The 71,409-nt window shown below is 46.9% G+C and overlaps 3 protein-coding genes across 3 annotated transcripts; 1 reads left to right on the forward strand and 2 right to left on the reverse strand.

Annotated features, from left to right (window-relative positions):
• Positions 1–3,191: 3,191 nt before the first annotated feature.
• C6H21orf140 (chromosome 6 C21orf140 homolog) lies at positions 3,192–3,947 on the forward strand. Its single transcript, XM_044254952.1, has one exon. The coding sequence runs from the start codon at positions 3,192–3,194 to the stop codon at positions 3,945–3,947; it is 756 nt and encodes a 251-aa protein (XP_044110887.1).
• Positions 3,948–12,687: 8,740 nt separating this feature from the next.
• Positions 12,688–23,175, reverse strand: SMIM11 (small integral membrane protein 11). Its single transcript, XM_044250977.1, has 4 exons — positions 23,093–23,175; positions 19,098–19,191; positions 14,889–15,066; positions 12,688–12,870 (listed from the first exon to the last, which is right to left on the reverse strand). The coding sequence occupies exons 2-3, from the start codon at positions 19,107–19,109 to the stop codon at positions 14,902–14,904; spliced, it is 177 nt and encodes a 58-aa protein (XP_044106912.1). The 5' UTR covers positions 19,110–19,191; positions 23,093–23,175; the 3' UTR covers positions 12,688–12,870; positions 14,889–14,901.
• A 3,461-nt stretch (positions 23,176–26,636) lies between these two features.
• On the reverse strand, positions 26,637–27,582 carry KCNE2 (potassium voltage-gated channel subfamily E regulatory subunit 2). Its single transcript, XM_044254953.1, has one exon. The coding sequence runs from the start codon at positions 27,573–27,575 to the stop codon at positions 27,138–27,140; it is 438 nt and encodes a 145-aa protein (XP_044110888.1). The 5' UTR covers positions 27,576–27,582; the 3' UTR covers positions 26,637–27,137.
• Between the last annotated feature and the right edge of the window lie 43,827 nt (positions 27,583–71,409).

Consider the following 71,409-nt stretch of genomic DNA (forward strand, 5'->3'; position numbering starts at 1 on the left):
ATCAAGATCTGAGCTGAGATCAAGAGTCAGAGGCTTAACAGACTGAACCATCCAGGCGCCCCAACAATTTTTTTTTTTAATTTCAATTTTGACAGTTAACAGACCCTCCCCTTCCCCAATGCCCGCTCTCTTCCCTGCCTCCCCACTTCCTGAAATACCAGGAAGTACTTTCACGTCACCAGTGGGGGTAAAGATTTAATCAACAGACCGCTTAGCAAGCAGGAAGTGTACAGACAAGGTACAAACAAAGAGTGTGCTTCCTAAATAGCCATTGGTCCCTCCTCCATGCCAATGAATTATATTTGCCTCAATACTCTGCCATAGGTTGTCTCCCATTTCATAGAGAGAGAAATTGAGGCTACTGAGAGCGGAGCTAAGATTTGACCAGTAGGTTTATCTGGTACCAGAGCCTCTGCCCACGACCGCAGTACTCAGATTTATTCCGTGTCCCTGTACAGCCCAGTAGGGCCACATTCACACCCATCACCTTGGTATGATATCCACTTGGTCTGACCATCCTGTCATTTCCCAGTCTGAAATGGAATTCACACAAGAAAAGGCAAGATAAGCATTTGATTCTTCTCTGTACTAATTAGCAGAACAGTGCAGTAGTGCTCTGCAATGTCACCCCCAGGCAACTAACAGGTTTTTTGAATATTTTTTTTTAAATTGTGTGTGTGATTTGTTGTTTTGATTGTTTCAGTACTATAAGGTATTCAAAAATTTTTATACATTTATTCTACTTCAATGTCTTGGAGTCATTATTTATTTCCTTATTGACTGGTGCTCAAATTCTTCCATTGTTGGTCATGGGAGGCTTATTAAATGGACTCTTAGGTCCTTCCAATAGAACCTGGGAGACTTTGATGGCTTCCGTGCTTTCAGGCTGGACAAGATGTCCCAAGCTCATCTTGTATATTTTCTTCCCTTCGAGCAGGAGGACTTTTGGTTCCCCTAATAGGAGACAATATTAGGGACTGCAGTCTGAGGGGCAGAAGTACACATTCCAGCTGGATCGGGTGTTTTTGTTGATTGGGTGTGACTGGATTGGGTGTTTTGTTTTGTTACTGACATGATAAGTAGATTTATTCGTTTCAGATTTATTTGCATATTTTGTTTTATCTTTCCTTTTTAACTTTTGTTTTTTAAAAATACCAAATATTTATATTCTCTGGTTAAAACAATAAAATGGGATATGTTCGGAAAAGTCTGTATTTCTATTCTACTCTGTCACTTGTAGATAAGCAATTTTAACTCATCCTTGGTTCATTCTTCTGTTTTTCCTAAATGAAAATATAAGAAAGTATGCATACTTATTTATTATTTAGTTATGTGTATATATTTACACAAAAGATAATATAACACTTTTTCTTCTATACTTCTGATCACGTTTCTCATATCCATACCCAAACACTGGATGAAAGAAGCAAAGAACTGTTGTCTTAGAATTGACTTCATTGCTTTATATAGTGTTTCACACTGCCATTCCAGAGCCCAGGGGACCTTGGGACAGTGGGAAAGGGAGTGGCTGAACAGGGTGACTCTGGGGCCACCATGACCACTTCAACCACAGTAGCTACACCTCTGTTCTACATCTTTCGCATTCCTATCAAATTTGGTCTGAAAAATGGTCCCCACTATAAAAGAAATCCTAAGAGGAAATAGCCATAAGATATTGACCAACCCAAACTCACTGATCCTGGCTTCTGATAGGCTGTTCAGAGAACACATTCTTCATGTGAACCAGTCTGGGGAAATCTTACTGTCCAGGGTTGCCTAAACTTGAGTCCCAAGAAAATCACGGTGGGAAGAGAAAGCCTCAGCCATTCAACAGTCAAGCGAAGGACCTGTCAAATCACTGAACTTCAAACAGTCCAGTCATCCCGTCCCATTGTCATATGAGGGAATTGGCTTTGCACACTTACAGAACATCTGTTTTTTGTTTTGTTTTGAAGATTTAATTTATTTACGTATCAGAGAGAGAGCACAAGCAGGAGGAGAAGCAGGCTCCCTGCTGAGCAAGACCATACAGAACTTGATCCCAGGACCTTGAGATCATGACCTGAGTTGAAGGCAGACACTTAAACACCTGAGCCACCCATGCCCCACTATGAAGCATCTTTATCTCTAAGAACAAGAAAATACAAAGGCAATTGAAGAGCCTATTGGGATTTAAAAACAAAACAAAACAAAACTCTCTTTTGCCCGGAGTATATATAATTAAAAGTGATTTCCAGATCGGTTACTGAATTAGCTCAAGATTTGGCAGTCCAATAAAAGGCATGCAGGTTGACTTCCTTATACTTTTTGTTACACCTTCCTCTGCCACCTGTGAACTCCACACACGTGCAGACTTAAACCACACACCTGTGCAAGTCTCACTGGACATGTCATAGCTGTACCACTGGTGCCTGGAATAATGCCCAGTGCTTAGTATGTGCTCAATAAATGAATTTGGAATGGATGCATGAATGCAGATATTCTTCTTCATCCTCATGAACCAAATGGAAAAGGGTCATCAGTGTAGCTCGTCGCTATTAAAAGATTGTTATGGTAGGTAGGATTGTGTCCCCTTCACCCAAATTATATGTCAAAGCCCTAACCCCGGCCCCAGTACCTCAGAATGTGACTCTATTTGGAAAAAGGGCCTTTAAAGAGGTGATTGAAGTAAAATGAGATCCTATGGGGGGGCCCTAAACCAACAGGTCTAATGACCGTAGGAAGAGATTAGGCTAGAGCCATAGGTGCCCACAGAAGGAAGGCCATGTGAGGATACAGCAAGAAGGCAGCCACCAACAAGCCCAGGCGGGAGACCTCAGAAGGAATCAAAAACCTGCTGACACTTTGATCTTAGACTTCCAGCCTCCAGAAACATGAGAAAATGAACTTGTTGTTTAAGCCACCAATCTGGTATTTTGTTATGACAGCCCTACCAAACTAATACAATTGCCAGTCCCAAATCATGGGAAAAGCGATGTCAAAGAAACATTTTTTACAGTTAGCATTTCCCATACCATATAAGCCAGAAGAAAATTGTCCTGAGTATGTGTTTCATGGTGCTTTGAAAGCCAAAGTGTATCTCTGTGACTGGGCTAGTTGTAAGAAAGCCCTTTGTGAGGTCATCATGCCACTTTTGCCAGATGGGCACAGAGAGAGACATGCAAGCTTTTAAAAACACTGGAGGAGACACCATGCCTCACTTTGCAAACACTCTTTTAAGAAACATCATTACCAGAAATTCATTTGATAACATCAGGAGGAAACAATGTCTCCAATACTTGAAAACCCTGAGAACGCTGCAGTATGATGGATTTAAGACCGTATATTTTGGAGAAACCGATATCGCTGAAAGTCTCATAACTGGAGAAGACCTAAGTGATGGGTATTTCGTGCAAACTCCAACATGGTGTATCGTGCATGCCGGTGGTAGACACGGATGGGTGCCTTGGAAGTATCAGATGTTCCTAAGAGATGAGTTATGCATCAAACAGGAAGATAGCCTCTTCTTTGAGTTCTGTGATGTGGTGAAGAAGACCTATGGGAAGTGTGCCATTGTGGTCAAAGAGAGAAGGCAGCAGGACAAGATGAGGCCAAAAGAAGATGAAGAGCCAGAGGTCCAGGTCCATGCTCCATCTGTCATTAACTTAACGAGCATTGTGTGTTGCCCTGAGGTGGCCAAGTCCTATGGCCATGAACTACTCTCTCTGCCTTCCCCTTACAATTACCTAAACCCTTTAGACTCAGCCTGGTCTTCTCTGAAATGGTTTATCATCAATAACAGAAAGGAGTTTTGTTTTCACTACATTGACAGTGTCTATTCTTACCAGTATATACTTCTCAGCGATTTAATTAGCAAAGGGATTGAAAGGATAAACCTAAGCAAATGGAAAACAATAACCAACAAAGTACGGAGATGGGAAAACTACTATCTTGGTACATTTTCTTAAGGGTGATTCCTCTCACAAGTGGTTGGAACCATGCTATGGGCATAGTCTTTGCCAACTCTGCTGGGCTCGACTCTGGACTACGGCAGCCCAGGATGCTCCAACAGCAACCTCACAGAGATCTGTGAGGACTGAGGTTTCTAAGGCTGTTGGCAAAGTGCTTTAGGTTTACTGGAGGTTCCATTAAAGCTTGTTGGTAAATTAGGGATCTCGACTCCCATCTTGTTAAGGCCACCTTGAGAGCTATGTTAATGGGAGGATTCCAATCAACCCAGCCCAAAGAAGCTCAGTGGTGAGCAGGGGTGAGCAGAGCTAAGGGCTGTGTAGTCAAAATTTAGATCAGAACCAAGTGTGTGGTCACCAAAAGTTGAAAATAGTGTGTCAACCAGTTTCAGCCAACCAAAATAGTCTACAGAGAGACGGTTTGCCATGAGCAGGAGATGTGGTCCAGACAGTGGCTGAGCAGGCTCATTGCTTCCCATTGCTTGTCAGAGGCTAAGTGAGAGACATCTGAGGAGAAAATCCATCTAGGTGCTCAAGGCAAGTTGGTGGTCCCAGTAAGGCACCTGGAAAGCTGTAGCCATTGGTTGATTCAACTAGGACTTGGTAGGTGAAAAGGTGAGGTGATTGGGGGTCTGTGGATCCCACTTATCTAATATTTCATCCCAACTCCAAGAATCCCACCAGAAAGTTGTTAGACTTTGCCATGGAGTTGCATCTTGGGATCCCGAGAGCTGAGACACCTGTGGTTAGTATGGCACACCTGACTCAAGTTTAAGGCCATTGCTAATGCAGGTTGTAGGGGTTTGAGGTAGTATGTTTCACCTTTATTGAAAAAGGCCTGCTTCCAATTAAACATATCAGAAATTTCATTCCCATTTATACATGTTCAGGTGGTAATTTTACAACAGACGTAATTATTCCAGAGTGTGTCAAAAACAACTCATGAAAATCTCTACCTAACTCCTAACAGAATTACCATATGTAAGATTGTGAGGCCAGGTTCCTGATAGCCAACCGCAGAAAACATCAGATGATTTGCTTGTCTTCCTGCCACTTTTCCTTCCAGGTCCTCCCTGAATTATTCAGAAATAGGTGGTCTATGAGACTCGATGTTCAGTGCTTTTTTTTAGCAGTCAAGTAGCAGACTTCTGCACCATTTTGTTGTCATTCATTTTATCTGGGGATGAACCTGTTGCACCTGCAACCACCAAACCCCTAGAAACAGGCAATCTCAGTTGTTACATTGTCCACTTCCCAGCCAGTGAACTGTGTTTGTCTCCTGTGGCTGCTGTAACAAATACCACAAATTTGGTGGCCCCAAACAACAGACACTGTCTCCCAGTTCTGGAAGCCAGAAGTTTGAAATCAGTTCCACTCCATCAAAACCAAGGTGTGGGCAGGGCCATCTTCCCTCTAGAGGCTCTGAGAACCAGTTCCTTGTTCTTCTGGCTTCTGGTGGCTGCTGGCCTGCCTTGGCTGGTCGCCACAAGGATCCAATCCCTGCTTCTTGTGGCCACATTATTTTCTCCACTTCTGAGTCTAATTTCCCCTCTGCCTCCCTCTTGTAAGGACACTCGTGATGGCACATGGGGCCCATCCACATGGAGATGGGAAAACTACTACCTCAAAATCATTAATGAAACCCCATCGGCAGAGATGCTTTTTCCATATAAGGTGACGTTTCAGTTTCCAAGGATTAGGAGTTTGATACCTTTGGGGACCAATATTTAGTTGGCCACAGATGCTGATGCAAGTCTTCTGCGAACTGGAATATGGCATTGCCCATCAGCGATTAACCTGGTGAAACAGCTCTGATCCTGTGCTACGTTTCTGGGGTCTTCTCCACTATCTGTTTCATGTAAGTTTTAGAATTTAGGTTCCTTGAGAGCAGGGAATATGACTCAAACCTCCTTGGTGACTTCAGTGCACTGGCATATGCCAGCTACCCCTGTGGGGGTATGTGTGTGCTTTGCCCCTACTTCACACTTATTATACATCTGCCCAGAATTCTGCCTAGTCATAAGCACTGACAGCTACACATCCTTAACTCACTTAGTCCTCGGAACAGACCGCGATGAAGGAACCACTGTTCTCTCAGTGTAAACTGAGGCACAGAGCGATCACGTAACTCACTCGAGTGCGGAAGAGCTAAAGTTCACACCCAGCATTCACACGCACAGCCATTTTTCATGCTTCCTCTCTACTACTGGGCAGCTCATCTAACCCCATAACTACCCCATTGTGGAGGTTCTCTCATTTCTCCACGTTACAGGTGAGGAAACTGAGATGTTGAGAGGTCACGCAAGCCAGTCAGACACTAAAGCCCGTGTGCCTAAGCACCATGCTTGGCTTCGTGGCTGGAACCCAGCGTTTTATTCTTCCTTCCCACAGCTCACGTGTCACAAGAGTTGCCTCTGGCAGTCAGCGAAGTGGCCATCTCCAAGAGGACCCCACAACAAAGAGATTTCAATGCAGAATTGAGCAAGAGGCAGAGCGCCTTGCAAAGACATTATTTTGCAGGGAGGGCAGACATGGAAGGTTTTTAAGGTTCTCAAACAAAAAAGCTAAACCAAGAGGAGCTATTTTTGTTTGAAAACCAAAATCTAAGAAGTTTAAGGTTCTTTTCCCTTAGGACCTTGTTTCGTCTTTAGGAAGGCAAGGAGGGGAAAGAGATTTCAGGACAACCAGAGAGATCAAAAGGACCTCCTTTAATGTGTGATTTTGTTACATAATACTGTATGCATAATTAAGAAATGCTGCTTAACACTAAGCATGGGAACTTCCATCAGAAAGTAATGGAAAGTACACTGGGCTTTGGGAATCCAGTAGACCTCGCTGGAATCTCAAGTTTCCAACTTATTAACTGTAAGACTTTGGCCAAGTTACTTCACTGCCCTGAGGTTCAGTTGACTCATTAGTAAACTAGGGTTGAGGACTTTATTTTTTTTTTTAAGATTTTTAAAATTTTTTATTAGAGAGTACACACAAGCAGGGAGAGGGGCAGAATGAGAGGGAGCAACAGACTCCCCACTGAGCAGGGAGTCCCGATGTGGGCCTCGATCCCAGGACCTTGAAATCATGACCTGAGCCAAAGGCAGATGCTTAACAAACTGAGCCACCCAGGTGCCCCGGGTTGAGGACTTGAAGACGCTTCTCATAAGCTACGCCACTAAACGACATTCGGCACCTTCTGGGTGTCCCATATACTCAAGCTTCTGTTGTTATAGTCCAGGCTGAGGGCCAGCAAGTGTGCCCACACTCATACTGATGTCGCTGACCTCATCTCCTTTTCACTCTTTGGGGGAAATTCTTGCTGCTTTTTATCACCAGAACCCAATGCGAGCAGACACATTTTAAGATACTTTGATCAAAGGAACTTTGTTCTCTGGCATTTCTTTTAAGACCATCTGTGACAGGTCAGGCAGCTAATGAGAATAAGTTTTGTCTGGTGGGGTGACAGGGAGGATGGTGAGCAGAGCCAAGACTCTTCGAGAGCAAACTTGTGTTGCGTTTATATGCACCAAAGAGTAAGTAATAAGGCACAGCAGTCTTGCATGTGCGGACAAGTCCCCTGGAAGAGCTTTCATGATGTTGGTGGGGCTGTTGTCCTTCTGAGGTTGGCTGATGAGACACCGCACCCTCTCTGGCCCTTTACCTACCAACAACCGTATCCTCACTCCCTCTCCATGGACATGGAGTCTCTCAAGTAGGTGGTGTGTCAGAATGATCCGTCCCAAAATGAACCTAAAAGTAAACGGGCAAATGGAGCTGAATGCCCAATGGATCCCATCTTGTCTACCCAAGGAAGGGCCAAGCTCCGCTGGGTTGAAGGAGCTGCACCTGGCCAGTTGTGGGGCTTAGTTGCCTACCCAGGCAATACACACTCCTTTCATTTGTGATTGTTTTAGACATACAAAGTGTTTGTACATACTTAACCTCATTCGGTTTAGACCATCAGCCTATACACAGGCAGGGCAATGATCACGGAGGTCATTTATAAATGAAGGCAAGTCCAGGCAGTCACTGACTCACCTAGGGGCATGCACAACTGTAGTGATAGAAGGCCAGAACCAGAAGCCACATCTTCTCAAGGAGTCCTCACACCTGTCTCTAGCCGGCTTCATGGGTTGGTTAGGATTAGGTCAAGCTGTGAGTAGTGGAGACCGAACCACCGAGTTAAGAAGGTAGCCCACCTCCACCGCTACAATCAAGAAGCACCAAAGGGTCAGTTCAAGGCTAATAGGATGGATCAGTGGTCATCAGGATTTCAGAGTCCTCTTTTTACTCCAGTGTCTTAATCTGGTCCCATCTTCATAGTCCCAAATGGCTGCTGAGTTCAAGCCATTGCATTAGCACTCCAAGCAGCAAAGGAGAAAGGAAGGGAAAAGAGTTCATTTCTCCCCCTTTTAAGGGGACTTCCTGGAAGTTCTACATGACACTTCCACTTGAATCTCATTGGCAAGATTTAGTTGCAAGGGAAGCTGGGAAATGTAGTCTTTTGTTTGGGGAGGCAATGTGGACAGCTAAAATCATGATTCTATTAGTAGGGAGAAGAGGAATACTGAGGTAGGCAACTGGCAGTCTTGGCCACATTCCCTGCTCCCCTTCTTTTTGGTGTTACCGTCATCCAGTCATCAACATTCCAACACATTCTGGGAAAGAGGTACCAAAGAAAATAAACCCGGGCCCTCAAGACATTCAGAGTCATGGCTTCCAAGGCCTTCAGGGCCGGTCCCTAGATGGCCCCCCAGGCCCCCTCCCACTTCCTCCCGCAGCAGGTCGCCCTTCCTCTGTGTGTCCTTCAGCCTTGATCATGCCCCAGCTTTCTCCTTCCAGAAAAGCCTTTCTTTCAATCCTGCCTTCCCCGATGGCTACCAAGGTCTCTCTCCCCTCCCTGCAGGCAGGCCTGCAGCTCCCTGCAAAGTTGGGAATCACGTGACACTTCTTTCCCAGTTTTCAAGTTCTCAGCTCTGTGTTTCCAGGGGAAGTATCTCCAAATTTAATCTGATGGGGCAAACTGCGAATCTGAAAAAAAGCACAATCTATACATTAGAGAGGGTCCCAAACATCTGGAAACACACGGAAAATACTGAGCTGGTGATTTGAAAACTAACTAGTTATTCGTGACGAACACATTGAGCAGAAACCTTTTTCTCCTGGCTTTGCAGACACCACACACACACACACACACACACACACACACACTCTTGAAATAACAATGCCAACAGCCCCGTTTCTACTCCCTCGCACCCTCCCTCCTGCTCTGCCTCACCGCAGTCTGGCCTCTGTCCATGCCTTGTTGCTCACACTGTCACCCAGCGCACTGGCCAACCTACAGCTCCTTCCCACCTCCCCTTCCCCTGTCTCTGCCTCTGGCCAGCTGGGGGCCTTAGATGGGGCTATTAACCCCTCCGTGCCTCTGTTTCCTTATCTGAGAAGGGGATAATGATAATGACAGCTGGTGGAGGTAACAGGGGTAAAGCATGTGGGAGAGTTAGGGCTGAACAGGGAGTCACGCTGCCTCACTGTCTCAGAATCTTCCTACCCTCGATGCTCTCTCCCAGGCTTGGCTTCCGGGGCTCATCTCCCTGTCTAAAGCTCATGAGAAGGTCCAAACATCACCCCCTTGCCATCCCCTGAGGCTGCTCCCTGCACAGATCCTGGGGTGGGTCTGGGGTCCAGCCCAGGAATCTTTATTTTAAAAGGCCACTCACGTGTGCTCACATTGGACAATCTCTCCATCATCCCCCGGCTTCACCCCGACACACAGGCAACCCACACGGGACAGTGCATGGCAAGGAGCACCCGTGTCATTGACTCAGGTGTCAAGGTCAGAGATCTGGAAATCGCCAGACCGAGTCGTTCAGACAGCTGTGTTTCCCTGGAGACCATCATATAGATACTGTCTGGGGAGAGGGGACCCTTCCTAAAGCACCCGGGAATTTTTGTTTGTACTATTCGGTTCCTGAAATACGTTGTGTCTCTGCCTCGTGAAGCAGAGTACGTAAACACAGCTGAACCTTTCCTTAGCGACTAAGGTCATCGTTGTGATCATAACGTCCTAATGTGCGGCGTTCCCCGTGTGGGGCTGTGACCGCCATGCAGTGAGTTCTCAGGCTGGGGCGGCTTTATAAGGACCACCTCTCTCGCTCTAAGCTATTTCAATATATCATCAGCTTGAAACCAATAAAGAGGTGTTAGGGTGTGGCTAGTTAAAGATTAAAGGGGATCTGTGTAAGGGGATCCTGGGGCTCCTCCGTGGACAGAGAACGCAGATTGCAGCTGATGTTCCCTGAAACATCTTTCAGCTACCCAGGGGCGGGCTCCTTCTTTGGGATTTGCTCACGACTGTGGTCCAGAGAGGGGCTGTCTAGCTGTAGTCCACGTGGAGTCCCGGTGTGGGCTTTCCCAAGCTCTCTATTCACCTACATTCGATCACGCGTGCAGGCATCCAGCCAATTCTTCAAACTCAAACTAGAAATCTACTGACTTCGGCATGTGCAGTGGAGCTGTTGAGCCGCAACTCCGGGAGGAGCTCCTCATCTCCCCCTAGTGGTGGAAGGGAGTGTAAGAAAGGTGACGGGAGCCAAAAACAACGCTGCACCAAAGACCCCGGAGCGTAGTCAATGGTTTAAGTTCAATCCTTAGGTCACCCTCAACCAAACTTTCCAAGATGAACCCATGTTCCACAAATTCCAGAGCCAAGTTTTAAGTCTCCCTAGGAAAGCGCCTGTGTTTAAGATAAATGTGACCATCCAGGCCTTGGGCATATTTAGAATCTCCAGGAAAAGTCAACAGCCCCCGTCCTTGGGTTTCTGAGGTGCCCAGCAGGGAAGGGAGGGAGAAGTGGATATGGTGTCGGGTGGCCGCCAGGCATGCTGGGAGCCAGGAACACCCTAGATCCACAGAAAGGGAAAGAACCATCCTAGATCAGGGTGGGCCTGTGGAGGGTCAGGCTGACCAGAGCCCTCTCACAAAGGCAGGATGGTTGGCCCTGGGCCCAGGGTCTGTTCTGAGCCCAATCTGAGCAAGTCAGGGAAGCATTGGGGTCGGAGGGCAGAAATCCTAGGGCATTCCACTTCCGTTCTGGTGTCTGTTCACGAGCCACAAGACCCAGGCCACACTGACTGGGGATTAGCAGCTTGTTGGGTCAAGCTACAGATGTAAACGCTGCCTTCTAAATTGTGATTAAGAGCATCAGAAATCACAGTAAAATCTGAGAAAGAGAGAATTCCTTTTATATCTCATTTAAAATTCAAAGTTCCACCAACCTGGGCCAGAGTGGGGAGGACACGTTAATATACAGTTAGTCTTTCAACAACGCAGAGGTTAGGGGTGCCAAAGCCTTGTGCAGTCAAAAATCCACATGTTTTGGGGGCACCTGGGTGGCTCAGTGGGTTAAGCCTCTGCCTTCAGCTCGGGTCATGATCTCAGGGTCCTAGGATCAAGCCCCCACATCGGGCTCTCTGTTTGGTGGAGAGCCTGCTTCTCTTTTCTCTCTGCCTGCCTCTCTGTCTACTTCTGATTTCTCTAATAAATAAAATCTTAAAAAAAAAATCCACGTTTTAACTTTTGGCTCCCCAAAACTTAACGGCCCATTGTTGACTGGAAGTCTTACCAACTGACATAAAATTGATTAACACGTATTTGGTACATGTATTATGTGATATATTTTTAAAGTAAGCTAGAGAAGAAATGTTAAGAAAATCATAAGGAAAACACAGTACAGTGCTGTACTGTCTTTACGGAAAAAGGCCTGCTTATGAGTAGAGTCCCGCAGTTCAAATCCAGGGGAGTCAAGGGCCAGTTGGACACTCATGCAAATTTCCCACGTGGCCACCAGCAAAGGGACCGGAGCAAACATTGCACGGTATGTTCGGCTTTGGTTCCTGCTTCCTCATCCCCGACCCACTCTGGTATCAACAGAAATGAGACAACAGGAATCTTTTAGGCTGTTAGGTGCTGAGTCAAAAAAAATCTTGGTATCAGTTCTCTCAGATCTGGAAGTCTCCTTAGCTCAACTCCCCCCTCACCTCTCCTCAGCAAATCCCAACAGGCAAACGAGGGGAGAGGACAGCACACCCGCTCGTCTCTCTCTCTCACGACAGGGCTCAGTGACAGGAGTCCTTCCGAGACTCCCACCCAGGGTGGCCGGTGGGTCTCACCCTGTAGCCCACCCCACGAGGACCCTCCTGGCTCAGCAGAGACGCCAACGCTCCCTGGGGGAGTGAGCGTGCAGCTTCCACCCCAACAATGGAAACATGGCGGAAAGTGCGCAAGAGACTGTGGAAGGGCAGCATCGAAGAGGGCTGGGGGGCACTGGGGAAGGACAGGCGCTGAGGCTTCCACCCCTGGAGCAGGGGCCACGTCTCCTGCGGCCCGGTCCTGCGTCAAGAGCACCTGAGACCTGGCACCCAGAGCTGCGACGGGCTGGGAGGGGTGCGGGCTTGCAAAACACCCCCCTCACAACATGGCGGGCGTGTGTCTGGGTGAGACCAAAAGACTGGCTTATTCCAGAGACAGACACTCCCTTTTTTACAAAGCTGTTTTATTTTAATAAACAAAATACAGGTTCTTTTAAGAGCATAAAAAGTTCATATAATTTTTTTAAGATTTTATTTATTTATTTGACAGAGAGATCGCAAGTAGGCCGAGAGGCAGGCAGAGAGTGGGGCTGTGGGGGAGAAGCAGGCTCTCCACTGAGCAGAGAGCCTGATGCGGGCCCCGATCCCAGGACCCCGAGACCATGACCCGAGCTGAAGGCAGAGGCTTAACCCACTGAGCCACTCAGGTGCCCCAAAAGTTCATATAATTTTAAGTTAACCCTACAGGTTGGGAGTTTATCCTCTGACACATCATTCAGTAATTGTCTCCTCTTTCTTCTCGGCCAGAATCCACTCAGGCTGACAAGTAAACGTAAATTCTAGAAAGGAAGATCAAAAGGACGAGTAAGAAACGTCTGAATGTTTTACTTGCTTGGCATTACCCCTCATGCTCGGCCATTTCAACTTAGCCAGCAGAAACCACTGATGTCTATCTATTAAAGAATGTATTTTCATAAACTCCTGATTTTCTGCCCATCTAAAAATCTCCCTTCTTTAAAACGGGGCTTGATAATACATTAATATAAAAATAAAACATTTTAAAAAATAATAAATAAAAATAAACTTTAAAAAGGATGACGTGGATGGAACTAGAGGGTATTAATACATTAACAAAAAATTAAACATTTAAAAATAAATAAAATAAAACCGGGCTCGAGGCTGGAGGGGAAATGAAGGGTCAGGCCTGCTGCCACCAGCCCCCGTTCCCTGCAGCCCTCCGTGGATGCCTATGGGAGGGGAGAGGCATTTATGACCCACGCCCCACCTTTCCCTTCCTCTTCTCGGTCTCACACACAAAAGGAGGACTCTGCCCGGGGCAGAACTTCAACCTGCAACATTTCAGAGGACCGGCCTCCCTTGCCTGTTTTAATTTTGTTCTCCCTTGTGCCAACTCCTGAGTTTCATCAGTAAAACACCTTTTCCCAAAAAAGGGAGGGTCCCTGACAGAAACTTCTTTGGCCTGGTAGAAGCCTCCAGCCTGCCAAGGACCCACATGATGCCAATAGAGGAGGGGCTTCCCGGCCGGGGGGTGAGGACCGGACAGCCACAGTGGAATTCCCTGCGTTCGGTAAGGGGATGGGTCAGGGTGAGGCCCAGGGGGCACAGGTCTGACCTGGGTTCAGTTCTGACCCTGCTCTTCACTAAGTAGTGTGTCAGCCCTTTCTCCGTCTGAACAGGCCTCACGGAGCCATCAGAAGGGGGACCGCCACCGTCTACGAAACAGTGAGCAAATGCTCGCCCCCACAACGGTCGTTCAGCAGAAGGGTTGCTGCGAATACTCGTTAGTGTGCTGTTCGCCTCCACACCTCTAGAAACCCTCCACGGGAATCCCACTGACAGAAGTGTGGCACCTCAGGGCAGAGAGGGCTTTTGGAGATCGCTGGCCCACTGCCTCCCAGAGCGACAGCAGACGGGGCCGCCTCAGGGTCCCCTCACATAGGACGTTTGCACCCAGCCAGGGGCTGGGGCCTGGAAATCTGCACTTCGACCAATTCTGATCATCAGCCCAGTGTGGGGACCACTGATCGAGAAGCCCCTGACACCATTTCTGAATCTTCTAATTTTTAGAGAAGCACAGAATTCAACCTGATCCATGAAGAAAGGAGGTCAGTGAGGGAGAATGACCGTCATAAGCTCAACCTGTAATGGGGACCTGAGCTCAGCAAATGTGTTCTGGGCGCCTCCTGTGGGTCCACGACGATGAGGAAGACTCCGTGCCCGGAGAAGGCGCTGCAAAAGGGCCCTCTGGGACTAAGCGGCAAAGGCCGAGGGGCATGAAAGTCTGTCATGGCTGAAGAATGGCCTGCCGAGTGTGGGGAGGGGGCGCTAGAGGGGACAGATGGGACCCGGGTGAAGGACACATGTGGGGATTGTGATGCCATTCCTACAACTCAGACTTTACCCTGAAGATACAGCAGGATTTCTCAATCTTAGGGGAGGGCGTGGGTTTCAAAAGACCGGTGGCCACCACACCTCCTCCGCACCCCCGTCTGACTGCCATTTTCTGCACAACGGTGGGTGATTCTAACACGCATCCTGCTGGGAGAAGGTCCCCAGCTTTCCTGAAATTCTCAGGAGCCGTGTGACCCAGGGGCAGTTAAGCACCAGGTCCCTGACTAAGGTCGCCGCAGCACAGGCTTCGGGCAGGTGTGAAGAATGAGCCGTGTGGCCTGGCTGGTCCGCACCAGGGCGCAGGGTCAGGGTCTGCACGCCTCGCCTGCCACAGACGTTCTGCTTCGGACACCAGCGGAGCCCGAGGGCTGAGGGGTTCTCCGACTGCCTCATGTGCGGACCAGTCCAGCCCACCGGACGCTCCGCTCGCGCCAAGTCCCCGTACCTCTGACTTCCCTTTAGTTCTCCTTCTTCTCCGACTGCTTCTTTTTCTCAGCTTCCAGTTGTTGCTGTTTTGCTTCCAACCTTTTCCTCTGGTATATTTTGACTCCAGCAAATGCTAGGCAGAGAATTAAGGTTTTGGCTGCCAAGATATACAGTAGCAGGGGCACGTGTTCCAGAACCTTAGAGAACAAAACAAGCACTCTCAATGTTCCATGATTGATAAGAAAGGTTTCTTTCGAGTTCCTTCATCTAACAAAACTTTACTGTCCACCTCTTACGTAACAGGCACAGGCGAGGCGCTGGGGCCTCACCAGTGTCCAGGACAGGCAAGGTCCCCGGCCCTGCGCCGGCCAGCCGAGGTCTACCTCTGTCCCCACTGTGCCCCCCATCACTCCCCCACTGCTGGCTGCACAAGAGAACTGCCTATGGACTGCGGACATAACTCTGGTCTCTCACAACCGGACCACATACTTTGCCAGTCCCCCAGGCCCTCTACTCCTGAGGCAACGCCACGGTCCAGGAGCCAGAGCTGGGGGCCTGGGTGACAGCTCTGCTCTGCCCCCCTGCTGACCACGTGACCAGCGCCGGTCACGTGACTTTCTGAGCTTCTGCCTCTTCAGGGGAGGCTGGACCGGACCTCCCTTCTGGATTCTCCAACTTTGGCATGCTACGATTTCCTCTCGGTTGTGGCTACTCATTAGTTCCGGCACTTGAAGGTAAAGTAAACATAAAAAGAGAATAAAATTCAAAATACAAGGGGCGCCTGGGGGGGCTCAGTCGGTTAGGCATCTGCCTCTTGATCTCAGCTCACGTCTTGATCTCAGGGTCGCAAGTTCAAGCCCCATGTTGGGCTCCACACAGAGCATGGGGCCTACTTAGAAAAAAAAAAAAAAATTCAGAACATGAAAACTTAGCTACCTATTAACTGTTCCTGTAATTTTCTGTAGGAGGGAAGCTTTAGCCCATGGGCTAAAATGATACCCAGGGAACAGCTATGGATTTGAATTCTTGTCCGTACTAGTAAGGTACACTATTACGATAATCTCGGTAGTACAATAGCATCTCTGGGCAAACAAGATACTCGTTTCAGAAACATGAGTAATGGGACCTGAATAACAACGATGAGCTTTTAGTGTGATTAAAAATTCCTTCCCAAATAAAAGCATGCTTTTTCTGAGTGATCACCATTCTAGAGGACTAGGCAGGATTTAGTCCGATGCAATCATTAAATCTCCAAACATCACTTATGCAATTCCTATACAATGGCTTCTGGCACGGGAAGAACGTTTGTCTCTGCTTGTAACACTTTAACTCGACCCGTCAGAGGAAACTTCAGCTGGGAACGACATGCTCACAGAGCTCGAGGCCCGGGGGAGATTTCACAGATGACTTAGTCCCCCACGTTGTTTCACAAACAAGGAACGCGAAGCTCCTCGTCGGTGGGGAGAGGCCAACACGAGTCACACAGTGAATAATTCATGAGGAGGCCAGACTCAGAATGAAACGTTCTAACCTCTGTGCCAGCCTTCTTCCCCTTGCATCCTGATTTCCAAGGAAACGGAATTAACACAATCATTAAATTACGTGCATAGGTGTTCGTCCAGTTTTATTAAAATTCTCGATGACTGAGGCCTACACGCAGATTTCACACGCAGAAGACCGAGCATCAGTTAGGCCCACTGGGAGCTTACTGCGCTCAACGACTCCCCTACATTTTCCCCGGGATTCTCATCAGATCCCCGGGAGACAGGGACACTGTCCTAATTGTGTGGCTGAGAAAGTGTAAAGTCTGGAAAAGTGCTCTGGTGGCTCCAAAGCGTGAACTCTCTTCATCATTACACAACGCTGTAACATCTCCCACATTCTTCCCAGCCCTCCCCAGTTTTACACCTAAATTACGCAAAGAAATGAAGCCTTGGCTACTGAAATTTCCCAAAGGCAACCGGAATCACTACCTCTGAAATCATTTAGCCAGTTACTTATGGATATTTGAGGAAGGTTGCCATGCGATACAGCAGGAATGTACCAGAGAGCAAAAGAAGGAACCCGAACACTTAAAACGTCTGAATTTAACCAAAACGGTTAAGATTACAAGAACATGGCATAACTGGATAATAGTTTCCAACCGCAAAGTCATTTTAAGAGAAAAAAATAAATATAACATACGTGCTTCAGAAAGATCACTCTAGTAAGAGCATGAAAGATTAAAAATATTGCAGCCGTGAAACTTTTTCTCCTGACAAATATAAGCGGCTTAGAGCACAGACCTTCCGGGGCTCCTGGGTGGCTCAGTCAGTTAAGCGCCTGAGTCCTGATGTCAGCTCGGGTTGCGATCTCCGGGCTGTGGGATCGAGCCCCCAGGTGGGCGCTGTGCTGGGCGTGGAGCCTGCTTGGGATCCTCTCCCTCCCTCCTCCTCCTCTGCCTGCCCCCACCCCCATGCGCATGCTCTCTAAAAAAGAAAGAAACTTAAAAAAGAAAATCAATAAAATAAAAGCCTTCTCTGTGCCCTGCCTTCAACCTGTGTTAACCCCAGACCTAAGTGGTCAGGAACTGGGGGTGGGCCCTCAGCTTGTGTTTTGACAAGTCTTCAGCTGGTTCTGATGCCCTGAGGTATGAGAGCCATTGCCTTGGACCATGACGCATAACACTCTGAGCCCTGCTGACGTGGCCCTTCGCACCAGTGACTGCCTTGGACTGTGGTCACCGCAGACTGTGGTCACTGCCCTAAATCCCACCGCATGCTGCTTTCCACTTCTTCCCCTCAGACCCCCTCACCACCTCGGCTTTCCTTCCCAGCCGTTCCGCTGTGAGCTCTGGAACCCCAGTGTACGCGCAACAAACATTCCTACGTTTTCGACCCCTTCAAGAAACCCTCACTCTGCCTCTTTTTTTCTTTTTTTAATTTTATTTATTTGAGAGTGAAAGAGAGATCACAAGCAGGCTGAGAGAGAGGGGAAACAGGCTCCCCGCTGAGCAGAGAGCCCGATGCGGGGCTCGATCCCAGGACCCTGGGATCATGACCTGAGCTGAAGGCAGAGGCTTTAACCCACTGAGCCACCCAGGTGCCCCTCTCACTCTGCCTGTTAACTTCAACCAGGCTCGTCCTGGAGAATAGTCCCCATGGCCTCCCTGCGTGGCCCCGAAACCCCTCCCTAAAGTTGCTGAGGAAGGAGAGGGGTTCTCTATCTCCCAGTTCCCGGGTCCTGCTTCCAGATCTTTCCAGCAAGCCTTGCAATGGAAAGCTGGTGGGTGTTCTGAACTAGGAAATGTTCATAATTGAAGAAAAAAAAAACATACAATGAGATTGTTAAGTTTGAAAATATACACACTACACTTACATGTATGGAAAAAAACACACCAAAATTGTTAATAGTAACTATCTCTGGAGGGTGAGATAACACAATTTTTACCGGATTTTAAACTTCCAAAGAATCGACGAGAAAATATATTTTGGTGACTGTTCTCTTAACCTTTACCGCACCCCGTGCACTTTAGGGATTTAACGTGCTGACTCTCCCTTCCCTCTGTGAGCCCTGCTGACGGCTGCCCACGGCCCACTAAAGGCCCACAGCTTGCAGGCTACTGTGTGACCGCCCTCGGACCTGCGCTCCTGCAGGCTAAGTCTATCCTACAGAGGACAGCTGGGATTATTCCCCAACCAGTTGAAGTTGTACTTGATGTTATAACGGGTAATTTATCTAAATACAACACTTACAAAATATGGCTATATCACACAAGGAAAAAATTGTTTCCATGAAAACTAAATTGAATGCTTTCAATGCATTTTCAAATTTGGGTTGGAAAAAAAAAAAGTGCTGTTGGCAACACAAATGTAAAAGATTAGGAAGACCATAAAAATCTGGAAATATCTTGTATGTAGACTGTTTCCTAAAATATGAACCCACTTTAAAGAAACCAAAATGTGAAACTGTAGGAAAACTTTAAAGGCATGATTTTTGCAAGACGAGTGAGGCCGATGTGAAGTCTGTAAAGCCAGTCAAAGAAAGGGCCTCGCCTTCCCCCAAAAGTCTGGGGAATAAATGTACTTTATATGTTTGAACTTAAAATAAACTATTAAGTATTAATAGGGTTCCTGCTTTAATCCGCGTTTTTCTTTTTAATCAACCTGTATCTATAGAACTGCTATTCTGAATTTTTACAGTGAGGAGAAGAAGAAACCCGAGCCATCACGGTGAACATTGCTCTCACCTTCCAGTTCATGTTGGGCGGATTCAGTCCGGGTCAGTGCAGGCCCCTCAGACAGCACATGGGGAGAGCAGCTCGAACGGCAGGTCTTGCTGTTCTGAAGGGAAAGAGAAGAAACGGGTCCCTCGGGGTTTTCTGGAGCAGATCACCATAGGAAGACCTCTTTGATGGAGAGAAAGGGTGCACTGAGCAAAGAGAGTGAGGGCTGCACACAGGAGGGGTCAGTGTCCCTAACAATGTGACCCAGAGCCTGATGGAAAGCAGATGGCCTGGCTTAGGGCTGATGCAGGCCTGGGTCTCGGTGAGCAGAAACGTCACCCCGGCTGCTCTCTGTGGGGGGTGGGAGCACAGCCCGGGAGCAGAGGTGGCAGTGCTGCTCCTGAGGGGACACACGCTCCCATCCCTTTCATCTGTGGATGTAACAGCGCAAATCCCAAGCTACTTCTCCCCCCACCTCCTGGCCTGAGCAAGAGCTGGGTTGTGGATGAGGGTCTTTCTGTTTTTCAGGTCCTCTGAGTGTTAATGAAGCAAATCTTGTTCTTAAAAAATATCTGGAGGGGAGTAAATGACAGGGGGAAAAAATTGTCCTTCGAAAGCAATTCCTATCTGGAATTTCATCTCAGCTGTGAGGGAGACCTAGGGGAAGGCGAAGCAGGGGGTGGCAGGTCAGGGACACGGCCGGGGCACAGTATGTGCTCCATGCCTGTATGTCACTATTTTTAGAATACGGCCCATAGCCCTGAGTCAGAAGACTTGAGCTCTACATGAAGAACCTACACACTCTGGTAAGTGACTTCCCTCTCAGGGCCTTGGTCCCATCTGTCAATGAAGAAAGGGGGTGTCAACTAGACCGCAGGGCCCCAATTTTTTCTGAAACTGGGCAGCTGAGAGCAGAATCATAGCTTCACTTCACGGTGCTGGGCAGCACGAGAGCACATCAACTGCATGAACTCATGCAGCCCTAGGAGGCAGAGGTTCCATTTCAGAGACGAGGAGACAAAGTTAACGGAACGCGTCCAGGGTCCGACGGGGACTGGGATTTGAACCCATCCGGTGTGACTCTCGAGTCTTATCCTGATGCGGGCAGAAAGCTTTGCATTCAAAAACCATGGAGATGCTTGTCTTGACATGTACTTAGAATTAAGAAAAGCACAAGACGATGTCACAGGCCTTTAGAATGGGGATAATAAAATGGCTTCAGGGAAAAATGTTTTACTAAAACTTTTACTTACAAAAACCTCTAAATATAGAAAATTCAGACCTCATCTAGTCAAGGTCATAGTATCTGGAAAACAGGCTGGTGGTTGACACAAGATAACCCAGTTTTCCCCATGACTTCTTTCAAAGCCAGGTAAGTTAATGATAGGAACGTACACCATAAATCTGTTTAAATGCGATAACGGTGATTCTCTTCATGGATTAAGGGCCTGTTTATCTTCTAGTAGCAGCAGATTCTGACTTGCACCACAGAAATATGTTCCTAACAGGTTATAACCTATTGCTAGAATTTTCACTTTCAGGAATCTTGGATAATCTTGGGGATTAGCCATATTGTAGCTTACAACGTTTAAGGTTATGTAAATTTTATTTTTACAACTCTTGCTCTAATTGAGGGTACAAATACAGTAGGTGAGTGTGGCTGTTCCTAATTTTCTGAGGTCCTATTAGTGTAATCAATATATTAATTACATGAATTAATCTAAGAACTAATAGCTTAACGTAAGACACATTAATGGATTAATGTAAGATATTGATTCCCAAGGTCAAGGTCGACAAATAGGTCCAAAAAGCTTATAGGAGGAAATAAATTAAAAAGAACACCCAGTGGGGCGCCTGGCTGGCTCAGTCAGTAAAGCATGCCACTCTTGATCTTGGGGTGGTGAGTTCGAGCTCTGCATTGGGTGTGCAGATTATTTAGGGAAATTTAAAAAAACAACAAAAACCAGTGTTGACTTAATAACTTAATAACAACAACATAAACTATGATTATGACTGGGGTCACAAGTCGCTTGGCCTCTCTGAGCCTCAGGTCCCTCATTTGTGAATTCTTCGGAGGCCTGACTGTAAACACAAAGCAGAGCACCATGCTCAACACATGGAAAACATTAAAGAAAAATACCATTATTGTCACAACAAATATCTCTCTTTCTGCTAATGGACACGTCAAGCTTAAGAACCATGAACAAGAGGCAAGCAGGGCAAAATGCCAGGGATGCAAGACAGCAGGGACCAAGAGGGCAGGACTCTATTTTTGGTGGCAGCCCTGGCAGGCATGTGACCTGGGGTAAGCCATTTACCTCCCTGAACCAAAATGTTCTCACTTTAAAAACCAGAATCCATGGGGCGCCTGGGTGGCTCAGTGGGTTAAGCCGCTGCCTTTGGCTCAGGTCATGATCTCAGGATTCTGGGATCGAGTCCCGCATCGGGCTCTCTGCTCAGCAGGGCGCCTGCTTCCTCCTCTCTCTCTCTCTGCCTGCCTCTCTGCCTACTTGTGATCTCTCTCTGTCAAATAAATAAATAAAATCTTAAAAAAAAAAAAAAAAAAAACCAGAATCCAAAGAACAACTCTGCAACTCTGGCATCTGTAAGTCAAATGGGATGCCACAGAATCGGACTATGAAAATGTACTGGTAGTCTCCACAACTTCATACAGAGAGGGAGAACATTCAAGCTCTTTAGAAAGAAACATATTTAAAGTCAACCTGCAAACAAGGTAGTGGAAGGGAGGCAGGGAGAGAATGAGAGACAAGGCAGCTGATCAATCCAGCTCGTTCCTACCCGCTGCCTCCAAATGCTAACTTTCCCCACCCCCCAGCACTAACATACTCCAACTCAACTATTTCTGTAGCACCCCAGCAGGACTTCAGCAAATGAGAACAACTGAGAAAGCTAAAAATACCAGCTGGCTATTAGCTCCAAGCCATAAGCACACACCTGCTGCAGGATCGTGCACAGGAGACAGCTGGTATCTGAGGGCTGAACGGCAAAAGCCAGTCAGATGGGGACACTTTTGAGATATAAAATCTGTGAAGTGCGGGAAGTTTTTAGACTTTCCCTAGGACTATCCACAAACCTAGCTTAAATCTCAAAAATAACAATGGCTCAGACAGAAATGGTTCTGTCTCCTTTACTGGAAAAATAGTCTCATTTTTCCTTTGCCAGTTTTCTCCTAAAAACCAGAAAAGCTCTCCGCTTATTTGGGTTAGGTCAGTGAACGCAATATGGATAACATATTGTCCGCAACCTACGTTTTCTTCTGAGCACACCTAACTCTAGGACCGTCTGTCCCTTCGTGTCTACGCTCTTGGAGCCTCTGAGTATGTCAGCCCGAACGTTCCGAACCTGTTCGCGTTCCCAGTCTCCACCCCTGTCACCCCAACTATTCTCCCTATCCTTGGAAGCTGGAAGGTGCAGGGAGGAGGGAGTTAGTTGAGGGTGAACCTTGGGCATCACTCCGTGGGCCACTGAGCCCCTGTCCTCGGTCACCTGGGATTCCCAGGGCCAGAGACTCTGGAGCTCGGCTCCTCCGTAACCAGGGGACCAGGCCAGGGTCCCCTCCGCCCCGACACCTGGGGAACAACACCTATCCCGCTCAGACCCGGAGATGGGGGCCACGGCGGTCGTTGCCTCCCCCACCCATCCACGGAACAGACTGTCCAGAGCACTCGCTCATCCGCCCTAGCTCTCTGGCCAGAGCAACTCTGGGCCTCGCGCGGACCTCTTGCCAGCTTAAACATTGCGCCCCCGGCGCCGGGTCGGGCGGATTCCGCGGCGACTGGACGCCGGAGCCAGGCAGGGGCGCTCCGCGGGTGGGGACCGCGACGGCCCTCCCCCTCCCGGTCCCCACCCGGAGAGCTGGCGCCGCGCGGCAGGGGGCCGGCTGGCGGACATCCTGGACAAAACGGGCCAACGGCGGGCCGTCCACCCGACTCCCCAGCGCCTCAAAGAGCTGTCGGGCTTCGGGTCAGGATCCCGCTGACCGGACGTCACCCACTTACAGCTCCAGGACGCGGAGGTTCCAGCGCCGGGACTGCACAGGAACCGCAACTCCCACAATGCTGCGGGTAAACTACAGGTCCCGAAATGCACCGCACCGCGCGCCGGCGCAGTGAGTCCGGGCCGCTTTTCAGCGGTGCTGAGCTGGGCGCGCCGGCGCAGTGAGCCGCTGTTGGCCGGGCGTCGGGAGACTGCGCAGGGGTCAAGGGTCACGATGGGCCCGGGCGGGTGCGGCTGTCCAGGCCACGGTTCTGAATTTTCCTGGGCTGGGGCAGGAGGCGGCCGGAGTGCTGGGGCTCTCGCGTCCCCTGCTGTCTGCGACTGAGGATCTTTGGCTCCCCAGAAGTTTCCAGATGTGGTGTTCATGTCCTCTGACGACATGCGTGCATTTACCTTTGGGAAAACGCTTGTCCCCATCCTGGGTTCCCAGACTCCCTCAACGAAGGCGAAGGCGCAGCACGCGCGTAGGGTCTGGGCACGCTCAGTCCCTGCCCCACGGGAGGGCGCAAGCCAGACGCCTAACAAAGACGGGGTGACGACAGGGAATGTCCACGGAGTCCTTTCTGTGGACGGAGGAAGCCAGCAAGGGGAGAAGGGGCTGGCGCAAGAAAACGCGCGACTTGGCAGGGACAGAATCTGGATTCGAACCCAGGCGGACTCACTCCAGATCCCACTGGGACGTTCTGGTTCGAGGACGTAAAAGACGCAACGCACAGATGAAGAAGCGGAGAGCTGAGACTTCAAAGCGATATCCCAGGGTTTTAAAGCCGGAAAGTGCCCCAGCTGGGACCTGGCTCTCAGTGGCGGATGTAAACTCCCATCAGGGCAGCAACGACCATGGGCTCCTTTTCCAACCACTTGTGAACTCTGCTTGTAAGAAGGAAGTGGGGTTCAGATCTTAGGGAGTCAGTCATCCAAGCAGATGGAGCTCTAAAAGCAAACCCGGTGTGGGGGGGGGGGCAGTTGAGCAGGGCGAGTTGTTTGAACTGCGGTCTTTGGTTGCCCAGTTGAAAGTGGCCAGCCTGGAATTTGGGGAATCAGTGCTAAAGTGGCAGGCAGGGGCAAGTGGTTTCAACAGCTGATACCCAACATGCTTCTAAACATCGGCCACTCCTCCCATCCCCCAAAAGTAAAGTTGGCTGATAACCATCTACCTTGACACTACTTTCAGCGGTGATAATAAAATGTACTTTCTTAGAAAAGTCAAAATTTCTTTCCCTTCATTTGGTTTCCTGTGTCGAAGATCAAGCCGGGCGCCAGTGAAAGCCTTAAGCATAGACTTGACTTTATTCAGTAACTACTGCAGTAGAGAAGAGGGCCCAGTCTGTTTTGATTTATGTAGTGGTAACAGGGCATTTTAAAGAAAAAAATGGGTAGATTTAGTGGAGCAGAATCAGGGATGTGGATATTTACAAAAACCAGGGGATTACTCATTCTAACCTTGTTAATAGGCACTTATCTGAAATAGAGACTGTCTTTACGACCAGAAGCAATGGTGCAGGTTAGAGCAAGGTCCTCCGACTTAGTCGGGAAAGTTACCTCCTTGAATGCGGGCATTTCAGAGACGAGACAGTTCTGGGTGGTAAAAGGTTTCTATCCCAAAGAGGAAGAGAAAAGATTTATAATTCCAAGTTTTCTAAAATGCCTGCTCTTAGAGGGAATTCAGGGAGCTGATCTGCTTCTCTCTAGGCTTTGGCTGGAACCAAGAGTTAATTCTCCTGGAAGCTTGTTCAGTTTTCTCAGGCAGGCACTCCAAAGAGGTTTGGGGTCCTGTTAGGGATGAGACTTTGAGCTGTTAGAAGCTATGCTAGAGTTTGTTCAAGTCTCTTAGCGTGGAGAGGGGGACAAAATCACTTATGCCAAGTGCCTGCACTGTTTGTAAGCCAAGGTTGAGGCCTCCTTGAGGGCCCAGAAGAGCCTGGCCAGAGGTTAGTGATGAAGATAGTCTTGGTCATGTGGTGGAAAGCTTGGATCTCTGCCTGGATCCAGACCCAAGGCCAGGATTTTGTAGCCAGGGTGCCTAGTCTGGGCATACTGGACAAATGTTCTGTGTGCAGTTGCATTTCTGGGTTTCTGATCTGAGAAAGGAGGCCACTCTTGCCCCATCTGCTCTGGGAAAATAAATGGCTTTCAGTAACATTCTATGGAAGGCTTATGTTGGCGTAATTGCTGATTTGTTACTAGGAATCAGATACCTTGTAGATATCTTGCTCTGGAGATAGAATCCTTAGGGTCAATGGGAGACATCCTATAAGCATGCCTTGAAAAAGGGCTTCTTTCTTGAATTTTGTCTTAGTACCCTGACACTTGAGGCCCTACTCACAATTTCTGTGTTTTGGCTGAGTAGATGGCAGAGGAGAAAGCCAAGCGGCAGGGGGTGGGGAGGGCAAAAAGCCACAACTTCATACATCTATCTTGGCTCCAACTTCCTACTCTCAGTGACTCTGACACTGTAGACTTAGGCCTGCCCTTCCAACTCTGCTCCAGCTCTGCCCACTCTGCTGATCTCCTTTAGAACCTGTCATGTTTTATCATTGTGATGTTTCTGTACCTGACCTTCTCTAATGAGTAGGTTGACTCCAGCTAAGGGAGTCTCATTCATCTCCACTCTCCTGGGGTCTGTGCCAGTGGCCCAAGTAGAGTAGACAGGTGCTAAATATTGCTTGATTTAATTAACAGATGAAGTCACCTAATTTGTGGACTGCATCTGTAATGCAATCTCTGGATGTAATGAACTGTTTAGTTTTTCAACAATTTTTTTAAAGATTTTATTTATTTATTTGACAGAGAGAGATCACAAGTAGGCAGAGAGGCAGGCAGAGAGAGAGAGGAGGAAGCAGGCTCCCTGCCGAGCAGAGAGCCCGATGCGGGACTCGATCCCAGGACCCTGAGATCATGACCTGAGCTGAAGGCAGCGGCTTAACCCACTAAGCCACCCAGGCGCCCCTGAACTGTTTAGTTTTTCAGCGGACACGGATAGTTCACTTTCTGTACCATCAGTCCCTTGAAATGTAAGTGAAAACAAGTAATTATAAATGGAAGGAAATAAACAGAGTTGAAAGAATATGTTATTTATAAGGCAATGTTACAACTTTTCTTTATTTTTTCTAAGTAACAAGGGCTTTGGAGAGTTAGTTTTCTGGAAAACTTTAAGTGTTAATTTAAAAATAGGTTTCTGGGGTGTGGGTGGCTCAGCCGTTAAGTGTCTGTCTTTGGCTCAGGTCATGATCTCAGGGTCCTGGAATCCAGCCCTGCATCGGGCTCCCTGCTAAGCAGGAAACCTCCTCGTCCCTCTCGCACTCACCCTGCTTGTGTTCCGTCTCTCTGTCAAATAAATAAATAAAATCTTTTTAAAAAAATAAAAATAAAAATAGGTTTCTGTTGTATTGCGTAGTTCTTAAAGATGCCCAGTGGAGACGATTTGCCCTTGTGAAATATTTGTTCTGTCTTCAGACTTCCAAATAAGCAAAAATGTCAGGAAAACAATACCCATAAAGTAACCTGGTGTTTCTGTTCTTTCATCACTTCAGACTCTGCATTCCTGAATTAATGAATAAACACTCTGATGTCAAGCCAGCAAGCGAGTGATGCGGTTTTGAACCACAGCTTCTGGATAATACAGCTGGGTTATTTATAAAGTAAATTTATCACATGCAAAGCCGTGTTTTGTAATAAAGAAGGTTTGTGATTTATTAGTCCCCCCCCTCTCTGCACTGCCATCACACAGATCCTTCACTTCAAATTTGACTTTATTTTCACTAACTTGACAACATTTGTCACAGTGGACATTGATTAAAATGCCATTAACATTGCCCAGAACTTAAAAGAGGTCTTCCACATAAAATATGGCTCCGATGAGCAACTGTAAATCATCAAGAGTAAAATGTCATCGATCTTGATTGAGCGGCCACATGATCTCCATGAAAGTTCTCCCCAGCAAGCAAGGAACTGAGTGTCTCCTAACCAGTGACAACTTGGGTTTGCTCCACAACAGGGCATCTCTTCAGACCCAGATATCAGATGTTGGCTTTGTGCCTATTCTGTTTCTCAAGGTCCCATTTTGAACCCTCCTGCACCCACGTTCTCGTGGAAGGTGGTCTTTGATTCTTCTAGATTCAAGATTTGACTCTTGTACTTCTCTTGCCAGTCTTCCACGATGTACTGGTGGTAGGGGTCGTTGGAGTGCTCCCGCCGCTTGGATTTCACGGTGCTCACCAGGATCGCTACGATGATGAACGAGAACATTCCGATCATCACCATGAGGTACAGGATGACGTAGTAGAAGTTCTCAGCATCGAGTTTGGCTTGTAGGGCTTCTTGCTCAGCTGTTGTGTTCCTGCGCCAGTTATCCATATAAGTAATAAAAACCCTTTTGAAGACATCTTCCAGGGTCTGTGTCAGATTGGATAAAGTAGGCATAGCTCCCTCCTGCTGCAATTTGAGTGATAAAATAGATGAGCAAGGTGGATAACACTGACTCTGCATTTGGCTACTTTAGGGGATAAAGTGAGGGGGGATACAAAGGGAGAGGTAATATTTCTTCTTACCTAGCTGGTGATTGATAGATTGAGTGCATTTTGTTGTTGTTGTTGTTGTTGTTGTTCTTTAAGCATTGCGCATGCAAATTGATACATTTTTTGGATGCGGGTTACCTTACCATAAAAATTTGAGGGAGAGGGCGCCTGGGTGGCTCAGTGTTCTAAGCCTCTGCTTTCGGCTCAGGTCATGGTCCTGGGATGGAGCCAGCATTGGGCTCTCTGCTCAGCAGGGAAGCTGCTTCCCCCTCTCCCTCTGCCTGCCTCTCTGTCTACTTGTGATCTCTTGTCTCTTTCTCTGTCAAATAAATAAAATCTTTTAAAAAATTCAATGATCAGTTACTTTAAGAAAATTTAATGGAGGATAAAACTATATGTATATATATATATGTATATGTATTAATTATGTGTGTGTATTGCTGGTGTGTGTGTGTAATTATTGGCTTAGGGTGTCACCTTTCCTACTCCACTGTCCTCTCCATGAGGACAGGACGCATATCTTCTTTGCCTGCCTTGGGACAGCTAATGTGGGCACAGAGCCCGACACGTCAGAGACACGCAGTGGATGCTGAATGAATAAATGGATGTGCCGGGCACATGAGGGGCACTGGAAATGCAGAGATGATTAATGCATATGAGATTTCTGTCTGTGGAAGCTCAGGGTCATGGCAGAACTGCAAACAAATAGCAAGGAGAAGTACCCAAGAATTTTAAGAGATCTGAACAAAGCAATAACGGAGCTCAGAGAATGGAGCTGAACATGGTGCGTTGACGGAGCAAACAGGTGCCAACAGAAGGGGAAGGAATGTAGGCAGGAAGAGAACCTGGCATTATCCAGAACCTACAGGTTTGCCCAGTCAATAAAAGCCTGAACAACCCAATAGTGTGTTTGCCTAGTGCCTTTCTGAAAACAATGCCCCTTCTCTTTAACAGGACTTTTGTTTCCTCTTATGAGAAGAGAGGTTTCCGATCTCCCCACCTGCGGAAAGGGCACAAGTACATACCCAGGTCTTTCTCTGACGCCTTCCCAACATTTCATTCATTGAGAATTATGGTAACTAAGTTAATAGATTTTTTTTTCAATCGTTGTATTAGTCTTGTTATTCCAAGAGCTCCCAGGTCTTTCTCTCACTCTTCCCTCCACCCAGAGCCTAAAGAATTGAAAGGAAACTTGACAAATGAATAAGATTGCCCCAAAGTACATGCCAAGCACATGTTCAAAGCAACGTTAATAAAGACATGCTTTCTCCCCCCTTAAAATAAAACAGTTTGCTGTGAGTATAGCTAAGGTAGCTTTAATCCTACTCAAGACATCACCGCTGAGATGAGATCTGCTTCATTTTGGAGGAGTTCACACTTATTTCATCAATCAAAAGACAACCCACCCCTCTGTGCTATGTCAGGGCTGGTTTCACAGGGATGATTCCTTCACCTGTAAGCGTTCTCACCCTCTTTCTGCCAACCCTTCTCCACTTCTTCATCCAATAAAGAAACTTGTGATTTCATCAGCTTGTTTATCTCCCTGTTTCTGCACCATCTAGAGAAAATCCAGTTTCCTTTTGTGAAGCCAAATGGAAAACTCAACAGAACATAGAGACAAGTTAAGAAAAAAAAAAAAAAAACACCACAGACGAGCTAAGTGTACAGAAGGAAGGGCTGGTGGAGGGGTAGAGAAGTCCCAGGAGTGACTGATGAGGGAAATTTGGTCTGGGGGAGGGTGCTGAGCAGAGGCAGGCAGCAGAAAATTAGCCAGAATAAGGGGGAAATCCCCTTCTGGGCTGAGAATCAGCTCCCCTGCAATGGTTTTGCTAAGGTGCTGTCAAGATTGGAATTGTTCTAGTTATTTTTGCTCATCAGACAGCACTTTTTGGAAACTACTCCAGTAGTACTGGGCTGCACGGGGCCCAGCCTTGGATCCGAGTCTCTCCCCAGAGAGGTGACAGCATTGCAAACTCCTAAGTACTCTGAGCTCATCTATCCACCCTGCCTCCCACATATCTCCTCTGTGGGCTGTGCACTGTCTTGGAATTCCACCAGTGATGACTCTGAACAGAGGAAGGGCAGTAGCAAAGGGCAGGTCCACTCTCAACCCCCTTCTGCAAATGTTTTCATCAAAGCAATGGTGCCACCTGTGAAAAATCTAGGCCAGCGCCTGACTATAAGAGTGCTCCACTGTGAGGCCCCTGTCTTTTCAGGGCTCTGAGAGAATGGGGACGTAGGAGAGCTGTGTTTCGAGTCTCGGCAAGGCCATCCAGGACAGGGTGCCTCCAGGGAAGCCTCGAGATTCCACAGCTAAAACAGGAATGGGCCACTTTCAGTAAGTATTGAGGGGAAGGGGAGATGGAGCCCAGAGGAGAGAGGAGAGGGCATTGGAATAACCTCTGTCTTCTAATGTCCCTGAGTCACCCTGCAGAGGAAGAAAGAAATGCAATTTCTACAGGACAAAGGAGCTGAGTCTCTCCAGGCTCACACATAAAAATGGCGGTACGTTCAAACCCTCCTACCCTGTCTGTGGTCACGTCACCCACGAGCTTTGCCCCAGGCTTCCGTCTGAGCTGGAGATCCTTTTCCGCGCTGCTTCTGCAAACTGCCACACTTGTCTATTTGCTTGTTTTCAATGACTCATGCATGTATTGTGAATTATTCATGTGATACTCAAAACCACTCTAGGACCCTGGGATTTTCACCTCCTTTACAGACCAGGAAACTGGCGTTCAGAGAGCTAAAGTCATTTGGATCACAATTATATAGGAACTTGAGCTGCTGGGGGGCAGGGATCTACGGTTTTACTCATCTTTGTATCCCAGGGCCCTGCACCATGGTTGGTACATCGCAGATCTTCGCCAAATGGTGGTGAATCAATGAATGGTCCTCTCTCACGTACTATGGGTCTCGACTGGAAACTACTAGAACGGTGATTCTCAGCTTACTTGCAGGAGAGGAAGGGATTCACAAATTCTTTGAAAAATGAAATTCAACACACTGATTCTATTCTTCTCCCTGAAAGTATACATGTGCACATACAAAGCTCCACATTCAGTTTCAGGGGACTCCTGGTCCCCTAGAGCCCAACCGGGTATCCCCTGTGACAGAATATCTTTGAGTTGAAGGACCTCAGGATTCCACTGGAGCTCTTTGGGTTTGTTTAAGGTACGAGCATAGCAGCATTTGGCAACTTGCTGCTGGAGCTACTACTGGTTATTTGTTCAGCTTTTCCAACATGGACAAAGGCTCATGGCAAAACTTCTTGGGGCCTCTGGGTGGCTCAGTCGGTTGATTTTAGCTCTGGTCAGATCTCAGGATTGTGGGATCTGGCCCTGGAGGTTCTCTCTCTTTCTTCCTCTCCCTCTGCCCCTACCCACTTACCTCTCTCTGTCTAAAGTAACAAATAAATTTTTTAAAAAGCAGATTGGGAGGTGCTTCTTGATAAGACTTACTTATAGAGTGAAAAGGGCTCAGGTAGATTAAGTACCTGGCCGCTGGTACCAGGGAGGTGAAGGGAGGTGAAAAAAATTTTCAAAAAAAGTTGAGTCCAAGGGTGATTCATATTTTGAACACTGTTGCATGAAACATGGTTGAATAGTCCTTTGTTTGTTTCATAACAAAGGAGAAAGTGAATTGATGTGTGAAAGTAATTTTACTGATGGACATTATGCTGGAAAGTTCCAATAGGCTTAAATTCTTGACACTCAGAATAACTACTTAACTGATAGATATTGATCATATTCGGTACACATAGTATCCCTCTCTAAGTAGAACACCATGGTAGGTGTTTAGTAATGTGAAGACCGTTACTTATGTTCTGTTGAACCATATGAAACTGCCATTTCTGCATGTTAAGTATGGGCAGTGTCGGCAATTTCATATGGTTCAACCTAACATAGGGGAAACTATATTTTTAAGCATTTTCAATAAATAATTCTTAGTCAAAGAATAGGATGGGCCTCTCGAGATTATTTAGGCTGGCCTGCTCATCTGGCAGGTGCTATAAGTATAGCCCACAGAGCTTAAGTCACCTGTCGAGCATCACAGGACTTACATGTTGGCCACAGCTCTGGGACGAGAAACTCAAGTCACCCAGGCTAGCACCCAGCACCCTCAGTGCCCTAGCAGAGGTCACACATTCCAGTAACGCCCCATTTCCATTGCCTGTGACCGGGCAGCTCAGCTGAGTTAAAGAAGTGAGACCGAGACCCCCGTTTCAGGTCCTGTACACCAAGTAGCTGTGCCCTATCTTCAGGACACAGAATGATCCCCTATTTCCAGCTGTGTTTGTCACAGGTGTGTGTCATTCACAACAGAGACAATCTGGACACTGTGAGGAAGGTAACACCCACTTGATCCCAAACCCCAAAGTTCTGAGATCTTGAAAGATGGTGGTGGGAACCTGGGGTGGTGCCTTCAGTTATGTGACCTGTTCTTGGTTTCAGCTCAGGTCGTGATCTCAGGGTCATGAGGTCGAGTTCTGCATCTCAGGCTCCGTGTTCAGCAGGGAGTCTGCTTAAGACTCTCTCCCTCTCTCTCTGCCCATACCCCCATCAAATTAAAAATAATAATAATAATAATAATAAATCTTCCAAAGGAAAGAAGGAAAGATGGTGGACCGTTAGCATCACCTGAGTCTAACAAGGAGCGAAGGCTTTTGTTGTTTATCTTTGTTTGTTTGTTTGTTTTTTTAGAGTTTCAGAGAGAGTGGGAGTGCATAGTAGCAGGGGGGGGGGGGAGGGAGAGAGAGGATCTTAAGTTGGTTCCACATTCAGCACGGAACCAGACACAGGGGTCCATCTCATGACCCCAAAATACGACCTGAGCCAAAATCAAGAGTCAGACACTTAACCGACTGTACCCCCAAAGTCTTTCATTTTTTATATCAAGAATAGAAAAGGATGTTACTATCTGCATTTACCATGAACATTCCACAAAAACACTTTCAAAATTTTTATCAGAGCATGAAGAAATGAGGAAGGAAAACAATACCAAGAATTAGAATAAGAATGAGGGGGACAAGGAGAAAAAGAAGAGGAAGTAGGAGCGCCTGGGTGGCTCAGTTGTTAAGCGTCTGCCTTTGGCTGAGAACATGATCCCAGGGTTCTGGGATTGAGCCCCACATTGGGCTCCCTGTGCAGCAGAAAGTCTGCTTTCCCCCCCTTCTGCTCCCCCTGCTTGTGTTTTCTCTCTCATTGTGTGTCTCTCTGTCAAATAAATAAATAAAATCTTAAAAAAAGAAGAAGAAGAAGAGGAAGTAGAATAAGAAGGAGTAGAAGGGAAAGAACAGAGAGAGAGAAAAAAGAAGAAAAGAAGCAAAGGCCATCTTATACCAGGAAAATCACTCCTTTTATAATTTCTGGGAAGGGAAATTGATCGCTTTGTTACTTAATTTCTCAGAAACTAATTTGCAGTGGAAGCTTACCTAGGCAGTGCGTGGGCAGTACAAAATCCCCTGCTACAAAGCCAGGCTGTTCTAAACCTCCTGGTTGGTGTTGGCAAGCTCTCAGGAACTCTGCATAAATCTCAGCCTGCCAGCCCCCCTCTGCTTGCAGCCAACCAAGCCTTTGTGAGCCGCGGTCTGCAATCTAGGCTTTTATGAACCCAAATATTTAATCTAATCTCACGTGGAAAGTTAAATACGGGCCGGCCTTTGGGAATTAACCTTGGTGCCTGATGGGATGTACCTACTTGGAGGCTGGCATTGGGTAGAGGAAAATTCCCTCCTTGGGCCCCGTGATGCCAGCCCCAGCCAGGACACTGCCTGGCCACAGTGAGCCCCCCTCCTCAGGGAAAGGCTTGGTGGACAGCACCGTTCCCGGCAGGACTTGTGCCGGGGGCAAGCATCCCAGAGAGATGAGATAAACGCGGCCATCTCTGGGGATGTGGGTTGAGGGGAAGGCCAGTATGCCTCCAGGCCAACACCCCTATTCTAACCACCTGCTCATAAACCTAATTTTATTTGTTTTTAAAGTTTTAAAGTTTATTTTTATTGATTTGACAGAGAGAGAGACAGCGAGAGAGGGAACACAAGCAGGGGGAGTGGGAGAGGGAGAGACAGGCTTCCCACTGAGCAGGGAGCCCCATGCGGGGCTCAATCCCAGCAGCCTGGGATCATGACCTGAGCCAAAGGCAGATGCTTAACCGACTCAGCCACCCAGGTGCCCCAAACCTAATTTTCTTTAAATACCCACTCTTTGAGACCATTTTCATGTGGCTTTAGAGCAACATTGTTATCTTACACAATAGAAACCGGCCACAATAAGGGTACTGTACAAAGAACATGGAAGCAAGTCAGGGAATTATGGAAAGACCCCAAAAAAGCTAAATGCTCTCTGCTTACCAAAAGATCCTTTTCTATCATGGTGGGAGTCCTTGGAATTAGGGTGTTATCACGTGCCCGGTCCTTCTCAAATGCTTTCATTGTCTTAGGCTCATGCAGTCATAACAACACAATGTAAGGGACCCTGAGCTTTACAGCTAAGGAATCCAGGCACAAAGAGGTCCAGAGGTCGGGATGACATAGAGGTAGAACGAGGATTTGAGCCTAACCCTGAATGGTGGCCACAGTAGTGACATACAACCAAAATCACGTCAAGGTCAGAGGGCTGGCCATCCCTCTGTCATATAGCTGTGCAAAGTAAGAGGACCTGTGTTTTACAATGGAATTTTGTCATCAAACGGTGCTCTGAGCGATGTGGCTTGAGGTGCACTGGGTGGCAAGAGAAAGGTGGCTGGGATCTCAAATTATCTACAATTCGTAGTAGTTAACATAGCGGGTGTGAGCTAAAGAAATGCAAGTTTCTCTGTAACTCCACGCCAGCCTCTCATGACGTCATATGTCTTCACAGATTGTCTTCACGGAACACAATTAGGCAACCTCAACCACACAAAAATGGTTGGATGGTCCAGCGGGGCGGAAAGCGTCTCCATAGAAACGGAAGCCCTTCCAAGGGCTCCCAGGGACCGTCCACTGGGGCAACTCTGCCACCTGCTGGTGGAAGCGAGGAGCGGAGACCAAAGTCTCCCTCACTCCTGAACAGGTCTTGACCGTTTAATTTGGTGTCTTGCATTCTCCTAGGGCAAGCTGAGGAGAATCAAAACGGCATGCAAGTCTACACTTCAGTAATTTGAGGCCGAACTGGAAGGCAGTACATCACAGAGGCTGAGAGCTTGGCTTTGGAGGCTGACAAACCAGGTGAGCAAATTAGTTACATTCCCGATCTCTGGATTTTTTTTTTTTAAGTGTTTAAGAAGTAGGACCTTCTGCTGTTATTTTTAAGAGAAGGATGCAGAAGGACATGGCAGTGAGAAGCAGAGCTTGAGCAGACCTCACCAAAGAACAGAATATTCAAGCCCTGTGTGAAGAGTAGCTCCGTAGTGGTTTATTTTTAGATAGCTCCTACTGATGCCCTGATACTCAATTCACACAACTGGAATGAGATGAGGACTGACAAAGTGGTTGCAGAAATGAAGTATAAACACAACCCAAGCATCTGCTGCAGGCTGGAGAGGAAACGGGAGGAGGACAGGGGTGCTTCATGTCTCCCCCTGAAAGGCTTCAGCCCACCTGGCCTCTGCAAAAGGCTCTCGGTAGATCCACTCTGCATTGTCTCCAACAGGAGAGCAAAGTGGTATCTGCCAGAAAGCGAGTTTCATAAAAGCAAATGTTCTCTTTGAAAATCAAATTACAACCCACACCTTTACAGAGCTCCTCTGCCTACATATGGCATATGTTTTTAAAGCCCAGAGAGTTGAGTCTGCTTTGGGTTTAAAATTGGATGTGACTCAGTTCCACATCCAGCACTAATAAACCCAAAATTCCTTCGAAAGATAAGAACAGTGGAAGACTGTCTAGAATTGAACCTGCCTTTCAAGCTACTAGTACTGTTTTTAGGGCACCACTACGATACAAATCAAAAGGCTAGCAACTGCTAGTGGCGAGTAACGGGGAATGTAGGAAGTCGAGTAATTGTCTTTGGAGAATTTCAAGTCAGCCAATGTCACTCTGCTCAAGCCGATCCTAGTAGGAGACAGCCCATGTGGGTTTTACCTACTGACCTACTATTACGGCAGGTAACTCTATGTCCACAACCTCTTAACTTCTCCACACCCTTCCAGTATATCACAATTTACAGTTAAATCCAAATTCAGACTGCATTTCTATGGTGATGGAAATATTGTTCTTTGATGACCCAATCACCTCTCTCCTATATAAATTTTGGTTTTCAAAGAGTAAATTGTGATTTTTTTTCCCTTTAAGCCCTACCCCTCAATGGCTCCCATTCAGTCTACTTTCTTCAAACCACCCTCCTCCCATTATGTACTGCCCAACCTACGCCACAGTACGTGGCACCCCTGCCCAACTCAGACTATAAAAAAGACAAGGAAAATAAAGTAGGGGGGCTGGTGACAGATTGGGAGAGCAGGAAAACACCTGTCTGAGAAGATGTCATTTGAAGTGAAGAAGAAGTGATCCGTGTGAAGATCTGGGGAAGAGCATTCCAGGGAAAGGGAACAGCCAATGTGAAGGTGCTGTGGTCAGCTGGATAATGGCCCCTCGTAGATGTCCGCACCTTAATCCCTGGAACCTGGGAACATGTTTCCTTTGTGTGGTAAAAGGGACTTTGTGGTTGTGATTGAATAATAGTCTTGTGATGATGAGAAGATTACCCTGGATTGTCTGGGCAGGTCTAATACAATCACCACGGTCCTCAGTAGAGGACCGCAAGAGGGTCAGTTAGAGGAGGTGTGAAAGTAGAGGTTGGTGTGATATGAAGAAGGGCCACTACCCTTCTCCGATTAGGGCAGCCTAATTCCAGAAGAAGCAGGCTCTCCCTCCAGAGCCTCCAGAAGGAGCCATCCTACCCACACTTTGGACTTCTGACCACCGGAACTTCAAGAGAATAAATTTGTGTTGTTTAGGTTACTTAGTTTATGGTATTTTTTTTACAGCAACAATACGAAACTATTACAGATCCTATGGTGGAAATAGAAGAGCGGGGAGACAGGATCAGACTACAAGATGAAGAAGAGGTCAGAGAAGGGGACAAGGGGCTAGGTCCTCTATGGCATCAGGCATTCCGGACTTTATTCTGAAGAAGCTGGGAAACCAGTGGAGAGATTCATACAGGGACGAGCATGTTCTAACTTAGGAGGTCCCTCTCAGAAGTGGATGAATGGGGACAAAGAGTGAAAAGTTGCTACACAAGGCAGTGTGGAGGGTCATCCAAAAAATTAAAACTAGATGATCCAGGAACCCTAGGTCTGGGAATTTATCCCAAAGAGTTGAAATCAGGATCTTGAAGGATATCTGTATCCCCATGTTCATTGCGACACTGTGTCCAGCAGCCAAAATCTGGATTATCGACAGATAAATGAGTGAAGAACGTGTGGTGTACACATATGATGGAATATTAGTCAACCTTTAAAGAGGAAACTCCTCTGTGACAGCACAGAGACACCCAGAGAACATGGTGCTGAGTGAAATCAGCCGGTCACAGGAAAACAAACACTGTCTGTTGGCACTTCTCTGAAATGTCTAAAGTAGCTCAGAGAATCAGAGAGTAGAATAGTGGTTGCCAGGAAGTAGCAGGACGTGGAGATGGGGAGTGACTGCCCAACAGGCCCAAGGTTTCAGTCAGGCAAGATGAGAAATTTCCAGAGATCTGCCGTCGATCATGGTCCCTGGAGTCAGCAATGCAGTGTCGTGCACGTGAAGATCATTGAGAAGGTAGAGTATATGCTAAATGTTCTTACCACAGGAAAATAAAATAAAAAATGAAGGAATTCTCTTCCGGTTAGCAACGTTAAGGAGAAAGCACAACTTTACCAGAGTATCCAGAAAAGGGATGGCTCAGGGGCGCCTGCTGTCCAGTTCTGGAGAATTCCTAATGACCACTTTCTATTGTATGGTCCTTCAAGCTTGATAGGTTCCCCTCCTCTAGGGCTAGAGAAACAGAGGCTACACCAGAGGCTGCCGTGTTCAGAACAACCACACTGTGTCCCCACAATGCTGTCAAGCATGCGTGACTCATAAAGCTACTGAGTCCAGAGGTGTTCAGTTGTACAAAGCTGATAAAAATGGGCTCGTGCTGCTCTGGGTGGGAGAGCCCTCCTCCCTGCCTGCCCTCACTGCCAACACCCCCTGGGAAGACTTTGGGTTGACCTCTTTTTTAATTTTGGTTTTAGAGCATGATGAATACAACCATGCTATGTCTTTCTTGTTTATTATTTTTATTTTGAAATCATGATAGATTCGGAGGAAGTTGCAAAAATGCTGAGTCCCACCTGCCCTCCAGCCAGCCTTCCCCAGTGGTGACATCATACACAACCAGAATATAGTATCAAAACCAGGAAACCGGGGGCCCCGAGTGACTCAGTCAGTTAAGCCTCCTACTCTTGGGTTCTGCTCAGGTCGTGATCTCAGCATCGTGAGATCAAGCAGAGTCGCTTAAGACACTCTCTTCCTCTGCCTCTACCCTCCATGTCACAAATAAATAAAGCTTAAAAAAAAAAAAAACCCTGGAAAACGGATATTGATACAGTGTTGTCAACTAGCCCACAGACCAAATCCAGATTTCACCATTTTTAACCTGCACTCATCTGAGTGTGCGCGTGTGTGTAGTTTGATGCGTCTTCAACTGTTACATCATCTGTGGAACCAACACCACCATCAGGGTAAAAGCTTCCCTCATCACCATTAAGAAACTAACCTTTCCATGTCCCCCTTTTCCACTTGCACCCCTTTCTTGTATCCCTATTCCCTGGTTGCCCTCTCTATAAATCTGCCACTTCTAGAATGTTCTATAATAAGTAGGATTGCACACTATAAAACCCTTTGAGATGGGCTTTTCGCCCACTCAGCATGATTTCCGTGAGATCTGAGTGAGTTGGGTACATCCACGCTGCCCACTGACTTTTACTCCAGTCAACAGATATTCAACACTCATCTGCCAAAAGGTATTTGAGTTGTTTTCAGTTTTTTTGCTATTGTGAATAGAGCTGCTGTGAACATTTATATACAGATTTGGGCGTGAATGTAAGTTTTCATTGCTCTGGGGTTAACATTCAAGAGAGCGGTTGCTGGATCAGATCACAGAGGCATGTTTGGTTTGATAAGGAACTGCCGAATTAGTTTCCAGAGATCCTGCACCATTTTACATTCTGACCAGCAATGAATGAAAATTCTCATTGTTGCGTATTCTCACCAGCAAAGCTCTATGTTTTGTACTCAGAGTTATGAACTCTTGGGATTCTAGAAGATTAGAACTATAGGAGATTAGAACTATATTCTTGTGCAGTCTACTCCATTGATTCTGCTCAGGGAAGATCCAGATGTGGGGGAGGGATCTGACCACCCCTGTCCCTTTGTCCAATTCTTCTGTTACTTGTACTGCCCTCCCTGAGTCCCAGGCTCGGGCAAAACTGCCTCCACTTTACGACATCTCTGGAAACTTGTGAAAGGTTGGGCAGGACCTGAGAGCCTTGTTCAAGCCCCAGGGGGATGTCTTGCCCCCAAAACTTGAACTTGTGCTTTGCTGCCATTGAAGAAACCAGGCTCCGGCTGCACCTTCCAAAGCTCACACAGCTCTCAATGCATCGTCTTCTTTCAGGAAATTACTAACAGCACCGAAGTTCAAATACAATCTGAAGTTAACAGCCCACAGCCCACTTTCCCAGGCTCACCCGGCCTCCTGCCCAGCAGTCATGTCAAGACCCATTGCCTCAAGCTCAGCTACTTCCATCTGTGGATCACCTTCTGTGTGTCAGGCAATTTTTTTTAATTTTTTTTTTTTAATTTATTTGACAGACAGAGATCACAAGCAGTCAGAGAGGCAGGCAGAGAGAGAGGAAGGAAAGCAGGCTCCCTGCTGAGCAGAGAGCCCGATGCGGGGCTCGATCCCAGGACCCTGGGATCGTGACCTGAGCCGAAAGCAGAGGCTTAACCCACTGAGCCACCCAGGCGCCCTGTATCAGGCAATTTATATTTGTTTTCCTTCACCCCAAGTCTGCAAGGCGGGGGCAATGAGCCCCACTAGACAGATGAGGAAAAATGGCTGGAGAAGTCATGACCAAACTCAAAAGTTTCAGAATACGAGACGAAGGTATAAGTCGTTATTATACATAGCGTGCATAAAATATTCTTTGGGGAATAGGCGAAGTGGCCTTCCCTGTCATTGTCTGAGTTTAAATGTGCAGGGCACCCCTCCCTGGGTTCCATGCCTGAAACTCGCATAGCGGACACCAGGTGGCGCCAACGCTAAGCTTTTCCCTCCGCGGGGACAAGTCTGACTTGTCCCTGAAGCCGCTGCTGATTCCATCGCCCTTGTGAGCTCTCAGCCCAGCTATAGTGTTTCTAGCACATTAAACTTTTTTTTTTTTTGCAGACATCCTTAAAAATCAAATCATCACATAGTAACATCTGCACATCTTTCTGAAAGAGTTGCACTTTACAGCAAAAAGCCAGGAAATGCAACATCTAGGTGGAACATAGAACCTTCCCACTAAACATCAACTGTTTAAAACTGCTGGTTCTCCTAACTTCAACTTTTCCATATATGGATATTCTTGAGAAACAGATCACTGTTCCAGACCCTTCTTGCATTTTGAATGCTTAAAAGCTACGAATTTCCCTGCAGTTCTCTGCGGAGACAGAGTTCAGACCTATCTGCACTTTTGTTTACTACTGAGCTTGTTTGGGGATATTTTAAGAACTGAAGCCCTCTTGTTTTGCCCGCCATGCCCAGCTCCTTATAATCTCCTAATTGCCCTGTTTCTTCCTGTGTGGATGAATTACGTTCTGGTTCTTTGTTCTCCCGAACGAAAACACATGTACGGGGAAAGGCGAGTGCTTCTTTCACACCAGCCTCTGGCCCCAGCGCCCCCTTATGTCCCTCCTTCAGACACTTCCTATTCAGGAATTCTTCTCCCTAATTCTCTTTTGTTTGCGGTTTCAACCAGCTGCCCCACTTGTACGGGTTCGTCTGGGAATTCTTTTCCAGTCTGCACCCACGAGAATCCCCTCAATCCCAGGCAAAGTGGGACGGTTTGCGATCCCGGCTGTCGGTTTAAGCAGAAGGGAACCTGCGCTGAATTTTAGGTTAAGATTTGACTTCTGTCCTGGTGACAGGCTTCCTTCTCCGCGGCGTTAGCTGTGACTCATTCATTCGCTCAGCAAATGGGTGCCCGGTAAACCTCAACACTCTGGCATCCCGGATCTCTCACAATGGGTCCGGACGTGCCACCTCTGCTGGGCTATGAGGCCAGCGATCCGTGTCATATCCCTTCTAAGACTTGCAGTGCCAGACGCAGCATCTAATCCGAACAGATACCTCAATAATGGTTATTAAATGAAAAGAAAAACAAATGAATGCCCCTCTCCCTCTCGAGGTTACTGCTTCTCTGTGGTTCCCAGAATGTCATTACTTTGGAAACTTACAAGCCCTTGCTTGGAGCCAAAGATGTCATGCGGGGTCTCGGCTATGAGAGGGACAGCAGTGTTCAGTAGTGTTCAGAACCTGCCTCCAATTCCAAATTCCTGGTTACCCTTCTGGGAATAAAATCTCCCCGAGTTTGTTTTCCGTGGGGTTTAGATTTAGGTTTATGAGAAGCTAGCATTTAGGAGGAACCCATAACTCAAGAGCCCTCTTCATTTTGCACCAGACCTCAAAATTTCAGAAGAGGAGGTAGTGGTTGCAGGAGTGGGAGAAAGGAATTTGCCGGAGAGATTGTCCTCTATTCCCAAATAAGTTCTGTCTCTCTTTCCCAGCCAGACTCTCTATAAAAGGGAAAACTGGACAACAGGCAGTGGGAAAGGAGCGCGTCCTGGCAACTAGCTTCAAGCCTCGTACACCACGCTGTTTACAAATTCCAGCAGCCAGTCCCGGGATCCAAATGTAGACAACTCTGTTTATGTAACTAAAATAGATGCTTATACCGTGTGATTAAGGTGGCTCGGGGAGCTGGGCCACTGCAAGGCGACGTTCGCTGCAGCCCGGGCCAGAGGGGAGCACAGAATATGGGAGCCCTGGGACCCTGGCGGGTATGAGGTTGGTTAGATTGGTTTTCTGGCCGAGCAGTCTCCCGGGGTAGGCACATGGCAGGTGCATGGGAGAGCAGAGGAGCCACAACCTGGCATCTTTTGTTGCTGTCGGTCACAGAGGATGGAGTTGTCATCCAAGAGAGACCAGCCCTGACTGTCCCCTCCGGGCTGCCTCTTCTCCCTGCATGGGGTCTGGAACGAACCCCTGCTCCTGCCCCACCAGGAGAGGATTTGTTCCAACACGCGGTTGCACTTCCTGGGTCAATAAAGAGGCTCAAGTGTTCTAGGGGCAGTAGATGTACAGCTCAGTGAAACACTCCCTCCGCTCACCATGGCCTTCACATCCCTGCACCCTCCGCTTTGTGACTGGGAGGCCTGTTCTTCTAGAAGCAGCGCAAGCTTCCCTTCTGGACATTCCCCAAACCCTCCCTGGCTGGAAGCGGTCACGGTGCCCTCGTCTGGGCACTGAGATCCCCCAGCCCTGGGTCCATCCACTGCACTCCTGGGAGAGCTCTTGGGGGTCAGGGTCTGCATCTTAACATCCTTATACCAGTCTTGGCCCCAGCATAGTGGCCGGTATGGGCAATCAAGCTGGCAAATGGCTTGTGTTATTGAGTCATGGGAAGACGCCATCCAGGGGCCAGGGGACTAGAGAGCAGGAGCAGAAGGGCCACAGGGGTGCTGATCACTGCGTGGACTCCCTGAGGCCCAGAGAAGGAGGCCCTCGTTCACACGGCTTCCTGGCTGGGTGTGGCCGCCCATGCTGGGCTCCTCATGGCTCTTCCTTCTCCAGCCTCCTTGGTCTTCTCAGCTTTGGAAAGAGCCATGTAGCTTGGGGCCCTTTGCACACTCTTTCTTCTCCCAGAATTGGCAGTTGCTGTCCCACTGACCCAGATCCACTGTCCGATTCATCCTAATCACCGCAAATGCCAAGGGAGTTGAGGCCAACATCCTTGACAGCACCCCTGCTCGGTCTAGACTAAGTTCCCTCCTTATATGTTTGCCCCCCACACCAGGGGCTACTATAATGTGTGATGTGTAGTCACTGCCTTCCTGGGGGCAGGGATGGGTTTAATCCTTGGGACTCCCACTGTGGCTCCCTGTACCTCCCTTCCTAGCATTGTTATGATGCTACTCGATCATTGTGTAATCATTTGCTTACTGTCTATTTTCCATCTTGAATCTGGAGGACAGGAAGCCCGTCTTCCCTATCTTCCCATGCCCAGCCCAGTTACCTGGCTTCATAGAAGCAAATGAACTAATGAATGGATGAATTAATTAATCAACCAAAGGAGGCCTGGAAAAACTCAGGAGAGAGAACCTGGAGCAGTCAGATTCAAGGTCACCTTGAGCCAGGCAAGAGCAAGCTAGAACTTGGTGGCGGCCCACCACCAAAGGAGCTTCCAGGGAACAAAGGGGCGACTGTCCTCTGCCCCAATCAACAGGATCTTCCAAGGCAACACGTCCGAGGAGAAAAGGCAACAGAAAGACCCCACGGTTTTAAGCTGAGTGTCTTGTACTCTTTTTCTTTGGAAAAAAACATAAAGGGTTCTTCTCGGAGTCCTTAAGGGGGTGGCTGAGGAAGGCAGAAGGAAAAAGAAAAGTTCTGGACTGTCCACATCTCTGATCACAGATACAAGTGAGGGGGAAGGAGGCCCCACTGAAGTCACACTTGAATGCCAGGCTCCCGGGGCAAGGGAGGGCACAGCGGCTGCCAGGCCCGGTGCGGGCACACACGGGGATATTCACAGCCCAGGGCCTCTGCCGCTCCCGCCTGCCTGCGCAGCCCCCGGCAGCAAACAGAACTCGGTTCTGAGTCGGGCCTGCACAGAATTAACTGTAATAATTGGCAGGTGTGCTGCTGGCTTCTGGGTTTCAATTCACCGGGGGCTCATGAAAACGGGATGTTCTGCAGCAGCCAGTGTTTAGCTTGGGCTCCGAGAAGCTTCAGCTTTCCATGACGAGAGACGAAGTGTGTGGCTGCAGCTGCCCTGGGCTGACGAGAGTTCCAGAACGGCCTTGGAGAAAGAGGCCCCTCTGGCCAGCAATCCAGTTCGCTCCTTGGGGAGAGAGGAGGAAATAGCCCTTGACCTGCCGCCCTTCTCAGGAGCACAAAATGATGGAGAAGAAAGGAGTCTTTCTGGCAGTTGCTTCCTCCCCCCACCCCCACAACCGCCCCGGTGATCATCACCTCCAGAAATTCTCTAGCGACACGAATGCTCTTGGACTTCTTTCCGTGAACAACTAGGATGATAAGGAGGTTTGTCGCAACCTGCAGCTGAGCCACCATTTCCCAGGAACTGGCCACCTCCGCGGCTATGTGCCCACTGCAGACCTCACTAATCAATCAAGAGCAGTTATCTTTCCTCCTGAGTCTGAGACACGGGCTCAGAATCCTTCTCAACCCTGCGCCCCAGGAAGCCATGACAATGAAGAGGCGTTGGCATGAGAGTATTTGCCACTTCTATTTTAGTGACTCAGAAGAGGCCAAAGTTAGAAAATCATCAGCGAGTTTTTTGCAAGGACAGGAGTCTAGGGACATCCTACCACGGACTGTGGCTTTGATGCCAGTTACTGGCCAGAGACTCCTTATGCTGCCCTCCAAAGAGCAGGCAGGCTCTGATGATCATCTTCAGAAGGGGGAACACTGTATGGGATTTCACTGGGGACCCAGGCATGGTGGCCCAGGACTGGGACGGCCAATACCAAGGGTACATCCTTTCTGTTTATCATACCTTCACTTGAAGCTTGTCCTTCAACTGGAGTGCTGGCCACCAGTCTGCTATAGAAGGGACAGAGCTGGCCACCATCCTGAAGTCCTTTCAGGGGACAGCTGGCCATGCATGGTGGCCCCCTGCCTCGTGTCACCCCCCCCACTCTTCCTCAGCTGGCCTGCTTGGGCCCTTGTTTGTAGGAACTAATGTGTAGTACTGGAGAGGAAGGACTCTGGCCTCCAGGGCTGGGAAACACTAAAGAAGCAGTATCTCTTGGGTTTAGCCCGCATGTTCCATGGGGGAGGACCTCTGTTCACAATCCAAGTATCGCCATCTAGTCCTTCAAGGATGATTTATCCTTGTGACCTTTGGCTTCCTTCCAACAGGCTCTGGGAAGGTGTCTCCTTCCAGATGTCCTTTCCCATCGCTGTTTTACCTTTCATCAGACACCAAAGCCTGAACAGGACCTCCTGATGCTCAGCCTGATGACGTGGGGAGGATCTTCCTCTGTTACCACCAATTGGTGCTGCGTCCCAAGCTCTTAGCTGATGTCCTAAGGAGGAGGGGGGACTTAGAAGCCTTTCGCTCTTTCTTACCTCGCTGCTTGGGTTCCTGAGTCACACTCCCTGGGATTTGGGCAGTCCCATTAGTTCTGTAGGTCTGTGTCCTCTCCTGCAAACAGGAATAATGACATCACCTCCTAGGATTGCTGTAAGGACCAAACTGAGAGAGTCTACACCAAGTGAAAGCATGCAGTAAGCACCTAGTGGGTACAAGTTTTAATATGGGGTCAATATTCCATTTCATAGAGGTCAATGTTTAATATGGGATTGGTATTAAATATGGGGTCGATATAAAGATACACATAATATAAAGTTTACTATTTTGAAGCATATAATTCTGTGGTAAATTAGGGGAGTCTGTGGTCAGTGATGGAGATGGGCTTGGGTGGCCATTTCAATGTCTCCTCTAATTCAATAATAATTAGCCACTAAGTCATTCCTTCAATCTCCCTGACAGAAAGGGATTGAAAAAACAAGAATGAGAATGCTTAAGAGGACACTGTCTAAGAACAGGACTTCTAGGAACTAAAAGAAAATTATTTTTTATCTTAAAAACTTAGGAAATAAACTGAAAGAAAGACAATCCCTGCTTATCAGTGAATTAAAGATCTAGGGGATCAAGTAGAAGAAAATCTCATAATATGAAAACAAAAATTTGGAAAACAGAAGGAAACAGTAAGAGATTTGGAGGACAAAACAGGAGATATAATGTTCAAATAATAGAAGTTCCAGAAGGAGAGAGAAAGCGAAGAACAGATGGAGGAGAAGTAATATTTAAACAAAAAACAGAAGAAAATTTCTGTGGTCTGATATAAGATTTAACACTGTGGGTTGAAAGGCCCAAGCCTTAGACAGGGTTATTTTTTTAAAGACACACACCTAAATATAACTTGGTGAAATCTTGGAATTCCAAGGACCAAAAAAAAAAAAAAAAAAAAAAAATTGCTTACCGAGATGAGAGAGAATGAAGAGACGTGAAGGAGATACAACTTTTTCTTCCTACATCTTTGCATTGTATCACTAGTAAAAATGAGTACCTGCTATGTTAAAATTGACAAAGAAAAATATTTTATTTTATTTTTTAAAGATTTTATTTATTTCTTTGACGAAGGAAATCACAAGTAGGCAGAGAGGGAGGCAGAGAGAGAGGAGGAAGCAGACTTGCTCCTGAGCAGAGAGCCCGATGCAGGGCTTGATCCCAGGACCCTGGAATCATGACCTGAGCTGAAGGCAGAGGCTTTAACCCACTGAGCCACCCAGGCACTGCCCAAGAAAAATATTTTAATGGGTTTCTAGTGATTCTCATTTTTCTATGGACCTTCTTGATCCAATGTCTCAAGACATGCATGGCTTTGGACTCAATGCCCGATTGTCCTATTTTTCTGATTCTGCCTCTCACATCTGGGTCCTAACCAGCCTGAGCTCCTTCAGACCAATAAGCTCTTCTTGTGCCTTTATTTTCAGACTGGAACTGTGCTTGACATTGATATACAAAGATGGAGAAGCATAGTTCCTACACTCAAGGAGCCTATGTTGAGAGTGAGCTGAATGTGTTCATTGGGAGAGGCATCTTGTCCTTTGCTCTTGGCTGATTATCAGGGTAAGTGGCGACATATAAAAGGTCATGTCCATTTCTTCCATCAGCCTGCCTAGGAACTCCCCCTGACAAAGGAAGGGGGTGATACTATAGTCCTGTGGTTTCCATCACAATCTCAGGATGGCATTAGCTGTGACACAGTTGTGGTTCTTCTGAAACTGGGTGGGTGACTTGGTCTTTCCCCACCTGTCCCAGCTCCTTTTCCTTCACTCTGCACCTACTTCCCACATCATCCCAGTAGCAATGTATGCTGGGATTCCCTTATTTCAGGAACACATTCTATTTTTTTTTTAAAGATTTTATGTATTCACTTGACAGAGAGAGATTACAAGTAGGCAGAGAGGCAGGCAGAGAGAGAGAGGAGGAAGCAGTCTCCCTGCTGAGCAGAGAGCCCGATGCGGGACTCGATCCGAGGACCCCGAGATCATGACCTGAGCCGAAGGCAGCGGCTTAACCCACTGAGCCACCCAGGCGCCCCAGAACACATTCTATTTTTGAAAGTCATCTCACCCCCTGGGTTTGCTTCCCAGAGGCAATGGAAAACAGTCCCCAAGGCAGGCCTCCTGAAGCAGTGTCACCCAGGGGAAACAAGGGCCTGGTTGAAGTTAAGAACCAAAGAGAATTAAAAGAGGGGGCCCTCTGAATGGGAGGGCTCCTCCCTTCTTCTCTGGTCAGGGGAGCAAGATGAAGATATAAAAAGCTTAAGGGAAGCTAGCAGGAGAAACAGCAGGGAGTAGAGGTGGCCTCTATAGGAAGAACCGTGGAGGGCCACCACCCAGGAGAATGACCTCCAGAGCCAGGATCTGCTAAGGGCAGCTCAAGAGGGTTGTAAATGATACCCAATGAAACAGGAACACTGCCATATAGGACAAAGTAGGGTTCCCAGTCACTGCATGTGCCTGCAGAGCCAATGCATTTATATACCCGGGGATGCCTGGCTAGGTAAAGGGGTATGACTTCCCAGGTGTTTAGTGACTCCAAGTAACACCAGGTGCATCTTCAGCACAGGTAGGTAATAAACTCACATTCCCTGCTTGTTTGCCATCACCCCTCCCCTTCTCACCATTCCAAAGCCTGCTTCTCTGATTCCCTCTACACCTTCTGGTCAGAAACCGGTCAAGGCCCAGGGTTTGGGACTCCTCTTCATCCCAAAGCTTCTTCTCAACCCCAAAGGCCAAGAAAGAAGACCATGGTTACCCCTCCTTTCTTCTCCCTGAGATATGCAGCTTAGCTGGAACAAAGACCCCAGAGGCCCAAATGAGGAAATGTCAAGGCATCCCAGGGCCGCTCAAGGCCACGTTGCCAACCCTGGCCAAGGTCCGAGCCAAAGGACATAAAGAAATAGGCTTTCCATGGAGAGTATCTTCAAGGATTTGCACTCCTGCCCAGTTGACAAAAGCCCCAAAGTGTTGGCCCAGGGAGGGAGTGCCAGCTTTATGTTTAGTCTGGCACTGATCTCACAGGCCTGCAAGGATCAGCAAGCTGTGAGTGTGGATTTCAAGGCCCCTGAGTACCCATGTTTATCTTCAGGCTCCGATCCAAGAGCTCAGAAATGTGTCCATTTCAAAATAATAATTACAATGGTCTGTCTTCAGTAAGATGCAGACCTTGGGATCCATGTCAAAGTACAGTGGGACAAAACAGCCTAAGGAAACGTGATTTGGGTGCCCGAAGAATGGAATTTAACATAAGAATTCTCAGAATTCATGCGGGCCTCACACACCTCAACAAGAAAAGGATATGAAGACATTACATTGGAAGAGATAATTAGGGGGAAAGACGGGAGCATGATGTTTTTGCAAAATTGGGTGTTTCAGCTGGTTCTGGTCATCGGACAATGGAAGGACCAGCATTTGGATATTCAATTACCTCCTGAAGCTGAGGACCAGTTGAATATATTTGGTTCCGGAAATGTCCCAATGAAGCAAGAGAAAAATGGAACAAAAGGCTTTGGCAGGGACCAAGCCATTCTCACAGCTGCAGAAATGGAAGACGGATCCCAGAACACCCTCCACCCCGCCCCAGGCCCAGCCCCCAGATGGCCTAAGGGGAGCTCATGAGGCAGAGAGCCTTGCCATAGCTTGGCTCACCATAGCACAAGCCCCCCAGGAAGACTTCCTCTGGTGGCCACCCAATCCCCAGGACACACCATCTCTGTCTCCGTAAGAATGAGAAATACTGAAATAACCTCTCTGACTGTTGGCCTCCCAGCCCCCAGGCACCCAGGCCCTTACCAGTTGGCCTCCCTGCCTCCTTAGAGAAAAATGCCAACTTCCCAACCACACACTGACATTCCTGGCAGAAAGAGCTTTATTATTCCACCTGAACCAACGAGAAACAAAGCCAGTCCAGAAATTTGCCTATTGGGAGTGCAGAGCTTTGAATGCCATCAGTCATGTGGAAAATGTTGAGCCGAGCCTGGCAGAGTCCTCCAAGGCCTTCATGCAAACAACAAAAGGCTGCTGAGAGCGTTCCGGCCCTCGTGGAGGAGGAATCACTAATCACAAAAGCAGGCCCTGGCCTCCTCCGATGGCCCTAATGAGGACCAGGTGACCACCGATGAATGCGACCACACTGCGTTTGCGTTTGTCAAATCTGACATGTCCACAAAGCCTGGAATGAATGAGCCTACAAACAAGAAAATCTCTCTGTCCGGGAGCTGGAAAGGATAGGATGTGGAAAAGGCAGGGGGGTGTCATCAATTACTTGTGGTTCTCGGAGAGCCAAGAATTATGCTTGGAAGTACAACTTCTGAGCATCTGGAGAAGTCTTTGGTCAGCATCCTAAGTCTTCTGGATAGTATCAAAATCATTCCGACCATCCAAGCGAGGCCAGATGGAGGCAATATTGCGTAGTGTGCAAACTTGACTTGGGCGCCTCTCTGCCCTCCCCCTGCTTCCTGCCCATCTTCCTTGGGGTGCGGGGAGGGGGCACACCCCCCCTCCACCCCCACCCCCACCACCAAGAGCAGCTCAGGGTCTCCCCTTCTCACCTGCCAAAATCTGTTTCTAACAAAGGATCTGATACTCTTGCTCTGATCACAGGATAAGTATTAATGTATTTACATTGTAATGGGAGTAAATGCCTTCAGATAAAGGGTCACAATTCTCACTGTGCAAACTGGGGAATTAGCTGACGGCAACAGGAGGCAGGGTTCACGGGGACAAAGCCAAAGAGGCTTTGGAGGAGGGAGGAGTGACGCTCACTTCTTGTGGGGCCTTAGACACTGGCCTCTCTCTCTTGGTCTCAGTCTTCTTCTGTCTGAAAGGAGGGGTGTGGCTGTGGTCGCTCCCACCAGCACATACATTAAAACTGGAGCAATGCGGAGAAGACTAACCTGGTCCCCTGCGCAAGGAGGGACGGGACTTCAGGCACTTGAACGTTCTTTCGATCTTGACCAGTTCTGGGACCGCCAGGCAGCAGGAGCCTTTGTGAGCCCCTGAGAAGTAGGGAGGCGTGGTTATGGATAAGGGGAGAGCCAAGAGGAGGTGCTACAGCATCCCTGTGGAATATTCCAGAAAGACGGCCCATGGGGTCCGCTGGGCCTGGGGGACAGAGCACCAGGGGGGGCGCTCTCGGGGCCCATGGGAGCATTTGGGGGTCCTACTGATGGTGTGACAGGACGTGGGCTGGGGCTGCTCCCGAGTCCTCAGGAGGGCCCCGTACCCAGGTGTACCTGGATTTTACTCCCCTGCAGGGTTTCCACTCACTCTGAGGCTTCGACAAAAGACTCAGCTCTGCCAGCGTAAAATTTCTACTGTCCCCGAGACCCTGCCACCTTCGTCATGCTTCCCTCTCCTCCCTCACAGACAGAACTCATCTACCTCCTCTTTCTCCCTCTCCGCACATCACCCAGGAGGGCACCCCAAAGCACGGCAACATGATTGGACTAGAAGTCCGGGCCCCAGATGACCGTCTTCATTATTCATAAAGGTTGTGGGCTTTTTTTTTTTTTTTTTTTTTAATGAGAGGTATTTGGGTGTCAGGGCAAGGGATTTTTAAATAACTTTTTACAGCTCATGAAGAATTTTTAAATATCCTTTAAAACAAAAGACCTCTTTGAAGCCCGGTCTGCAGAGCAGGGACACAATGGATGCCCTGTTTACTTGCTACAAATTGTTTACTTTGCTACAAATTGAATGCAGAGAGAGAAGGCTTTTTGTGCCTAGGGTTGCATACATGTCAGCCTCGAAAAGAATTCAAGTAACTTTAGCCCCATTCCACACACTCCACCTCAACTATGTGCTACGGAATGATGTTGTGTTTGGAGCAGCTTGCCATCGATCGGATTTGGTCCCGGAGTCGGGTGGGGGGTGACCGGGTCTCTTATTACAACTGTATTTAGACCCGAGGGTGAAGAAAATGAATTTAGCAACTCGGTGTTTTTGACCTGTAGAGAAGCCTCAAGATTTCACTGGAGAGGGAAGGGAGGGCGTGCAGGAAGGAGGGAGGGAGAGGTAAGCTCTCCCCTCACACGTTCTTTTGGGGAGATATTCCTCACCCTCTGACCTCCCCCACACGTCCGGCCCACCTTCCAGGGTGGGAGGGTCCAATCCCTTTGTTTCTGGTACTTCATCCTACTTGCTATCTGCTTTGGGCAACATTGTGTCCTCCCCCTCCCCAAATTCATGCATGGAAGCCCTAACCCCCAGAATCTCAGAAGGTATTTGACAATGGGCTTTGAAAGAGGCGATGAAGTCAAAGTGCTGCTGTGACCCTATCTGACGGCTGTCCTCATAAGACGAGGAAATTTGGACAGAGACACCAGGCTGCACATGCACAAAGGAAGGTCCGCGTGGGGACGCAGCGAGAGGAGGGTCACCTACAAGCCAAGGAAAGAGGTCTCAGAAGAAACCAACCCCACCGGCACCTTGACCTTGGACATGTAGCTTCCAGAACTTGATTAAATGCATTCTGATGTCTAAGCCATCCGGTCTGGGATAGTCAAAAGGACAAAGCCCCTGGAGCCTTCTTCAGCTTTTGTTCCTTCTCTTGCAGGACCCTTGTAAGGTTAGGTTTGTAGAGGACAAGGCCCCCCGGGGACATTTGCTACGTAATTGTGAATGTTAATATTGTTATTACTTCTAGAGACCAATCAAAGTTTCTATGTCTTTCCTAGAAGCTCTCTCTATTGATTTGATGATTTACTACAAAAGAATTTAGTTTTGTTGGCAACCTGGAGATCTCCTCCTCGTTGCACATTTCCGGGGGGCCGAATGGCGGTGTCTGTCGCCCCTACACCAATCCCCTCTTCATGACTTTACCTTCTCACCGACTTCACAGAAAGTCAGTATTTCACAGTAACCATTGACAAGACAAAGGTTTGTTGAAGGTCTCTACAATTTATATCCACAAATCTATTCACCTTCATGTCAAACTCTAAGAAATTAGTCAGGTGTGATTTTGCCCTGATATAATTTGTCTTCTTTCCCAAAGAAATAACTTTTTTTTTTTTTTTTTTTTTTTAAAGTACTGGTGATTCTGTCTCTGTCTTCTCTCCTACCTATGCTTTGTGACATGCTGGGGAGGCAAGGCTGGCTCACTGAGCCTTCTGGGATGTAGGAGGGGGCTTCTGGGGACACGGTGACCACAGGTAATGATGGATTACATCCTTGACCAACAGTCTCGGCCATTGATCTACATGTAGCTTGCTTGTCTTTGGAAACACTGGACTTTGACCACCTTCAGTCTGATACATTAGCATCTCCCTCAGACGTCTCCCGCCCCACCCTGGCATGGATCCTGGCCGCACACCCCTTCTCTCCCTTAATATCTCTAAATGAAAAGACCCTCTTAGCCCTCAGTGGCTGATGGCCACGGAGTCTTTGGGACTAATCTTTCTATAAACACTCCAGCACTGCAAAGTCAGCTCGCCACGGAAGCGATTTCGGCTTCCCCTCTAACTGCGATGGGCACAACAACAGCAACAACAACAAAAACTGGTCAACGGTGCCTGCAGAGATAAATGTACGGTATTTTGTTTAATTCATGTTTTTCAACGGTTACGAGCTCTCACTCCTGGCAGATACCTTCACCCTCAGGAGTACGGAGCAGGCAGTGACCATAAGGAGAGAGAGGTCTTCATTTACGGCATCCTTAGCTCCGCGACCTTGAGAACTACCTCCCTCTAGATCTGATGTCTCTTCCTTTCCACTGGGGCCCCAGGAAAGCAGCGCGCGCCCCTCTGCCCGGGGCCACTTCTCCTCCTAAACTCCTGTCTGGCGTCTGTCCTCACCTCGGGGAAACTTCCCATCACCCCTTGCTCGGCCTCTCCCTCCCCACACGCCGACTCCTTATTGACATCACAAAACCATCTTCTCCTGAGCCCCGGTCTTCCCCAGCAGGCCATTTCTCAGAGCTGACATTCTTTTTTAAAAACTTAATTTTTCGATTTGTATTGAGATAGAAGTGACGTGTCCCCTCGTGCAAATCTGAGGTGTACAGCATGCGTGACTGATACATTTGTATATTGCAATACGATTACCACCGGAGCATTAGGTAGGGCTTCTCTTGTGCCATATAATTACCATTTCTCTTTGTGGTGAGAACAGTGAAATAGCTCTGCTCTCGGCAACTTTGAACTTGACTACACAGTATTGCTAACTATGATCTCTATGCTGTGCATTAGATTTCCAGGAGTTTTTTTATCTGCCACTTGCAAGGCCATACCCTGATATAACATTTCCCAGTCCCCTCCCCCTCCCACACCTCCCCTCACTGCAGCCTCTGCTAACCACCATTCTACTCTCCGTTTTTACGAGTTCTGCCATGTTTCGATTCCGTATATAAGTGAGATCCTGCAGTTTATGTCTTTCTCTGCCAAATTTCACTTCGCCGAATGCCCTCAAGGTCCAGCCATAACGCAAATGGCAAGATACCCTCTGTTCTCCCAGCTGGGTCACGTCCCACTGTATGTGTCTGCCACGTCTTTGTGGCCAAGATTCCTAATTACAGGCTCGTTACCCACCACCACGCCTCAGACCCACGCATTTGTTCCTGAATGTCTGAAAGCTAATGGCCTCATCCAACCATTCACCAAAGGAAACTCTCCTTCTCTCTGACAGCTTCCGCCACCCCGTGTCAGCCCATCCCTGTGTGCCAGCCTGCTCCCCTTCATCTCCCACCTGCTCCCAGGCTGCCTCACCCCTCCCCAACCCCTTTCCACACCCATTGGAGACCCCAGAGCCCACTCTACCCTGAGAGCCGCTGGGTCAATACTTAATACCCGCCAAGCCATTGCGTACTTTTCTGTCCTCACAGCAAACCTCCAGGTCACATACTGTTGCCACCCTCCTTCTCATTTCACAGGTGAGAAAACTGGGTTCCAGAGAGACTTTTGAAAAGTAGCAGAGCTAGAACTCAGCCACGAGGAGTCTGGCTCCCTGGAGTCCATCCTGCCTCATATCTGACTCTGTTTCCCTCGTACTCTGTGTCCTCTCAGTTGCATGGCCCTTGGGCAAAGAAAACTCCCCAACCCAAGGCAACCCTGGACCAGCGGGGCTGTCTTCCTCCAGGGAGCTCTGAGCAGTCTGGAGAAGACCTTCTGTTGGCGGCTGACCCCTTACTCTTCCTCCTGGATTCTGCTCCATCCCTACTTCCTCCCCGCCCCCCACTCCAAACCAGCTCTGCTACACCTACTTTTCCTGTTGGGTTGCGACCATGGGAGAGTAACCCAATTTTGTCCCCTAAATGCAGGAAAGAGGACAGTTATGTCACAGACTTCAAGTGGACTGCCCAGGTTCAACTCTGGCCCCTCTACTTATTTGCTGTGTGGCTTGGGACAAGATATTGAACCTCTCTGTCCCTGGTACTCCATGTCTGTAAAATGGGAATGATGATAGCACGTCCCACTCAAGGAGATTGTGAAGATGGAGCAGCGCGGTACGAACACTGAACAAGCATTTGCTCTCATTGTTTGCACTAATGGCCTTAGGAAATATCCCTTCTCTTAGAGATAATATTTTGGTGGGAGTCTCTTAAAGAGGGAAAACACTCAAAGAGCTGAAGAAATACAGCTCTCACTGTAGAATTGCTGGCACCCTGGAAGACCAAGTGTCCTTCCTTGCGCCCCACCCCCAAATCATATCACCCCCATGCCCTGACTATGCCCACAGTGCAGGTAATAACCACCAAGCCAGTTTGCCCAAAGGGGCCAATTGCCTTTTACCCAGCACTGACTCAAAGTTTGCATTTGTTTGAGCCGTGAAGGGGAGGCGCCCATGTTTAAAAGAGCTCTGTGGAGGCCTCACCCCTGCAGGAGTGACCATTACTCCAGAAAGGCAATTGGGGGTGCAGGGTCCAGCCCCCATCCCCCTGGCTAGCTTGCTCAGTCTTGCATGAATTCTGTCCACAGAGTGGGGACCTGAGCAGAGGGAACTGTGCAGAGAGAGAGTGAACAGCTCTGGAGCTCTCCCCTCCTTTTTTCTACTGTGCAGTTGGACCTGTTACTGGTCCTGATCATGATGCCTTGTTTATTGATTCCACGGGCTCAGGACCAGAGCATGACGAATATCACTTTTCCACTGGGGCTAAAGCCACAGGGCCAAAAGACTGAGGCAGTCATCCAGAAAACAAAATTGTTTTTGTCTGAATGTGCCGTTGGAGATACTCTGAAAAACAGGCTTTTCAGGTGATTATGGAACTTAAGCAAAGCCAGCCTCTTGCTTGAATTAGCCTCATAATTGCCCTTGTTCTCCAGTGCATCCATGCAGATGCGACCTCGCAAATCTCTGGCTCCTCTAAGAGAGCGTCCGAAGTCAGGAAAGGATCCTAATGATGCCATTTTAATAAAGGAAGAGCTAGGGTCAGCCGAGCATTCCTCTGTAGCAACAGTCTGGTGTGTAAGGACTTAGGTTTAAGGACCCACTCTGGCCGAGGTTTGATGGAGGTTTTTATTGCTGGTTGTCCACAATAATCCTGGAAGGTGTAGTTCCCACCTGGAGGATCATCTTGGTCCCTGAACGAGCTTATCATCTGGGATATCTTTCCCTGCTGGGAGAACCCCTGCTCCCCTGCTGCTGGGGGGAACACAGCAAGTGGTTCCTGAGGTCAGCCACCGGCACTGTATGGACCAAACAGGCAGCCATCTTGCAAAATCTGTGTACTTCTTCTGACACGCCCTCCCCGTCCCTGCCTTTGGCTAGCTGGGCAGTTACCCAGCCCTGGGGCATCCAAACTATTCAAGTGCATGACCACCCCCACCAAGGCCACAGTCAGGACCCCAACAGGGAAACAAGTCACCTGGCAAGACAGGATCATTCAAGGAGGGGGTAATTATGAAGGTGTGGTCTGGCTGAGGGGCACCTCAGGTAGTGCAGGAAGGCAGCACTGGTGCTGTGTTGGCTCCTCATCCTCACCTGCCTGAACGAGGGAAGGAGCGGTCCCTAGAACATGGAACATGAGGGTCAGGGGGAACAGGCCAGCTTGAGAAGAGCTATGGGGGACACATCCTGCCAAGACCACTTCAGTGAAGGGCTAGGGAAGTCAGACCAGGTGCCAGCCCACTGCCGGTCTCTGATCTAAGGTTGAGCACCCTGCTAGCTGAACCCAGCTGGAAGCAGTCTCCTCCATCCGTCTATGAGCCCATAAAGGTCAGGCCCTCAAGGCAGACATCCGGGGTGCAGGAAGGTATAGGGTGGATGCAGCAAAGTATAGAGAGAGATTTTGCAAACATAGAAATCAAAATTCCATCATAAAAAAGGAACCCAGCTTGGAAAATTTGGAATTGAATTCCCTTGCTGTAACCACAGCCTTCCTCCCAACAAGGGTGAGTTGGTATAGAACCTAGAACCCTAGGCTAGGCTGAGAGGACACTTTGACTTTGATACAGAGAAATTACTATCTTGTATAGTCACTGAAATCTCAGCAATGGATCAAAATAAAAATAAGTAGAAAAATAATAAAGAAACAAAGAGTTCCATGATACTAGTACTTTTATCCTTGTTTTAAGTGTAACAAAGTATCATTATCATTGCGATAATATACAAATTTTTTGAGGTGTGTAAAAGAAGTCAGTATAGTCGAATTATGATTTCTAATTGGATGATTAGGCAAATTTGATTAAAGAAGTTTGTAATCAATGTTTAAATATCAGGGAATTTTTTCATTTGGATATTCCTAAGTTTTAGGTTATTGGTTGGGTAAGTAGTGTTTGGATCTTTAGAAGAACAATATTTAATAGGCTTATGAGATTAATAAATTGTGCATTAGATTAAGCACACATAGTGTTGAGTGTTTCTCTTTATGCTTAAAGCCATTGGACGTTCACAAGGCTGTCCTCATGTGACTATGGACCTCGTCACATAAGGTTCTTTCATGTCTGTGACATGTTCATTGATTCCTCCAGGGATTTTTCCCGAGCTACTACACCCTCTTTTTGGTCTCTGTTGTGTAACCTAATTCTTGCCCTCTTATTATCTGGGATATGTACTCCCCAACTAGACTGTAACCTCTGGGAAACAAGTCCTTCTCCAGAAGCAATCTTCATCATTTCTTTTCCTTTTTCCATTTCTCCAAGCCCAGCTAGACACATATTAGGTACTCACTACATGTGTGTTATTTTGTTGGTTGTTTTTAAGACATGTGTGGAATAATGTTATTATGCTACCGATACCCCAGTTAACAAAATAAAAGTTTTTGTCAAGGGAGGAGTTAATATAGAGGACCAAGATGTGGTTGGCTTGAGCATTTTTTTGAAGATTTTATTTATTTATTTGACCGACAGAGATCACAAGTAGGCAGAGAGGCAGGCAGAGAGAGAGAGGGAAGCAGGCTCCCTGATGGGCAGAGTGCTCGATGCGGGGCTCAATCCCAGGACCCTGAGATCATGACCTGAGCCGACGGCAGAGGTTTAACCCACTGAGCCACCCAGGCACCCCTGGCTTGAACATTTAATCATGAGAATGTTTTATTGGTATTTCCATAACTTCCATAAAAATACTTTGTCAGTTTCCATAAAAATACTTTCTCTGTATCCTTTCCCCACATCATCATCACCATCATGTACAAACACCCACTCAGCACCATGGATTTTTTAGATTCTGGGGTTCCCTAAAGGTGTAAGGCACAACTTCTTTTTTTTTTTTTTTTTTTTTTTGAGGAGGCTCAAACATTGTTAGCAGAATTTATCTATTAAGAAAATGTCTGATGTGTATCTACTGTGTGTCTGGCACTGTGCTAGGTCCTGGGAATACAGCTGTGAAAGAGGCAGAGTCCTTGTCCCCTTAGAAAGTCATGATCTAGTCAATAGCTCACAAAATAATACCAAGTAGTCCATGTTTGGTGACATGTGGGTGATGATAAGTGCTCTAGGACTTGACAACGAAGCCATGGAGGACTGACAAAGTAGTTGGGAAAGTTCCACAAAAGAGGTGGCAATGTGGTAGGGTAGAGCTTCGCAGATCAAGGGGATATGGAGGTGGGGGATGTCCTCTAACTCTACAGGGGTGAACAAGGTAATAAGCGAGGTAGAAGTGGATTTTCATCCTGGCCATGCTACATTGGAGGCACCTTCGCCTCAGGGAAACCGCTGAGAGCGAAACTCCTCAGAAGTGATAGGAGCACACCAGAACTGACTGAGAGCCATCTTGGAAAGGATGTCAGGGGGTCAAGCCCCTGTCAAGGGTTGGGAGTAGATCTACGGGGAACACAAGGACAGGGTGATGTGTTAAAAGTAGTGTTTTTAGTATCAGACACTCCTTTATGCTCACCAGCTCCGTAAATTGGATTATCCCAAAGTGAGGATTTGAAAACCTGACCCAGCCAAGGTGGAGGTGGGGTGTGGGGTGGGATGGGAATGACAGAAATGCCCAAGGCATGGGGAATCGGTGAGGGAAGCGCCTTTTCTTTAGGAAGAATTATTTCCCATGAACATTCCTGAAAGGGGGCAAAATAGGGGTGGGGTACCTCCACGCCAAGCATGAGTTCCTGGAGAAGCAAAAGCTGGGTGGCATGTCACCAGACAAATGGCCCAGTCACATGTCACAGTTTCCCTGGATCTGCGTCTATGCCGAGAGTAGCTGGATGTTTCCCGCGTGTCCCAGAGTAGCACAGAAGTAACAGAGAAGAGAGAGCGAGCCAACTCTGACAAGAGCTCAGGGGGACCCAGGAGGCCACTGTGGTGACACACATTGCTGAGGACAGGAACCTGACAAAAATGACAGAAGCCCCAGGGCGTGCCAGTGTGTGAGTGCCAGAGGAGACTGAGTGCTAACCGGATGCGTGCCCCCTCCACCCCTCCCCGCAGCATAAGAACCCCAGGGGAAGGGGAGACCAGCACAGCGGAAGGATCTGAGATGACCCTGAGCTCACCGCAGTTCAGTTTCCACTCCCTGGCAAAATGAGAGCCTGAATAGAGTGCAAAAGGGGCTATTTTGAAAATTAAAATAATGAACGTCTCTGAGTTTGTGAACTGAGGTCTGTGCCACACATTTAAGACCAAAAGGAAAAGGAGAGACACTGAAATAGACACCAGAAAGTAGGACAAAAACCAAAAGAGACAGTCGATGTCACAGAAGTCAGGAGAGGGAAGAGAGCCACGGACTCTGGGAGCAGTGTGGAGCGCCTCAGGAGGGAATGCCTGAAGAGCCAGGGCGGGGAGCCCCAATTTCCCTAAGTCTGTTGTGAGAAATGGGGAGTGAGCTTCCAGGGCACAGAGGCCACACAAAGCACGCTTCTCCTGACTCTATCAGCTGTCTCCGTGTGCAGCAAGTCACACATCTTGACCTTGAGACCCCGTCGCCTGCACACGTGCTCTCCCGCGGGCAGGCTCGCACACTCCTGCTCAGACCCGTTAGCCCTTATCTGAGCCTGATACAAATCTCACTGTGCGCGGGTTTGACCAGACTCAGACTACATATTGGAAAGCCACCATGAAGAGGATTAGGTCCAGTTTTAGTGTCATAGAGAACTTTCTAGACATCATGACATCTCATGACCAGGAGGAGTGGCTGCCGAAATATAAGGCTTCAGTGACAGGAGGCAAGGGGAGTCAGGTAAGCTTGGGACAACTGTTCACAATCCAACATTGTGACTGGAATTGGTCTCTGTGTTGCAGGCCAGTGACTACGCTCAAGTCCAGTGTCAATGAGACTCCAGCTGCTTATCTGTGTAACTTTGGGCAAATCACTTACTTCTCTGGGTCTCACTCTCCTCCTTGTGAAAGAGCCATTCTGTATTCGCAGAGTTTTCCTCTGGTCTCCCCCCCATTTTCAGTGTCTGGTCCTTGTCTACTGGCATATGATTGTTAAATGCAGAATACTACAATTGTCACTTGGCCAAACTATAAGGACATGTTTTCCAGTTAGTGTGGATTTGGTGAAATGCGCACTCCTATACTCTGATGGTGAGAATACAATTCTAGAGGAGAATTTGACGATAATATAAAAAGCCTTGGAAAAAAAAAACCAATTGTATCTGTGCTCAGCGATCACATTTCTAGACATTTATCCAGCAAATAATCATGGACATGGAAAAAGATATACAGGCAAAGACGGATGTTCATAGTTAAGAAAAAAAAAAATGGAAACAAATGTCAAACAATAGAAGATGATTACCTAAATCGTGATACATTCACCAACAGAGTACAAAATATAAAATTATCCGTAAAAATTATAATGTAGGTGAATATTTGGTAACAGGTGGAAATGTGTATGATATGATACAGGACAGGGGTTACCATAAGATCTGATCTTTGGAACATTATCTATTCCATTCATAAGAATAAAAAATAAAGAAGTGTGTATTCTCTAGGTGTGAGGGTCGAGGTGGTTTTGATTTTCTTCTTTGTACTCTTCTGGGTTTCTCTAGTTTTCTGCAACAAATGTGAGCTATGTTTGTAATCAGGTTTTTAAAGACATCTTTTACAGAGGACATTTTTCACCCAGCTCCTCTTCATGTTCCGATGCCAATTAGTCTCAGAAATATGTCAGGCAATCCTTCCTCGACAGAGCGTCTTTGTCTCTGTTGGCTCTGAATCTTTTAGAGTGTGGTTTCTCTGGAGGGCGGGGAAATTCAGGGGGATTTGGTCAGATGGTTGGGATGTTTTTGTAGAGAAAGGTGAGAAGGGTTGGAGGTGGTCCTAGTTGATTGAAGGACAGAGTTGAAAGAGTTCAGTAGTAGCTCCTGTCTTCTCTCCACCAGTCATGCGAACAGCTCGCTGCCAAGTTCAGCATAAGAACCTCCAGCTCTATCAACAGGGACCAGAGTGGGTGTCTGTCCATCAAGATTATGTAGCCAGTGATATTTTTGTAAACAAAATTAAAACGCATTATTTCTACATGCCAACCATGGAAGCAGTTGCCCTCTCTGGCAGACCGCCAGGTTTCCTAGCTTCAGAAATCCCGAAGCATCTCTCCCGCTGCCTTATATCAGTTGCAAGCAAATCACCAGTCAAAATCCAAAGAGGGAGGAATTAGACCCCATCTCTTGGTGACAGAGCGACATGGCCACATGACAGAAGAGTATGCAGGAGGTGACATCTGTCGCATCTCTCTGGTGCAAGGCCTCTGGAAAGGGACAGCTGATGCCTATGGCTATGAGCTTCTATTGGTCTGGCATTGCCAGGCCTTCTAATTTTTCAGGAGAAGCCTGAAAACATCTCGATTTTTAAATATGAAATATTTATTTTTTATTTTCCCCTTATCTCCTCGTGAGAGCACCTGCCCTTCTTGAAGTGGTAGCACTTCTCTTTACCCTGATTAAAAAAAAAACCAAACAAACAAGTTTTCAACTTTTGGGAGAAAAAGGAACAGAAAGAGAATGCTGCTTAGAAAGGGGATGGTGCTGAGGGTAAGAGAAAGATCCAGATGTAGATCCTGGACAGGAAACCAGGGAGGACCAGGCTTCTGGAGGAGAGATGGACAAGGCAGGTTGAGGTCTTCCTTGATGAAGAGAGAGGCCATGTCTTCTTTTCTGGAGGGAAGGAAGGAGGAAAAGAGGGGGAGGAGTCTTCCAAGGTGTCACAGCACTTTGCGGAGTGCAGATGAAGTCCGAGGCATTGCTTGGGGACTCTTCCCAGGACCTGGGGCATCAGTGAGCCCAGTCATGGTCCTCTGTGGCACTTACCTTCTAGCAGGTGGCTCTGTCTTCCCTGTGGGGGCCAGGGATGTGCTGAGAATGTGGCGTGAGGGGGTGAGGCTGCTGAGGGCCCAGAGAAACCCCAATGGTAAGAGAAGTCACTGTGGGCAGTGGACTGGGGGGCTCTCTGCTATCGTTCATTGGCCCTATCTTGAGCAAGATCTTGCGAGCAGGTACCCATGAACAGGGACCTTTTTGAAGCTTGGGAGTAGGGACACAGGAACACTTACCATGATTCTGGGTTGAAGATTAGGGCAGAAGAAGGCCAATGGGGTGAGGTATAAGTGGTTTTTATTATTTTTATCTTATTTTGTTTTCATGTTTATTTTATTTTTATTATTATTATTTTTATGAGCGGCTTTTAAACAGTGGCCCCAGGAGATAACCAGTGGAGCCCAGGGTGAGGACATGCTCAGGACACAGGCTCCTCTCAAGGGCCTGTGGAAACAGCTATGACTGAGCCCAGAGGCCATGCCCACCTGCCGGTCCTCCAGCAGGCTGGCATTGTGCCTACACCCTTGGTTGGCTGGGTGCTGAGACCCCCTGGTCAAAAGAACACATGGGCCTGTCCCTCTGGGAAAAAAGTCAGCACCACAAGCAGTCAAATCCCACTTTAAGGAAGTGGTACAGTATTGATGATGCTAACTAGCTCTTCATTTAAAGAGAGAAATACAGTATGTGACTTTTGTATTTATTTCAGTTATCAAGGGCCTGAAGGAAAATTAACAGCCGCAGCTTAACTGAACAGAACACATGATTTGATGTTCCATCGCCATATAACAGGCAAGGACTTTATGGAAACTCCTGTTTTTTTAAGAGCCGGCTGTGAGAACCAGGCTGTGACAGGACATGCCAAGATTCACAGGGAAGACTATTAGGATGCATCAGGAAGTGAACAAAACAGGCTAACCGTATGCTAAAAAGCTGGAGAACAATTTTTCGGAGCCTACAGATACGAGATAATCCAATCATCTCTCAACTGGATACCTTATGTAAGAGTATTCAGGAAGTTGCTTAGTTTCTGTGAAATGAGGCATACCTTCCCAAATTTCATTTCCAAACTTAAATTTGAACCTGGAATAAAATTTAATTCCTCAACCACCATGCTATGCATCTGTTGGAAGAAAATTTGAAACAAATTTTCTATTGTACAGCAAAATCAATGCCAACTCATCCTGGTGTTTCTAATCAGCATGTCTTATTTTCTTCTCTGTTCCCATAACTTATAATTATTTGTGGTACATTCCAAACAAACCCTTCTGTTCTTCTCCTTAGTGTCTCCTTCTGGCTTGCAATTTATATATGTGGAAGTCATTTGAGGCTGGAGAACACTGATCTATTACTAAGCCATCTTGGGGGTCTTCAAGACCCCCGGCCATTTTAAAATATGAAGCTCTACCTCTTGGCTTTTCATAGTTCAGGTAGAATATCTTAGTGATTAAGTTTTTAATGAGAAGGTAAACATGGAGCCATACAGTTTCTCAACTTGGACTTTAAGAAAACAGATCATTGTCTTGGTGCCACTGCTGCTCCCTGTTAAAATAATTTTCACAAATGCTGGAGGACTAAAATATTTGATTCTTGCTCAGAAATCTCATCCAATAATTTGACATTGGCACCATCCCACCTGGGCCTTCAGCACAAGGCTGCCTCTTACCCAGCCCTGACATTCTCCCATTCTTAATCCCTTTGGGGTTGTTTAAAATATATAGGCATATTTTCAGCTTGAAAATATTAAAAACATTTCCAATACGTTTTTATAATTATTGAGGTTTGAGTTTTGGAGAACAAACTTCTCAAGCAGGCATCAGACCAGGGAAGTTCTTGAGAAACTAGCCAGACCTCATGCACCTGAAATGCTGGGGGCAGAGTTGGGATTGACGCTGAAGTTTCTGTCCACAGCCATCCCAACCCCGAACCTTCCTGCTTGGTTTCATTTCTTCCTTAATCTAAACGATACAAGTTCAAGGGAGTAGCAGCCCGAGAGCTAAGGAGCCAGGCATTCTCCCCTGCTTAATTTAGGCAGTTAAGTGGTTGAATCAAAAGACAACAGAAAGACCCAGAAAAACACTCACAGCAAGTTAATCCACTGCATATTAGTGACTGGGTTGGAATCTCTTTTTCTCTGGCTGTAATGGACGCAGGTGATGTGAACTGGTAATATATTTTCCCATTACAATTATTCCCAGTGCTGAGTGGAGAAATGTGATTTTGTGGTCTCTCAAGCCATTCAACACCACTGCCTTTTGGCAAAGAGAAAAATGCTTTCCTGCAGCACTTATTTCTATATCCCACTGGACTGAGTTTGCACAACTAAGGGGAAAAGCCCCACAAACTCGTGAGATGCTCACGGTGGTTAGGTTTTCATTGTCTTCAATCTTTCTCCACTGTATCTCCAAAAATGTCAAAGAGTGTTGTGAAATCTTCCAAACAAAACTGATTTTAATTCACTCTAGTCAAAAACAAATAAACATACAGCAATATGTGGGGTGTGGGGGTGGAGGAGACAGTAAGGGAAAGATTGTGAAATAATTGTTTTCCATTGTAGGTGGTCGCAACACCCCCAAAGTTGGGGACACTGCCTGGGAACCACCATCTGAAGATTTATTTACCCGCTTGGACCGTGTCAGGATTAGAAAACAGACTTGAAACTGAAAGGAGGGGCTGATAGAATCTGGTAAGGAGAAAAGGAAGACTGCGTGGAAGAAGCTATATTGGAAATAGCTCTGAGGTAAGATGGCAACAGGTGGAGGTGGGACTGGGGTTTTAAGAAGATACCATCCTCCAAAGAGGGACCAATGAGGGTGGGGAGCTGTTCAAGGATTCCTACACCTCTCTTTCAATTCAGGCCGCCCAAACACCTTTGAGAAGGATCGACCTTTGTCAGTCATCTCACAATGGAGAAAAATTAAGCCATCCCTTCCCCATTCCGTCCTCCTTTATTTTCGTCTGCATTCAAAAATAAATTGATTTCTAAAGAGAAGTTTTAAAAAGAAGTGGTTTAATGCATCAAATACAACTTTAGAGAGATCAAATGTGAACTAAACCATTTTATAAAACTAAGGCAACCCAGTTAGTTTTATGAGACCAACGCTTCCTGGGTTTTGCCTTAGAAGCCTTAGAAAGGGCTTCTCCGAGCCTGATTGGTCAGAGCCACAGGCGGGCGGATATCCGGCCAGGAAGTACCCAAAATGCATAGCAACAAGAGTCTGTTTTGATTGGTTGATACCAGCCATTAAATATTTCTTCTTATTGCTACAGATGCCTTCCGTAGCTGCCTGAGAGTGGCGAGGTTTAAAACAAAACAAAGTCCAATCAAGAAATACAAATGGCTATCAGACACATGAAAAAAATGCTCATCATCATTAGCCCTCAGGGAGATTCAAATTAAAACCACATTGAGATATCACCTTACACCAGTTAGAATGGCCAAAATTAACAAAACAGGAAACAACATGTGTTGGAGAGGATGTGGAGAAAGGGGAACCCTCTTACACTGTTGGTGGGAATGCAAGTTGGTGCAGCCTCTTTGGAGAACAGTGTGGAGATTCCTCAAGAAATTAAAAATAGAGCTTCCCTACGACCCTGCAATTGCACTCCTGGGTATTTACCCCAAAGATACAGATGTCGTGAAAAGAAGGGCCATCTGTACCCCAATGTTTATAGCAGCAATGGCCACAGTCGTCAAACTATGGAAAGAACCAAGATGCCCTTCAACGGACGAATGGATAAGGAAGATGTGGTCCATATACACTATGGAGTATTATGCCTCCATCAGAAAGGATGAATATCCAACTTTTGTAGCAACATGGACGGGACTGGAAGAGATTATGCTGAGTGAAATAAGTCAAGCAGAGAGAGTCAATTATCATATGGTTTCACTTATTTGTGGAGCATAACCAATAGCATGGAGGACAAGGGGTGTTAGAGAGGAGTAGGGAATTTGGGTAAATTGGAAGGGGAGGTGAACCATGAGAGACTATGGACTCTGAAAAACAGTCTGAGGGGTTTGAAGTGGGGGGGGGAGGTTGGGGTACCAGGTGGTGGGTATTATAGAGGGCACGGCTTGCATGGAGCACTGGGTGTGGTGAAAAAATAATGAATACTGTTTTTCTGAAAATAAATAAATTGGAAAAAAAGAAAAAAGAAAAACAAAACAAAACAAAACAAAGTGAAGGACATTTGAGTTCTGGGAAGCTGAGTTGAAACCCCTGTTGCTTTACTAGCGGCAGGAACTTGAGCTTCACGTTCCTTCCTTCCCCCGTCCTTCTACCCACAAGGATACAGAACATCTCAGGAAACTCGAACAGCATCAGCCAATAGCCTCTCAGACTGAAGTGCCAACAGCCTGTCCTGTCCATTGGTCACTTTTCAAGCTGGTGAAAAAGAAACTAACCAATAAACACCGATACAGTAGGGTCCATGTCTCCAGAGGCCTTTACCTTTAAGATAAACTTTCCTAAGTCAGTATATGGATCCCTTTGTTAGCCCACTTTGGCACTGAAATTAGCAAGGCATAGCTCCTCTCTTATAAAATATACAATGCCATTAATAAGGAGATAATGTAGCTTCCTCTTATGTCTCTTGAGGTATCAGTTCGTAACCAGGCATCCGGTTCCCCTTTGTATCTTTGTCCTTTCAAGTCTGATAAGGATTGCTCATCAATTATGTACTTCTCCCTCCTGGGGTGGGGACAAGGGTTGGGGGGTGGGGTGGGCTCCCTTGCCTTCAAGCCCAGAGAAAACTCACTACCTGAGAAAGGCTGAGCTGTCTGTGTTGTCAGGTTAGTTTCTTCCATATTATCAAAGAGAATTTTAAAAGCTCAATTTCACAGCCTGTTAGAGTTTTTTGGTGATGCTCCCATGTGATGTTCACATGTTTGCGTTTGCATAAAAAGCCTTTTATATTTTTAGGTATAAAAAATTATAAATGCATGATAGCTGTCTTCATGTTTTGAAGGACATTCCTTGTAAAGGGGCATTGGATTTCATTTCTGTTGCTCCAGAAAGAAGAAATGGAACCAAGGAGTGGAGTCCGCAGGAACAGGTATCTTCTCAAAAATTAGGAAGCATTTTCCTTAATAGTTTGAGCTGTTGAAAAATGAATGGAACCACTTGCTTCAGAACAGGATGGCTAGTTACTGGTACTGGAAGAAGGCACCCTTAGCACAATATTTTCAAGAGACTGGAGGCCATTCATAAGGGAAGTAAAAAAAAGGGGGGTTCAGCAGCAAATGATCATTATGGTTCCTTCCACCTCAAAAACCAGTGGGCACTCCCAACTTTGAGGAGTTGGTTTATGCTATTGGGAAGCTGGCCCACTCTCTAGAACACAGCAAACTTACTGTAATACTTTTCTTCTTTTGTTCAAGTCTTCCTTTATTTTTTTAATAGAGTTTTATAGTTTATGATTTTATTTATACAAATATTGGGTTCTTTGGTTTTGTTGATTTCTGCTTTCTGAGATATAAAAGTTATAACAAAATTTTAAAATCACTTAAAATTCCATATTTCCACAACTGAGAATTAATAAATCTTAACTTTTTTTTCCCTCTTTGCTTCTTGTCAATTTTTTGGAAGAAAGAAAGAAGGAAAAAAGGAAGGAAAGTAGGGAAGGAGGGAGGAGAGAGGAAGGCAAGCCAAGGAGAGATAATGTTCCTTAAAACACCAACCCCCACCCATCCCTCTTCACATCCCCCTATAGACACAAATGTTCACGTGCTATTCCATTTATTTGAAGTTTTTTTTTCTAGATAGTTGTGCATCCGTTAAAACACAAACACACAACACATGTACACACTGTATGGTTTGGTTTTTAAAAACAAGTACATTATCTATATATATACCTATCACTCTGCATCTTGCATTACATTGTTTTTAGCATCTACTAATGGAACTATATATCAATTTTAATTATTATTTTTAATTGTGGTATAGTAGTTCATCATAGAGAATACCACATTTTTAAAATTCTTATATTGAGGGATGTTTCAGTCAATCCTTTTTCTCCCGCAAATACAAAAAATGGTGCACCAGACACTGTTGTCTACAAAATGCTCATGAGTCCACGCAGAAGCCTGTCTAGTATGTATTCCAAAGTAGAATTTCTAGCACACGGGGTAAACACATTGTCCTACATACCACCATTTTTTTCTCCAAGATGCCTCTACCAATTCACATTTCCAGCAATGATTATCATTTCTTCTACAACAGTGCCAACCGTTGAGATAGCCTGACTATTAAATTGTGCAAATACAATGAGTGAGAAATAGTTTAGCTTTATTGTTTCTCTTTGCCTTCTTGGAGTCTGAGCATCTTTTTGTTTGTTTGTTTTCTTATTTGTTGATCATTCACATTTCCTTTTCAGACCATTAATTCATTTTTTCTACTTTATTATGTGTTTTGTGTACTAATTCCTAGTCTATTAAATATGTCTCCCAATCTGTTCTGTTTTTAATATTTTGCTGATAGATGTATGTTTTTCTCTACAGAATTTTAAAATTTGAAATAGTTAAATATATCTACCTTTTTCTTTATTATTGGGGCTTTGCAAATTCTTATTTTTTTTAAGGTTTCCTCTACTCTAAGATCTTGTAGCTATTGTCCTTTAGTTTTTTACCAGTTTTTGAAATGTATTTTCATGTGTAGATCTACAACTCATCTGGTGTATGTATAAAGTATATGGTGTGAAGTCGGGATCTAACTGCATTTATAGAGCCCCCCCTCCTCCAACCCCAACTTCCCAACTCCATGAGATTTTTGGGGGGATTGTTTTCCACCACCTGAGAGCTGGCCTGTTATCGTCTTAGTTGAATGGTCTCTGCAACACATTTCCTTGTATGCCAGAAGATGACAAAGTGATACAGTTCCAACTGACTCATACCATGGTTCACTGGCTTATACCAAAGTAGAAAGAATATGGAATTATTGTGAATAATCCTGACATGTCACTTCAATGCTATGCCTCAGCTGGCATAGACTCTCTCCTACCTGTCCCTAGCATAGACATTATGTGTTGAAATGTGTTCTCCCCCACCCCCAATTCATATGTTGAAGCCCTAACCCCTCGGACCTAGCAAAGTTACCAGAAACCAGGCCCTTAAAAAGATCATTAAGTTCAAATTGTCCTTTGGTAATTTTAGGGTGGTCCCTAATCCCATATGACTGGTGTCCATAGAAGAAGAGGGGATTTGGACACAGACATGGCAGGTACAGAGGAAAGATTGTGTGAGGACACAGCAGGAAGGCAGCCACATGCCAGCCAAGCCAAGAGGCCTCAGAAGAAACCAACCCTGCAGATACCTTGCTCTTGGATATCCAGCCTCCGGAACTGTGAGAAAATAAATTGCTGTTGTTTAAGCTTGCAATCTGTGACACTTTGTACAGGCAGTACTAGAAAACTCATGCAGTAGGAAAATCCCCAACAGAGATGGATGAAGATGATTGTAATTAGACAGTAAGAGTTAAGGCTCTCAATAGGCATTTTTCACATAGCATATATATGTGAAAAATATGTGAGCAATCCTACTCTAAGCTCACCTGAACAAAAGAAGGCAGTCAAGGAAACTGTATGAAGATCCTCATGGACCCCAAAAAATCATTTCTTTTTTAAGCTAGCAGGCATGGTCTGACCATTCAAAATAGGTTGGATTAGTTGCTTTTTTAAAAAAAAAGATTTTAATTATTTATTTGACAGACAGAGATTACAAGTAGGCAGAGACACGGGGGAGGCAGGCTCCCCCTGAGCAGAGAACCCGATGCGGGGCTTGATCCCAGGTCCCTGAGATCATGACTTGAGCTGAAGGCAGAGGCTTCCCACTGAACCGCCCAGATGCAGCGGTTGTATTCATTTCTTATGGCTACAGAAACCAATTCATGTAAATTTAGTAGCTTAAAACAAATTTATTATCTTACAGTGGTGGGGAGGGGGCAAAAAATCCCAAAATAGAAGTGTTGGCAAGGCTGTGTTCCACATTTCTAGAGGCTACAGAAGGAAACTCATTTCCTTGCCTTTTCCAAGTATCTAGAGGCCACCTGCATTCCTTGGCTTGTTGCCTCTTTCCCCATATTTATAGATAGCTCCCCAACCTTTGACACTGCCCTCACATCTCCTTTTTTAGATTCTGACCCTCTTGCCTCCCTCTTCGGAGGACCTTTGTAATTCATTGGGCCCAATAGGATAAAATAGGATAATCTCCTCATTTTAAAATCTTAAAATCTTAAACTGAAACACAGCTGATTTTTGCCACGGTTGGTACCTTATTCACAGGTTCAAGGGATTAGGATATGAACATCCTTGGGGGCATTATTCTGGCTGCCACAGGTGCAAAACCACTCTGTAAAGTAATTTCATAAGGAAATAATTCTATTGCGTTCAGAAGTCAAGAATTTTTAAAGAATGGAGACATTGAAAGGCTCCCTGCTTCTTAACTCGACAGAAGAGTCTTGAAGTTAAATTTTTTGTTAAAATTATCTATGAGTCCCAGAAGCTTTTCGAACTCATTTTTCGGTCCTTGCTAAACTTGAAAGGTGTTGTTTTGGTGAATTTTTGTTTGGTTTGAACCCTCTGTTGAGCTTTAGTCAACACTCAGTTGGATTCCATTTACCAATGTGCAAATGGGGCTGTTTCTACTTAGGACATCTTCCATGTGCAGCCTCGAGGCAGAAGTGTCCCAAACTCCCGCTGATCTCTCCAGCTTATGCAACCCTGGGAGTCAGGCTCCAAGTTAGAGGGGCCAAGCTTTCGGGTCCGGAGGGGGACCAACGCTCCTCTGGCCCAACATGAATCCATTGTTTCACCACTCCTGTCACTGACCCCCTTGGGCAGCTGTTGGCAGCACGTTCTTGCCCCCACAGCCTAGCAGTGTCACATGAAGGAAGTGAGTGTAATCAGCCGACCACGCTAAATTACAACCTGCCTGGGACATTGAAGATATGTGGGTGGGAAAGCCGCCTGCAGGCAGACGGAGATGAACACACGTGTGCAATTGCCAGAAACCATCCTGGGAGTTTCGAATACAGATAGAGACCCACCACTTGCAGCTGACCGATGGAGGAGGGAGGGCTGATTGTTCTGGAAGGCTGTTGCCTTCTCAGGGGACATGTGTTAGAACAATTAACTCCCCAGGCTATCAAGAGAACATGTTTATCAGCAGCTACTGCTTGTATTCCAGAATGACAAGCTGCCTTGATCATCTGGCTGTGTGTATCTGTAATAGACATGAACACACAATGTGTGTGCACATGTATTTCTGCAAGTGGAGGCTGGGCTTGTGTGCATCAATATATGTATGCCTGTCCATCTGTCTTCATCTGTGCATTCACTCTTGCACCTGTTAGCGTGTGCTGTGTCTAAGTCCTGCTTTTCACTAAGAAGCAAGAGAGACCAGAGGTGGGATCTTCCAGCTGCCCATCCAGCCTCACCTCACTCACTCTGATGCTCCCCGAGGTATGGATTTCTGCCCAACACACCAGCCTTCCCAGAAAGCACCATGTCCATTCTTGGGAAGGCAGGAAATGCTCTATGGCCCGAGTTCCTTTCTTGTCCCCTCTCTGGACCACGTCCCAGGCTTGTAGGAGAAGATCCTCATTTCATCTCGCACTCTCCAAGCCCCACGGTGTCATTGCTCATTCCTCCCTCCGGGCACCTGAGATCATGTCCCCAGCCTGACAGAGACACAGAGAGGAGAAGGCACTCTGGCCGAGGCTCTGTGTGTGGCTTCAGGTGGGTTGTTTCTCTCAAAGGATAACAGCTACGTTGAAGAAACAGGCAAGGTACAAATGCATTCTGTTCTGCAGTTTCATTTT

This window comes from Neovison vison, chromosome 6 (assembly GCF_020171115.1).
Source record: "Neovison vison isolate M4711 chromosome 6, ASM_NN_V1, whole genome shotgun sequence".
Classification (NCBI taxonomy): Eukaryota; Metazoa; Chordata; class Mammalia; order Carnivora; family Mustelidae; genus Neogale; species Neogale vison.

Excerpts from the sequence above, each read along its gene's own strand:
- C6H21orf140 (XM_044254952.1), top strand. The coding sequence starts at position 3,192 with ATGCCTCACTTTGCAAACACTCTTTTAAGAAACATCATTACCAGAAAT.
- KCNE2 (XM_044254953.1), bottom strand. The coding sequence starts at position 27,575 with ATGCAGAGTCAGTGTTATCCACCTTGCTCATCTATTTTATCACTCAAA.